This window comes from Mytilus californianus, unplaced genomic scaffold, assembly GCF_021869535.1.
Source record: "Mytilus californianus isolate M0D057914Y unplaced genomic scaffold, xbMytCali1.0.p SCAF_3, whole genome shotgun sequence".
NCBI lineage: Eukaryota > Metazoa > Mollusca > Bivalvia > Mytilida > Mytilidae > Mytilus > Mytilus californianus.
The window spans coordinates 128,441,426-128,503,266 of NW_026262679.1; the positions used below are offsets into that span (position 1 = coordinate 128,441,426).

The following is a 61,841-nucleotide window of genomic DNA, read 5'->3' on the forward strand; positions in this document are numbered from 1 at the left end:
AAATAGCAAAAGTTTCAAAGTCAATAGACCATGAATGAGAGGGTGGGGCCAAATAATCTCCATGGAAATGAGTTATGCCAATGCTTATTCAACTGCATACCAAATATCATTGACCTACCACTAGTGGTTCCCCATAAACTGACCTAATCACAAACTAATACATGTAAACTAAGCAAAAGTTTCAAAGTCAATAGACCTTGACTGAGGGGGTGGGGCCAAATAATCTCCATGGTAATGAGATGTGCCAATGATAATACAACTGCATACTAAATATCATTGACCTACCACTAGTGGTTCCCCATAAACTGACCTAATCACAAACTAATACATGTAAACTAAGCAAAGTTTCAAAGTCAATAGACCTTGACTGAGGGGTCGGGCCAAATAATCTGCATGGTAATGAGATGTGCCAATGCTAATATAACTGCTTACTAAATATCATTGACCTACCACTAGTGGTTCACCATGAACTAGACCTAATCACAAACTAATACATTGTTGACAACGCCGAAAACAGCATACCTATGTCTCGCTTTTTGACTCCGTCAAGGCGAGACAAAAAATTGGTTAAAATGTATTTTTTAAGGGAAATAGCTCCTAAACAGATTTTTCTGAAAGTTTTCAGGGTTAATAGATGGTGGCATGCTGATCATTTTTGCAATAAACACCTTTTACCTAGCACCTTTAGTTTTAAAGATAAGTCAAAAACAGCGAAAATTGGTAAAAACTTACATTTTAGGGGCAATTACTGGATATGAAGTCTTCAGGTTTTTCTGAAATATTTAGCTTGATAGAACAGCTCCTACAGTTTTTGAAACAATGGCCAATAATGCCAAAAAAAGTTTTAAATCAACATCAACAATAACTCAAGAACAAGTGGACAGATAGTTCTTAAATGTTTTAGGGTAGATAGAGCTTGTTGTGCTGACCATTTTTTTAATCGGTCAATTTTTCTCTAATTGCTATATAGTGTTATAAAGATATAAGCAATAAAATATTGACACAGAGATATGTTTAGCCTGTCATCAGAAAATTCATAAAATGACAATCTGATGGACAGCAACATTGCTAATTAATTCAAAATCGCTGGACCATGACCTAGGGGCAGGGCCTCAAAATAGTCTTCAAACTAATATGTACTGATAGCAATGCAACTTTATAGAAAATATCATTGCTCTATCACAAGAGTTCCTATCAAACTAACTTAAGCAGAAAACTTAACAATAGTCACTGGAAAAGACATGTTAAATGTGGAATAACTATTGTACTTTATGTACTTAAGTTGTGTTATCAAGACCAAATAAAAATCATATTCTCAAAAACCAAAATGCAAATTATTATATTTCACAATCCCAGATTTAATGATTAGATTGCAAAGCAAAACAAACTGAGTGTCCTCACATTGCTTTATTCACACCACTTGCATGAGGGTTAGATTGGGAAGTCGGCCATTTTTCTCTATTCTTTATTCTATTTGCTCACAATTCTGTATGTACTAGATATGAGACAATTACATTTGATTTACATAGAAGTAATAAATAAATATTTTATCTTTTCTCTTGTTCTTGAAAGAACAATTAGTTTTGATGAACAGAAATAGTGTCAATATATCAAATTTTCCAGATGCAGTAACACTTTTAAAAGCTGTTTTGAAGTTATGGATTTGGAATGAAATCTTAATTGTGTCTATTTTTCTGTCATCAAATTGATACCTTATCACTGCTTTTGTATGGCAATATGAATCGATGTACTATCTTGTCTTTTTCTGGTTTCATTGCCAAAATCTGAACTTTAAGCAGATAATTGATAACACTTTTATGTAAATCTATACATTTTAGCATCTTATTATTCTTTATTTTTTTTTTTTTTTACGCGTTTTATTATATTATTTGAACCCCATCCAGACCCTCTTACATACTGATACACTTTACATGACTGTGGAGTGGAGTACGTCCCTGTGTCATGTAAAGAGAAATAACTCTAGCACAAATCATTTCGTCAAATCAATATATACTTTTACATACATGTATTAAACAAGTAATTGTTCTTGAGGAAGACAGTATATAAATTAGACAATAAATAAAATTTTCAAAAGCATTAACACAAAATTGGTTACCTGTTTTCAGTTTGTTTAATCATTATCATAATTTTTAAGTAAACAAAATTGATATGCCTTAGATAACGTCCCCTTCCTCTGTAAATAAGGAATAAAATTCTGTTAAAAGTATAAGAGTTGTACAAAACAGGAACATAGATAACTTTATGAAGTGTATTTCTAGCATTTGTATTTGTTACTGTTTTTTTTGTCATTGTCTCGCCTGTGGCAAAAGTTGCAGTATGCGAGACATAGGGATTACTATCCAGCGGCAGTGTTAACTATTTTTATAAAGCTTTATATTTCAGAGTAAGAAGTTTCTGTCTGTCATATGTCCATTGTCCTTGGCATCATTTTCATGGTTCAGTGATTGCTTGAAAAAAGTCGAAGGTTTTTTTGTCATGTGAATTTCTCACTTATTTCTTGTGAGATTAGGTCTGTTTCTCAAATACTATATGTTGTGTATGGAATGATTGTAAGGGGTACATGTTAGTCTGGCAGGTTTCATATGACCTTGACCTCATTTTTATGGTTCATTGGTCAATATTGAGATATTGTGTTTTGGTCTGTTTTTCAAATACTAATAGCAATAGGTCAGCTATATTTGGTGATGGAATAATTGTAAGGTGTACAAATGTCTTTATTATATGAACTGAACACCTCAAAACATTCATTTAAAGGAGTTAAAAGGGTATTCAAGCACATATATACTCATTTAAACAATATAGTAGTATATTAAAAACACTAATGACAATAAAAGAGGAACAGTTGGTCCTCTTGCGCTTATAATCCCCCATGGAGATTTTGAAAAGTTGGCAGGTATGATAAAATCAATGGTCAGTAAAGCAGTCGAGACATTTCAGCATGTGCATTCTTGTTTTAAGGTAAATGCGGTGTTTCTAAAAAGTAAGGAATTGTGGTACAATAGTTGAAAATAAGGTCAGTCCCTCGCATCCCTAAAAATGATGGAATCAAAATTACAGTATAAAATGGTCAACTACACATGCCTACCAAGTATGAGAGCTTTCTGTAAAATTGTCTCCAGGGAGCTGTGTTCACAAAGTGTAATTGTGATAGAATAGTCCAAATTTAAGTCAAAGTCCTATAACTCCCATAAAAACATTAAAAATAAAATCAGGGTATAAAATGGTCAACCTCACACGATGGAAAGCAATCCTACCAAGTATGAGAGCTTTCTGTCAAATGGTGTTAGAGGAGTTGTGCCCACAAGGTTTTTTTTACTTAGTGTTCAAATGGAATAGTTGAAAAAGATGACCAACAGAGTTCCAATGTCCCTGCTTTGCACATATTTTATCTGCCTAAGGGCAATAACTAAAAAAACTTTCTTTTTTTTCTTCTTTAAATTTTCATAAATATCTTGGAGAAATGAAGGCTTCAAAGCAAATGCAATGCAATTTCCGATATAATTAATATTTCCAATAACTCTTTTAAAAATATTTGATTGGCATTGATTTTAGAAATTGTCCAATACATTGCTGATATAAACCTTTCATATAAATTTGATAAAATTCTGACAAGAATTGTTCACGAGAGCACTAACAATGCAATTTTTCATATAATCAATATTTCAAAGGGCATAGCTCTTTTAAAAATTGTTGATTGGCACTGATTTTCAAACATGTTGGAGACCATGCTGATATAAACCAATGATATAAGTTTTATAAAAATCTGGCATGAATTATAACGACCCCTAACAAGACCAGACGTATGCCTGGTATTTTTATGTCCCCCAAAACTTGTTATGAGGGAGACAATTAAGCAATGAAATAACAGAATGTTCATTTCATCTTCAATCAAGTTGACAAAATAGATTCTCTCCTCTAAAGACAGTATCTCCAATATTCCTAGGGTGTAACATCTGAAATAAAAGTTTAACCAATTTTTTCCAATTTGTATCCTATATCTAGCTATATAAAAAAATGTTAGATATTGAGATATTACAGTACAGATCTAATGAAACAGCTTGCAAGAAAACAATATACATTCGCATGGTTTCACATATCTCTCTTAATTCAGGTACAGAGGTATCAATCTAATCTGGAAAGCTTACACAACCTATCTTGATAAATGATTAGAAATCAAAGTATAAGCTTTTAGTTTCCCATTTTCTTCTTGTGTATATGTTTGTTTAGGTTTTTTATATTGTTTTTTTTTTTTTCAGAATAGCAAAAATAAATGATTTAATGTATTTTATAAACAGCATCGTATTAACTAAATCAATGCTCAACACTAACAAGAATAACTTTTAACTGAAACTTATGTACTTTAAGAGGTTATCCACTTCAGTAGAATCAACGAGGCTATATATATAACATTGATTGGATAATCATAAAACATCTGATATGTCATGACTTCATGGCAAGTTAATAAATACTACAAAACCATTATAAATCATTTATACTTTAATGAATATGCTAATGATAAAAACAAGTGATATATAATTATATTTTGTCATGAAAAACAACTATCACAGACTTCAAGGAAAATAATTATATTTTCTTTAAAAAAAAAAGAGGAGTTTATTTGTTTTTAAAGTCGATGCATATTTATTGAACATGTAAACTAAATGACACAATATCATGTCCTCCTAATGATTTTAGTATATCTTAGTAAATATGACAATAACATATGAAATACAGATTTAAATAATGCACTGGAAGATGTATAAAAAAATTATTACATCAATATGAATTTTTATACTTCATAATGAATATCTTTTAGCTGATTCAGGTAAATTCATACAAGTACAACATATCGTCATAGATCTTGAAAAAATAAATAATTTAAGAATAAGAAATATAAAAATTCAATTCAAAAATATATTCTGTTTTATGAGTAAATGCTGTACAAATCATAGGAACATTTTAATACATTGAAAAATATTTTTTCTCCATTGAAACAAGACCAACAATGAAGTTATAATACTTTGACAACAGGTTTAAAGTATTTATAAAAAGATATACATCTTAACAACACTCAATAATAATACTTTTTGATCTAGTGGTAATGCTGGTTTCATTTCATGAAAATGTTTTCTTTAATAACAAAGATTAAAGCTACTACTTGTAAAGTCAAATTGTTAAAAAGAATAAAATGCTGAAGTAGCTGTTTTATATTGTGAAATAAAGTTTTCTGGGTATCTTTTTCTACCCAAGTATTTAATCTTCCATATCATGTTATGCATTTTACATTTTTTTCAAAGACGTTTTTTTTATATAACAAAACTAACTTCTGACAGTTTGAAATAATTATACCAAATAAACTTCTACCCGCATATTTAATCTTCCATATTATGTTATGCATTTTACATTTTTTTTAAACTTTTTAAATATAAAAAATAAAATCTGTCAGTTTGTAATAATTTAACCAAATAAACTTCTACCCACATACTTAATTTTCCATATTATGTGATGCTTCTTATATTTTTTTCATATAACAAAACTAACATCTGACAGTTTGAAATAATTACACCAAATAAACTTCTACCCACATATTTAATCTTCCATATTATGTTATGCATTTTACATTTTTTCAAAGACTTGGGTTTATTATATAACAAAAATAAAATCTGACAGTTTGAGATAATTGACCCTTTGAACTTATATTCTCTGTTTGAAGAAAGTCTTCCCTTTTAAGTGCAGTTCTTGTTCATACTGCTCTGAATCTCTTGCTATTTGGTTCTGTAATGCCTTTTGTCTGACCTGTAAAAGAATGCAACTTGATCTAAGAGAGACAACTCTGGAGAGACTATATCAAATTTATTATTCAAGAAAAAGGAAAACAGATATTTCACAGGATGCACTTCATAAGTGTTAAGGTGTGGACCATCTCAAAATACAATCAAATCGATGATGAATACATTTACTTACAGCTAAAGATGCTTTAGCAGCTAATCTTAATTCTTCTTGGATTTTTTTATCTTGGTGCTGTATATTTTTATTCCAACTAGCTTTTTCTAAATTTGTATGCCATCCTGCTCTCTGATTGGTTATTTTCTCTCTGTTGCAAAAGAAATGATTTTCATGCATTCTATGTTAGACAAAGCAATAAAACATCATATTTTTTACTATTTAATGAATGTTGTTTAATTCATTTAATGTCCACAGTCATATTTTAAGAGAGTACCATGGTGATTCAATAAAACATAAAGATATAATTTCTAAATTTTTAAAGTAATAGAAAGTAATATAATCACAAAAAATCTAATTTGAATAAAGCCATAATTCTTATATGATTTGCTTCTCTATAAATACTTGGATCAGATTGGTCTATTAGAATTTTTTTCTATTTTAATGCATATATAACAAAAATAAACTAGAGGCTCTAAAGAGCCTGTGTCGCTCACCTTTGTCTATGTGCATATTAAACAAAGGACATGGATGGATTCATAACAAAATTGTGTTGTGGTGATGGTGATGTGTTTGTAGATCTTACTTTACTGAACATTCTTGCTGCTTACAATTATCTCTATCTATAATGAACTTGGCCCAGTAGTTACAGTGGGAAATATTTTGTAAAAATTTACAAAAATTTACAAAATTTATGAAAAATTGTAAAAAATTGACTATAAAGGGCAATAATTCCTTAAGGGGTCAATTGACAATTTTGGTCATGTTGACTTATTTGTAGATCTTACTTTGCTGTACATTATTGCTGTTTACAGTTTATCTCTATCTATAATAATATTCAAGATAATAACCAAAAGCTGCAAAATTTTCTTAAAATTACCAATTCAGGGGCAGCAACCCAACAACGTGTTGCCTGATTGGTCTGAAAATTTCAGGGCAGATAGATCTTGACCTAATGAACAATTAAATCTGCGTCAGATCTGCTCTAAATGCTTTGGTGTCAGAGATATCAGCCAAAAACTGCATTTTACCCTATGTCCTTTTTTTTTAGCCATGTCGGCCATCTTGGTTCGCAGGCGGGGTCATCGGACACATTTTTTAAACTAGATACCCTAATGATGATTGTGGACAAGTTTGGTTAAATTTGTCTTAGTAGTTTCAGAGGAGAAGATTTTTGTAAAAGATAACAAAAATTTACGAAAAATGGTTAAAAATTGACTATAAAGGGCAATAACTCCTTAAAAGGTCAACTGACCATTTTGGTCAAGTTGACTTATTTGTAGATCTTACTTTGCTGAACATTATTGCTGTTTACAGTTTATCTCTATCAATAATAATATTCAAGATAATAACCAAAAACGGCAAAATTTCCTTAAAATTACCAATTCAGGGGCAGCAACCCAACAACGGGTTGTCCGATTCATATGAAAATTTCAGATAGATAGATCTTGACCTAATAAACAATTTTACCCCATGTCAGATTTGCTCTAAATGCTTTGGTGTCAGAGATATAAGCAAAAATCTACATTTTACCCCTATGTTCTATTTTTAGCCATGGCAGCCATCTTGGTTGGTTGGCCGGGTCACCGGACACAATTTTTAAACTAGATACCCCAATGATGATTGTGGCCAAGTTTGGTTAAATTTGGCTATGTAGTTTCAGAGGAGAAGATTTTTGTAAAAGTTAACGGACGACGGACAACAGACGATGACGGACGCCAAGTGATGAGAAAAGCTCACTTGGCCCTTTGGGCCAGATGAGCTAAAAATGCATTAAAACTTGGAAAATGTATAAAATTAAAATTAAATTCCGAGAAATTTCATGAATGATCTTAGTGAACTAATGTCATGGCAAAACATGACATCATACGAATGAAAACTTTCAAGCTGAAGATTATTCCGTTATTTGTACGCTTCAAATTCGGATAATATCTCATTAAAATGAAGTTTTGAGGTACTTTTTGTAGGTGCTATTTCATTTTAGATTCTATTGCACTTATCGAACAATTTATGGATTTCAGAAAGTCTATATGGCGATTTACCCCTTAGTAAACACATGTCTATTGTGTATTTGATGTAAATGGTAGCCATTGAACAAGAAATTGTTGATAAAAAATTGTGAATGTTTTGCTTACGAATCAGAAGGATTAAGCACATTTTTTCTAGAGGTTATTGATGTGAAAATCAGGGTGCTTACTCACAACCTTTACATAAAAGTCCTTCAGACTCTTATTCACTTTGTGAGTTAATCGCCCCAGTTTAATTACACATCAATAACCTCTAGAAAAAATGTGTTTAATGCTATAAATAAGTTTGGGGGCGGGTCAGTCTAGTTCAGAGAAGCTTAACTCTAACTTCTGCCTAGCCTAACTGTAAATATCCTTGACACTATATTTGGTAATAATAAAGGCATAACTATTTCAAACTTACAATCTGACAACATTTTGTCTGTCTGCCATCATTTCATCTGTCTGTAAAAGAAAAATGATGTAATTTTTTCTACCAGTAAGTATTTGAACAGAATCTAGACCAATTTAATACAAAATGGATATAATCATGTCAGGTGTAACAATGATGTATTAACATTTTTTACTTTATGTTTTGCTTCATTAAGATAACAGATGTCACATAAGATGAAATATAAAACATATACATGTATACTAGCTCATATGGTTGTATGTAACCATCACTGTAATGCGATGTATAGCAATGTAAAAAGGTTGACATTTATCGTGGCAATGAAAGGATAGGGCATTAAATTTGTGTGCAGGAAACTTAACGGCTATGATGTTTGTAAAGTGGTTACATTTTGGCTGCAATAGTAACATCATAAACATACATATACCATAGTTGGCAAGTTTTTCCAATAACAATCTTTAAACACATACATGACATAGTTTAATCATTTATGATCATTTATAAAAGTACTGAACTGAGGTTCAGATACAAATGTGTATGAAATAAGTTTAATATATTGTTCTTAGGATAGGACAGATGAAAGTCATATGAATAACTAAAAGATGATATCTTCACATGATAGATTTTAACATCGTGATTTTTGTAATTTTAAGTGGTCAAAAACTAGCATTATCATACCTGCATTTTTACGAACAATTTTATAAAACAAAGCAAAAATCAAATGTGCAATTTTCATAGACTTTTGCTGCCACAAATAATCATTTGCAAAAAAATTTGTTTTAACATTATTTTTTTTATGTTTTATCAAGTAGGGACTAGGGTATTATATAAATATTGTAAATACATTGTACAAACATATACATTTGTAGGATGAACTGACATTAACAAAATTAGAACAAATATCAAAATTAAAGGAGCTACATGTAGATGTCAATTTTTTTTTATGTCTTAACATTAAGTTTGTAAATTTATGCAAAATGTATATACAAAATAAGGAATTTCTACTTTTAGCCTGAAGCTAGTGTGCACAACTTTTTGTCTGTATATGACTATCAGTGATTGTATCTTTTATCTAATGCTTAAAGAAAGAAAGAAAAAAGCTTCAATAAAAAAAACAAATAAAAAAAGATAAATTAAATGATCAGTTTTAATAAAAAGTGTTCCATGTTACTGTTTATTTCAAAGTTAGAACTTCAAAAAGACATGCATCTATGTGTACCTGTGTAATGAAATTTAACTGTTTTATTTGGAATTTTAGGCAATGTTCAACAGTGTAACATACATGTACCACCAGAACAATTCTGCTGTAACAACTTTTATTTGAATTCATTACATATACCAATTGATGTGACAGTTTACATGGGCTTAATCATTAATAACTCTTCTAGAAATAATACAAATGCTCCTATGCAAAATATAATAGTTTTTAAACATGATATAAAATTAAGAAAAATTTTGAAAATAAAACTCAACAAACATGTTCTTACCACTTGTGTTGAGACTGTTGTGTAAAAGTGATAACATAGGGATTAAGCTTTGTATCTATTTGTGCAATAAAAATAAATGACAAATGTAAACAAAAGCAACATAATATATACAAAGCAAAAGGGTTTGTTTACATAATCTAAGTCATATTTTATGCAAAGTCATTACATGTGTGTTTCCTACATCCATACCTCTTCCTGAACAGATCCTTCACCTGAATCCTGTTAAATTGAATTCTAATAATATCAATTAAATATTATATAACATTGATTTGGAGAAAGTTGGGACTGTAGTCTAATAAAACCTAATGATTCCTTTTGTTGAATCCTGTAATAACTGGAATACAATGCAAATTACCAGGGGACTACACATGTAAGTATTGGAAATTAACTTAACTACTTGTCGGTAAAAGTACATGTTTTAAGTTTAACATCCAGTTGCAAATATGTCATGAGCAATGAAATAAATACATTGAAGACCCATTGGTGGTCTTCGGCTGTTGTCGGGTTGTTGTCTCTTTGACATATTCCCTATTTCCATTCTCAATATTACTTGTTAAAAAGATTCTGCAATAAGGCATTACCATTTTGAGGATTAGAAATTTGGACTGTCACGTTTGTTGAGGGCACACATTTTTGCTAGTTATCAGTCTCCAACATTACTATTGGAAGAGTTTTTTAAGTGTGCAGAGATTATGATACTCTCCAAACAAATTTAATGTCTCCTTTCTTACTAAACACATACTGGTACAGTGTATCTGCAAACTTTTCAAAATCTTCAGAAGTGATTTTTAGGTATTTATAAAAAAGAAGATGTGGTATGATAACAAGTTAACTTATTCAGTTTATATAATTGAGGATTTCAACTTGACAAGTTTCAAGTCAAGACCTTTCATGGGGGACATTTGTGCAGTCCATACCTTCAAGCAGACACCTAAGCACTGGTCAACATGGTTAAGGAGAAGTCGAGATTGCTTTCCGGTAATCTTAGTTCTTTATCCAAGTCATCTTTGCAGATAAGAACATTGAAATGAAAGAATAGTAAAATGAAATGGCAGAAAAGAGAATATCAAGCTGAAAAAACAACTGTGTACTGTTCATATTGACACGACATAGGTTCTGTTGTAGAGATAAGTCAGATGGGCCCAGCAAGTCCTAAAAGATGTCTGTATTGTCAGAAAATAAGAGGAATCTCAGATTAGTTCTTCAGTAGTGTTTCACTTATTATCAAAACCATTAGGACTGACCTTTTATATCAAAAAAAATCAAGCAATCATTTTCATGCCTTGTTTTTTTTTTAATTATACATTAAGGATGTTGTCTCTATTTCTGATGTACTTTATACCCTATTTCATGGCATTCAAGACCATTCAATCACTAGGTGTCAATCTAATTAAGGAACATATACTTTTGAAAGTGCTCAAAATGCAGTTACTATCAAGAAGCAAATCTTCCATGGTTGGTGTTCCTGAATGTGTGATCATTATTGCATAGCTAGTCCAGGGACCAGACGGAACAATGAAAACAACTAGTGAAAAAATTTACTTAGACTTACAGGTTGCCTTTTGGCAAAAACAATACACTGGGAATCTGTGACACTTGACCTGAGAATTTGCAACAATTAATCTATTGACGTCACACAACAATTACTTTTCCTTTGTGGGGTCAAACATTTTCTACTGTGACATCAAACATTTACAGGAACCTTTGAGATATCCAGTAAGGGCGGGGAAATAAAGATAAGATGTATTAATACAGCTAATCATGCTATCAAAGATTTGTATAGTAAGTCTCACTATACAAATCCATGTGCTAATTTAGAGGACCTAGCATGTTCGGTTGCATGAAATTTTACTAGCAAAAATTTAAAACTACTAGGGACAATTTAGCAGGAACATTATAGTCCATTTTAGCATTGGATTAATCCATGCACCTGTATTTTCGATTGCTCATTTTAGCGAAAACTTACCTGTAAACTCACAATACTAAACAGAAATTTTTGCTGGCTTAACGTTAAGTTGTTGGCTGCATTTACAATTTGGTTAATTATGATAACAAATGTTGTTGAAATAAACAGAGGATATTTCTAACGTCAACCAGCCATTTAAGTTTTTTGGAAACTAAAATAAAATTACAAACAACAACATATATTAAAATGATTAAGAAGTATTGGTGAATCTGTACCTCAATCTAGACATGATAAGTTAAGGAGCAGTTCCTACCATAATTTTATGAACATAATTTTACAAGGGATATATCAAGAGCCCATTATGTACGTTCAATGGGACATAAATTGACAATCAACATTTTGAGTTAACTTTTTCCACTTTTAATGCTGTATTTTTATGGATGTGATATTTTTTATGGTGTGCTGTCTTGATACTATTCAAATTTATCATTCTACTATGAATAAATTTCTGTCCCTCAAATGGGCATTGATATTTCATTTTTCGCTAACATGAGTTAAAAAAATCTTGCGCTAAAATGGGCTATACTTTGGCACTAAAACGTCTGATTTTTTCCGCTAAAATGTTTGGATATCAATGACAATGTGTTCACATGTCCTCAGATCCCTGTTTAAAATTTTACAATTAACAGATGAGAGTATCCATTAACTTTTTGTAATGGCAAATTTTGTATTCATGCTGCAAACAAACTATAGATATCAGGTCTTCTAATCAGGGCGAAACAACTTGGTGTGAATGAGATTTGAGGACCTGGTTACCATTGATCTTGTGGCTTTAATACTGATACCTGGATTCGTTCTTGTTGTCTTAGTCGTGATTCTTTAAATGCTTTTGAACCCCCTGTGTTCAGTTCATAACGTAATGATGTTGAAAGACTCATCGTGATGGGAAAATATGTGTAACTACTGTTTCCAAAAAGAATAAGCTTCTGTGGTTGCTATTGGAAAATTACATCCAAATTATACTATACGCTATAAAATATAGTTCGAAACAGTTACATTATATTGCTAAATCTGTAAAGCCAATCAATTATCTTTTAAATTCTACATTTTGTAACATTTAATCTTTAGATATTCACGATAATTTTTCTACAAGAAAAACATAATTTTATTTGGGAAACTATGTTTGCGTATTAATATCAACCCAAAATTTCTTTCTCTAGGTTTTTTATTTATGAGACCCATAAAGTCCGTACAGTGGATGTCAAAGTAAAAGTGCGGGAATCTTTCAAAGTACACTTTTTGTATGGGTCATTGTAGTCCATTGTATGAGGGTAGTAATGCCCTTTACCGTCAGGCGTAACTGCCTGATATTATGAAACAAATATGCAAGATGTATGCAATAAAATAGTAACTCACCATACACAAGCTTATTGAAGAAGCATCTATCCTCATACTATACCATTTGTTTTTGTCCCGGATCTACTGGCACACAATCAGGGTGAGCGGAGAGAAAAAGACGCGTATGATAGTGGAACAAGAGAATAATGTGTTAAAATTAGTAATGCACGAAAGGGCCATGTCATTAGGAAAATAAAGAATTTGAATTTGAATTTGCATTTGCATTTGCATGTGGATGTGGATGTGGATGTGGATGTGAATGTGAATGTGAATCATGAATTTGAATTTGAATTTGAAAAAAGGCCAGGCCAGTGAAGAAAATAAAATGTGTTGCACATCCTGGTCAAAATTTGCGATATATTTATTGCTTTCCAGGATCTCCTCGGTTTAAGTTGTCATTTTTTATGTGTCATTAAGACTTTTAAAAACATTAATTGGTTATATATGCGATCAAAATTTTCAGATATTACTTTGCTATACTTTTTTCCCCTTGAATTATACTCTTTTAATTTATTTGAATGTATGTTTACAGCTCTCTCTTGTGGTCTCTGCAGAGGTCGATAATATTATATGTATTCATGACAGCAACGTATTTTTTTTCCATGATTTAAGCTATCATACCACAAATGCCTTGAAGTTAGCCTTTATAGAGAAACTACCGGATGTATTCCACATAGTCTTGCCTTTATATAGAAACTACTTGATGTATTCCACTAGGCTACAAATGAAGTATACGACACAAATCCCTTTTATCCAATGATATATTCCTGTGTCATTTGCTGGAAAAGACGAATTTTTAATTGTTTTCTCTGACTCTAAATTTTAGACTGAACAATAGACAAAATAGTACCAAAAGGGGGGTGGTGTGGGATGGGGTTAAAAATCATGTTAAAATATTTATTCAGGTATAAGGCATAATTTCTATGTTAAAAAAAACCACATTTTTATATAGCACCACTATTGAGACAGAAATAATCATAGTAGTACATACTTAGTTGCTAAAGTAGCAATGGCTACAATTTTGACAGTATAAGTTGAAAATATATGTTTTTTCAAACATTTACAAGAACCAAATATTGAATAATAATTCGCTATTAGCTGTTAGTGTAGTTCAATTTGTCAAAATAAGCTTTATGTGCCTATAAATTTGTTTGTCTTGTAAGACCTCATATAGATCGGTATGCATGCAACATATATGAGGTGACCTCAGTTTGAAAGTCCGTTGTTCATCTGCTCAGCGGTTCACCGATTCTGTTTCTTAAAAACTCGTATACCATTATTTCTTTTTATATCAAGGATAATCATAAAAAAAAATAATAACTGGTGAAATCGACACGTGCTTTCTTCCAATTTACATCTCGAATTATTGATGTTATCGTCATGTCAAATGTTGATGCTATTTTGGTCCTTACATGTAATTGGAAATTATTCTTCATCTTCTTAATACACATGCTACATTTATCTCTAAAGACCCAAATGTTGAAAAAAATAGATCTTCCTTCACTTTACTGGCTACCTTTATCACACAAGTGTCCTTTCAAACAACGTTAAATTGATGGCTATTCCAAGTGGTAAAGTTGAAGTCATCCCTTCGGAAATTGTACGTACGCCATCACGAGTTGGTTAATTGTTATTAAATATCTGCAGTTTCACAGATTCCGACGGATATGTTCCAATTGTGTAACCACGATCCCATTCTCTTTTCTTCGAATTTGATATCACGAGCTTGTACTTACATTAGCAGCACGGCGGATACCACGTGTGGAGCAGCATTTGCTTACCCTTGCAGAGCACCTCAGATCACCCCGGTTATTGTGAGGTTTGTGGGTATCAGCCTAGTTTTCTATGTTGTGTTTTGTATACTGTTGTTTGTCTTTTGGTTGTTTCTTCGGTTTTTTTTTGCCATGCCGTATTCAGTATTTCATCGACTAATGAGTAATGAATATCCCTGTCCGAGTATCTTCCGTCTCTCTTTAACAGTATAGTTATCAAAGCATGTAGAGTGGGGCGCACATATTCGCCGGGGACACAATTTCGCCGTTTTATGATTTTGAGGTGTAAAAACTTCAAAGGATGGCTGAAATGGAAGAAATATGCCGGTAAATTATATTTTTAATAACAAATATGATTATTTTTTAAACTTAAACAAAATGTCGGCACTTACCGCAAGGGACCGAAAAACGGACAACGATTTTCGGCCAATTTCCTGAATGAAAAACACGATTTTAAAGAAGTATTTCTTAGTAATTCTTTGACTGATTGCCCTAAATTTCAGTTCTTTTACACCTTTGAAATGTCTGCTATTCATCTATAATGAAATTGATTTGATAAATATTGTTTAAAGCTGCAGTTATTAGGTTTTAAATAGATGTGTAAAACGGCGAATATGTGTCCCCCTTTGACAAAACATCAGGAAATTTCAAATATCCTTTAATCTAACTTTTCAGATGATTTTTTTTCAAAGAAACACGTTTTCAAGCTAAGAATAATTTGCTTTTGATGTTATCTTCATATAGAAATATCAGTATACTTCAAAAACATAAAGACCTGAACATAAACTGCAGAAAACATGGAAAATTATGGCGAAAATGAGCACCCCACTCTACAGTTTAAAAATCAAAATGATTTTGCACGAATAAAAAAATGCGGCGGCAGATAACAAGGTTCCTTAAAAACTTAATGAGAAATGAAATGGCGAAAAACGAAAAACCCTAGGGCGAACAAGTCCCTAAAAAGATCGATAGAAAAAAAATGATTGACATGAACCCCGCTAAAAGGGTTGAACCCAGGTGCTTCGGAAGGGTTACGCTCGTAACTGATAAAGTAAGTTTAACTATATTTGACTGGTTTGACATGAATTTGCACTCAAGGATAAATTATATCCCACTAAAGCTGTAAGCTTATTTTTATACACATCATAGTACTTAGAAGGACAAACGACACCATGACAAAGAGAACAATGCAAAAATAGTCCACAAAACTTATTTTTTTAATTATAGTTGATACTGTAAATATTTTAATATTGTATTCTGTTTAAACAGAATATTTTGTTTCATATATATATTTATGGACCTTTTGAGTCTGAATTAATGATTGTCTTACCTTATCTTATCATATATCCCGTCGATACCGGACCATACTGTTTACATATATTTTGGCATTCTACAAGGTCAGACTGTTTATGACGTATTCACACCAAATTTGTTGGATGTACTCTGATTGATACTTTAGTCTGGGAGAACATGGATTATTTATTAATTGTAATTGGCTTTAAACTATAGCTCCCGGTAACTGCGAGTACTCTTATATCGGTGTTTTGTGCCTATTGTTTTTATGTTAGTTGTTTTTGTTCCTCGTACCGATCTTTTGATTTAAGCCAATTGCTACTGATGTGTACAGTTTGTTCTTATGTTGTGCTGTTACACCACTGTCCCAGGTTAGGGTGGGGTTGAGCGTTCATGATTAACATGTTTAACCCCGCCATATTATCTATGTACATGTTCTAAGTCAGGAGCCTGTAGTTCAGTGGTTGTCGTTTTTTCATGTCTGTCATATTTGTTTTTCGTAAATGATTTTGTTATAACTTAGGCCGTTAGTTTTCTCGTTTGAATTGTTCACATTATTCATGTCGGGACCTTTTATAGCCGACTACAGGGTATGGGTTTTTCTCATTGTTGATGGCCGTACGGTTGCCTATAATTGCTAATTTTCACTTCATTCGAACTCTGGTAGATAGTTGTCTCATTTGCAATCATACCAAATACCATTATTTGTATAATGTAGATATCTATAGACTAACAAGAACTCCACCAAAAAAAAAAAAAGAAAGCCAGTTCCCGAGGGATTTTCCCCCGTGTCTTCAAGTTAAAGTGTGATTCCTTAATGGATGTAATATAGTTGCAGAGACATATAATACAATATTAATATTGTATTATATGTCTCTGATAGTTGTAACCCGGATTTTCCCAGGTTCATTATATCCAGTAGTTTAAGAAGATAATAAGAATGGTACAGTCGGAGACATATTCTGTTTCTGTATAAAAATAAGGAGATGTGATTGCCAATGAGGCAGCTATCCACCAAAGTACAGTCTAGAAAAGTTAAATTGCCGGTTTTCTTGAAGCTAGAGGATGACGGTATATAAGCATTTTGCGCATGTTAATACAATCAGAGATATATAATACAAGGATTGTGTATGTCTCTGATACAATGAAAAAAGTTTCACAAAAATACTAAATTCCGAGGAAAATTCAAAAGGGGGAAATCCATAACAACTGACAAACTTTATCAAAAAAATATTCCACATATTTTGAGATTTCCCCTATAACCACTCGAAGTACATCGGGAACTTTCTCTTTCATTGGCTAAAAAGAGGAATTCCGATTGCTTTACTTCCGGTTGATCCTGACCGGTATCATTTGTGTGTGAAAACATGATGGAGACAGATAGTCAAGCTGATGCTGATGGAAGTAATTTGCGACAAGTTTCAACAGCAGTGCTGTTAATTGTCGGGGAACCTGCTACAGCTGATCATAAAAATTTAATTCTTGGAGAAATAACCAAAGGTATTTAAAATTATAATTGATTGTGTATAGTGGATCGATGCCGGCTAAAAATATTTGTTTTACTTTTATTTTCGGGACATTTTAATGCTTAAAAACAAATCTTTAAAATATACAGTGCAAACCTTTCATTTTATGTTTTTTCCTTATTTCTGTCATTGTAGCCGGGCGATGAAGTCATTTTTGATCAATCAGTTTATCGGACATTTTCCGTGAGTCACCAGATGGTGCTTTGGGAATACATTATGTTAATTCATTGCGTCTGTCTGAATATATAAATCATGTTGCACACTATAGTAATTGCAAAAAGAATACTGATTAAACTTTGTCTATACATATAGTAATCGAAAAGATCAACGAGGTCAATGTCATTGTACACAATGACAACTTATTTATGAATGAAGCTCACACCAGGTAATCCATCAAAATTCATATCTTATGTGACTTCCTATAGAGAACATTTAATAAACTACTTCAAACTCTCTACAGAGATACTTTTTTTTATATTGGTAAAGCTGCTTATTGACTGCCTTAAATTTTAGTGCACTTGAACAGTTTTACTGTTTAAAAAAAATTACACTACTTTTGTTCAAGATGTTGGGCCATAATTTTTTATACAACTTTTTTTCTAGATGATTAGTTCATATTTGACTTTTTGTTGTTCTTCCTGAACAAATTCCAAATTCATGAATTAAGAATTATTGGAACTCTAATTTAATGATTGATTGTTGTTTTCTTAATGCCCAGTTGCAAATATTTCATGCACATTCAGGATAAACTGTTCTTACAACATTGTAAATTAAGAATAACTTGAAAATTAAAAGATATTTGATTCCTGGGTTTGGACAGGCGTAATTTAATGTAGCATGATAATTAAATAAAAACTGCTATTGTTAAGTTTGAAAATGTAGGCCTCCAATCCGTATATGGAGTTTAAGAGATCATCCAATTGTTGACTCATTATTTGGGTAATACATCTTTAAACCGTGAAGGACTACTAGGGACTGCCATATTTGTTTTTTACCCCCGATATTAGTTGAAATTGGTCTGAAGGATAGTTTTCATAATTGTATTTGCCAAAACTATCAGATGGAACATGGAATACCTTCAACCTCATCTTTGAACAAGGCAATCATGGAGATTTTTCCAAGGATAAAAGATAATGATATTTCTACAGGACCAATTAATCTAGACTCAGGCCAAGTTAAAATAAGGAACTTGTTGTATTTCTAGGGCCTGCTATTGGTAATCCACCAAAAATATAGAAACCCAGGTAAAAAGTTCAAAGGTATATTAACTGGAAGTGCAATCACTCCTATATTTTTTTTGGTGATACACAGCTTATTGTATGTGTATAATACAGTCAAACATACAGTTGATACATTGTTATTGTGTGTCAGACTTTAGTGTTTAAAAAAACCCAGATTGCATTCAACATGTTAAATCACAAAGTTTTTGTAAGGTAATACACATTATGTAAACATGCAGAATGAGTCACTTGAAAGGGAAATCATTCAAGTTACTTGGTTGGTATGTACTTTATGACATAACATTTTAAAGCATTGATTTGACAGATGTGCAAAGTGCATGTGTCCATTAATTTATGGTTCATGTTTACTCATGCATGAATATTGTTCAAATTAAAAAAAAAAGAGACAGTAAGGTAAGAACTTAATTAGAATGGGTTTTAAAACCCCAGTAATTTGCATGATGCGTACCCATTTTTAAAGCTTGTAAAGTTTGATTATAAATTAATAAACAAATCAAAGTTGGCGTTTTTTCATCTGTTAATTCATTTCATATGTAAAATTTAATCTACCTTCTAGTTTTTAGGTCAAAAATACAAATGTACAGGTATATAGTAAATAAAGTACAGATATGATATGATTTTTGTGTCTACCTATATATACATGTAGCTAAATTTAGCCAACCAGTGAATTAAGGTTTCTCACCAAAAAAAATAAGGACAGTTGGACAGGAACAATAGACATAAACATACATTTGACTGAAGAATATAGAGTTCTATGTAATAACTTAAGCATCATACAATGTAATCAAGTCACAACAAAATAAAACAAACATGTAGTACAGATTACATTAGTTAAAAAATTGCGATAGTTTTATTTTTCAAAAAGATCAGATGCATGTGCATAGGGAACACAGTCATATTGTTTGAAAGTTCACTAGTTAAAGGGTCCATGTATGATAATTTTTTTGTCAAGAAACCATGGAAGATCGAGTTCTTTTAAATCAGCTGATTTTATACACATCAGTTTTTCTATGGTAATAACAATAAAGCTATTTTTCACATGATTTTTGCATGGGTCTATTCAGCATTTTGTATAATAGGTCATGTTTGAGTATGGAACTGGATAAAAGCCGTGAGGGTTAATTTTACAAAAAAAACAACTTGTGTGTGTATAGTTTATCAGTTGACCTTAAAAAACCTAAGGTGATCAAGATCAACCTTGTACATAAGCCTAGTTAAATACCTGCTCACCTTAGTTCTTGAAACAACCAGGTATTTTAAAAGTATGGTTCATTCATTCATTCGTCTAGTCCAGACCTATATGATTATTGATATAAAAAGGGTCTCTAGAGTTCATATAATTTATTACAGACTTGGAATGTAAATAATGCATTATATTACTAAATTTATTACATTTTGTTTGGTCAGTTTTGACATGGTCCCTCATGGGACTAATTGTAAAATTTATGGAATTCATAACTGGAAGATCACATGTTTTTTCAATAGTTGTTTACTTAAAAGAGGCTCAGTGACTACACTTTGACATAACATTGAAAAATGTTTGCTTGAGGGGACTGTAAATTAGTTAATGTGTGAGGTAATAGAATTCCTTGGTAGAAAATTTATTAGGATGTGTAATGATCATGTGTAATGAACACCATATGTTTTTTTCACACTATCACTTTCCTCTTTTTGTCAGTTTATCTTGTAACTGTCGATTCTACATACAAATGTATGTACAAACATGTTGCAAATTGTGCAAAATTTTGTGTATTAATTCTGCAAATGTAATTTACAAACTTTTAGTTCATTTTTTCACTACCATATTATGTCCATATGTAATGAGATTCAGAGGTTGATTTAGGTGGGGGGCAGGGGGCCTGGTGCTACCCCCCCCCCCCCCTTTTTGTGGGAAAAATTTGGTTGATTATTTAGGGAATCACTGAAGCAGGACTGGAGCGTGGCCCCTCTTGGGCAGTCAGTGGGCCCCCTTATGAAAATTTCTGGATCCACCACTGAGATATATGCTTACTAGTTTTTTTTTTATCATTGTAATTTGTAATTTTAATTCTAAAAATACCAGCTTTCAATTGAATCAGGTTCATAGGCAGATCAAGGGGGGGGCCTATGGGGCCCGGGCCCCCCTTTCATGTGAAAAATTTGGTTGATTATATAGGGAATCACTGAAGCATGACTGGAGCGGGCCCCCCTTAGGTCAGTCAGCGCCCCCCCCCCCCCCTTATGAAAAGTTCTGGATCCGCCACTGAGGTTCCTTTGAACTTCACATAAGTATGACATTGAAGGTTGGCGAACCATGATATTTTTAACAGTTTTGTTATTTGTAAACCAAAACCTTTAAAAAATGATTACCACAAAAACACTCTTTTTAATTTTATGTACTAACCCTTTCTGTACTATTTAGTGGCAACTCAGAGTTTCAACCTTGTCACACTTAATGTAACTTATGCATTGGTTTAATAGGCAGATAATATTGATAATTTCATAATGTGTGGTAAACCAGAAATTACATGGTCATAGAAGTTTGTAGCCTAAAGAGCCTAACTTTCTATTGTGCTTGTAATTTCAATCTCTCCAGGCCCTTGTGGATTTGTAATTGAGATATAATTAGAAAATGACCATATGTTAAGTTAATATTGATAATTCATAAGATACACCTCATTTCATATAAATGATTGAGGCATCTGGATGTTATGATAAGTCTGTCATAGAGAGAAAAGTTCATATGGTCAGCTTATTAAGAATTCAATTTCGTTATCATGTTTATCAATGGCATATTGATTTAAAAAATCAGTTTTGTAGTCAGCAGCATATGGACCAATCATTCTGTATGTCTATTGATCTAATCTAGACAAATATTTTCAAAATATAAGATAAAAAATGTTATTTAATGTCTTCTGTTTTAACCAACCCAGTGGACAGGACAATATATTTCACACTTGAACTTTTGTTTGTGTGGTTTTGTCTCAGGGCTTTGTATGTTGTCATTATTGAAATTTGTACTTAACTGATTGTTTACTAAATGTTATTTATAAACCTTTCTTTTTCTTTAAGACATTTTAATCTGCAGCCCAGGACATTAAAAAAAACTTTTCTGTATGAAGCAACAATAGAAACTTTAATGCAGTCAGTTTTTTGTATCATTTTCCAGATTTTAATATTGAATTGAAAAGGAAATGATAGGCAATAACAGGAAACCAGTCCAACTAAAGGAGAAATATTATTAAAAGCTGCACCATTGTTTTCTACTAAAAAGTCAAAAATAAAAAGTCAGAGAATTAACTTTTTTATAAGATGTGAAACGTACATTGTACACAATATGGCTAAAAAAAATTGTTCTTTAAAGGGGCACTAGCTACGAGATATAAAAAAATTATAAAATATGATTTTTTTTTTGTTCAATCATTAATGAAAGTGAAATAGTGACATAATAATTCGCTTTTAGCAGCTAGTATTGTCTAATTTTGTCAAAAAAAGCAAGGTAATATTGATGATGAATTATTCACTTGCAAGTGAATAATTCAACCTCATTGAATCCGTATTCATGTGAACTTCAATTTAACCCCTAAGCTAGAGATGGAAAATGCATGAATTGTGTGCATGTTTGATTATTTAAAGGAAAAGAATGTCAACATTGAAAGTTAAACAAAGGTTAATCATTTAATTGACTGATTCGATCCTAAAAAAAAATCATTCTTATAAGGTAAAAATGATCATTAACATATATTTTTAATCTATAAATGAAATTAATAGACCTAAAAGAATCCATTTGCACGAGTTGCGCTATCTATTTATATATTTATTTATGTTTATATACCTTATATGGGCATCGTTGGTTTTCGGGAGGTCAACTGGACAGTTAATTAGATGGTGTCTAGACTAAAATACACACAAAAGGAAGCTACATATTATCCAACCTATGCCCTGTAAATTTTTATTTTTGACTTTTTATAATTTGGATAAATGTTTTACATTGTTATACATTAAATATGAGAATTTGAGTCAAATCGGTGAACATGAATTTGACAGCTAGTGCCTCTTTAAAAATATAAAAATAAGAAGCTGTGGAATGATTGCCTATGAAACAACTTTCCAGCAGACACCAAATGACGTAGAAGTTAGCAACTATAAGTCACCGTACAGTTAGACTTTTATGTTTTTCTAAATTGTTCATTTTTAGGTATATAAAAGTTACTTTTTTTTTCAAATTTTTCATTTTACATACATTTGTCCCCCTACATGTAATGTCAAAAATGGCTGATCAAAATTTCTGACCAAATTCTGTTCAATTACTGCACTTAAAAATCCTTATGGCTGCTTTTATCTATTATTAGCACAAACTGTAATTGACTTTTCAGATTTTTATTGAAATACCAAAATTTACGATTATAATGCTAACATGAATATCCTGCTTCTCAAATTAGGGGAATTATATGTTTGTTTTTTTTTATTTATCATCCTCGTAAATATAGATATTCTGCTATTATTATTTCTTTACGATAACTTCCTGAGCATGTTTTATCCCTTTTTAGAAGATGGGGGATTCTATATTATTTATTTATAACTTTGACAAAATGTATAATTTATATCTAGGACTTGATGTGGTACAGCTTTATATTGTTAATTCTATCAAGCTTGTAATTAAAACATCTGCTGATTTTTGTGAGCTGTTCAATACAGTAGGGATAGAAAATTCCAATTTATATTCAGAATAAAGTAGTCAATTTCATGGGGTAATTGTTTATAGTCATTATTTATAATAATTGTTGGTTTCATTTATCTAATCGAACAAAAGCACTTAGCATAACCCAATTTACATACATGTCTGTAGGTCAAATAAAATAAGTGAATATTAGAAAATTAGAAAATATTTGTTATTAAATCTGTAGTAGTTATACCAAAACAACGTAAGATAATGATTTTGTGTGCAGGACTCTTTTATGTCCCTGGAATACTTTAAATTACTTCTTCAGGTACATTCAAGACCTATATTTTGGAAAGGAATGCTTTGACCTGAAGTGATTAAGAATTATTTGGTTGGAAGAAAATCTATTAAATGGATATACATGCAACAACAATCTTAAGAAATATGTCGAAAAGAACTAAATTTATTCATGTAGGTTTCTCAAAAATGATTATATCCATTTAGTTTTTATGTTGTATATTTTGTAATGCATAATCCGTTGAAATTGCCTGGTTTTAATTTATTGTTGGAAAAATTGACTGGTTGGACATTTCACCCCTTATATTTCTTCATTTCTTCTAAGATTATAGATTGCAAATGAATATTAAACAGTAAGCATCATATGCAGGTAACATTTGTATATTCTGCTGGTAAGTTTAGGCAACAGTAGTTAACCAATGTGCAAAATCTCATAAATCAATTAAGAAGATACAAATCAAGATAACGAACAAAAACTGAGGGAATAACATGAACTCAAAAATTTTAAGGTAAAACTGTGTATTTCCATTTTTCCAAGATGCCCAATTTTTCCCCCCATGATTCATTCTAATCGTCACCTGCCTCTGTTGTGTATATGTTAGCATGATTAACCTTCATGAACAAAGCATAATACCTGCAGTTGTAAAAACTGCATTGTTTATTGTCTTTCAATCTGACTGAAGTCAGACTTCAATTTCCATAAAGTATATTGTAATCCATTGATATATCAGGTTATTCCTAATATTTTATTAGCTATGTCTCTCGTGTGCATTCACCTGATATCTTTTCTTTTCAAAATTAATGTCAGAATTTCATTAAATCTGCAAGTTTTCTCTTTAATGACAAATGAGTATGATTTAATTGGTCTTTTTCATTCAGGAGAAAATCATTTAAGATGTTTGATGAAACTGAATCCAGATTATATACTATGTTAAGATATCTTATCTTACACCCACTCATATAGTGAGTACCTACAGTGTATGTGGTTTCTGTAATATAAATCCATATGTCTGACTAAAAAAAGGATAATTTTAATTTCACATTTTCACATTCATTATCAAGCATGGATTTCATTTGGTCTGAACTTTGGTAAAATTGAATGGTACTTGGTAGCCACTTCCTGTTTGATGATTATTTGAAATTCTTTCATAAGAATAAGAATAAGAATTTTATTAGTTTAAAAATCCAAACAATAGGATTGTTACTAAATAAACAAACCAATACAAAACCAAAACAAAACAAACAGACAGACAGACAGACAGACAGACAGACAGACAGACAGACAGACAGACAGACATATTAATGACAAAACAATAGACATTAAACAATACAAACATGTAGCATTGAAAAAAAAAAAATAAAGATTATTAATATTAAGTATTATACTATTTTTGACAGCATGCCTCCTCTATAAAATTATCAATTCAAATATTATGATTATATATAACATTATAAGTTAAGCCACCAATCACACACAGATCATATATTAACATTATAATTGTTTCTCTCATTATACATTTCACTTATATTGTTAACAATGATAAGTAAAATATCACATTCTTCATATTAAACCACTGAATATTCAGTTTTCTAAAGTGCATATACACATTGTCATCCTTTGTTTCTTTGATATGTTTTGATAACTCTTAAAGCTGTGGCTTTTTTAAAATATATATAGCATGGCACTGCATGAAACTTAATGTTTCTTATGTCCTGCACTTGGCAGAGTGGGCAAAGCTAGAATTTTCTCATTATTGGATGACAGAGTGGACAAAGCTAGAATTTTCTCATTATTGGTTGACAGAGTGGACAGAGCTAGAATGTTCTCATTATTGGTTGACAGTGGACAAAGCTAGAATGTTCTCATTACTGGTTGACAGAGTGGACAGAGCTAGAATGTTCTCATTATTGGTTGACAGAGTGGACAAAGCTAGAATTTTCTCATTACTGGTTGACAGAGTGCACAGAGCTAGAATTTTCTCATTATTGGTTGACAGAGTGGACAGAGCTAGAATTTTCTCATTATTGGTTGACAGTGGACAGAGCTAGAATTTTCTCATAATTGGTTGACAGAGTGGACAGTGCTAGAATGTTCTCATTATTGGTTGACAGAGTGGACAGAGCTAGAATTTTCTCATTATTGGTTGACAGAGTGCACAGAGCTAGAATTTTCTCATTATTGGTTGACAGAGTGGACAGAGCTAGAATTTTCTTCTCATTATTGGTTGACAGAGTGCACAGAGCTAGAATTTTCTCATTATTGGTTGACAGAGTGGACAGAGCTAGAATGTTCTCATTATTGGTTGACCTAGTGAACAGAGCTAGAATGTTCTCATTATTGTTTGACAGAGTGGACAGAGCTAGAATGTTCTCATAATTGGTTGACAGAGTGGACAGAGCTAGAATGTTCTCATTATTGGTTGACAAAGTGGACAGAGCTAGAATTTTCTCATTATTGGTTGACAGAGTGGACAGAGCTAGAATGTTCTCATTATTGGTTGACAGAGTGGACAGAGCTAGAATGTTCTCATAATTGGTTGACAGAGTGGACAGAGCTAGAATGTTCTCATTATTGGTTGACAAAGTGGACAGAGCTAGAATGTTCTCATTATTGGTTGACAGAGTGGACAGAGCTAGAATGTTCTCATTATTGGTTGACAGAGTGGACAGAGCTAGAATGTTCTCATTATTGGTTCAGACAGTATTGTACAAGAAGGTATAAATAAGACTGTAGACAACACCTGTGCCTATAGCTGATTGATACACCTGTGTAGCCTCTATACTGTCAATCTTCCCATCATTATTGGCAAGCTTCCTGTTGGAATGATCAATCTATTGTAACATGCTGAATGTATGTAACTTTCTAAGGTTTAAAGACTTTTCTTAGATTTATAGACAATAAGATGATCTTGTTTCAGGACATCCATAAAGTTTTAGTTTTCCTAGAAATTCATTAGTAAATGTTAATGGTATTTTAAGTGCTTGTAGATTTTTCTCTTTGTTTAATTGGTAAGAACACAATTGCCTTAATACTGTTGTTATTCTTATGTCATTTTGTCAGAGCTGGAGATCACCAGTGCTCATTTCAACAAAGAATATGTTTTTAAGTAATATTGTTCATTACTTTGTGAACATGTATATTATATACAATAGAAACCAAAATAAAAATGCCATTAAATTGATTTCAAACAGGAAAGGGAAGAATGTTACTTAATCCTGTAAATAAGTAGAGAGTGTGGCAGTTAGGAAACCAATGTTATCTTCCTGTTTCCAATTCATACACATATCTCCTTGATATTCTGCCTTTGACCTGGAATTATGTAGAGAGTGTGGCAGTTGAAAACCAATGTTGTCTTCCTGTTTCCAATTCATACACATATCTCCTTGATATTCTGCCTTTGACCTGGAATTATGTAGAGTGTGTGGCAGTTTGGAAACATGTGTTGTTAAACATGTCTTGCTGTTTTCAGCCTTCGTATCTTAATACTTCTGCTACAAAAATGGTTTGGGTATAATACCTTGTCTGTCTTTATTTGTAAATTCATCTGGAGTTTGTTTAAAAATTATCAAGTCCACTTATAAAAAACGCATTTATGGTACATCAATGATATTTCACTACGAACTCCTCAACAGATACAACTTTGGTCAGCAACATTTGAGTCATTTTGACCTACATTCCATGCTTGAATGATTTTGTAATGATTTGAATTTGAGGGACCTTTGTGATAAATCAATTAAACTACTATTACAATTTCCATTTAACATTTGATGACTGTGAACCTTATTTTACAGTTAGTTGATTAAGTTTGCATGTAGGTCCATTTCTTAGAATCTTCGTTTAAGTGCACATTTTCAATCAAACAAATCTAATACCTTTATAGTTGTGAGTATGATATTGATAAATGTATTATATAAGGAGTATGGTTTAAGACAAAGCTTGGAGCTATCTTTTTCTTACCATCAGGTGTAAGTTCTTTAGCAGAATCAATGAAGATCTTCCACAGACTGTCAAGAAATAACAGCATTAAGGGTGTACTTAGGTGAAATTAATAAAATCTAGAATTTAAAATTGATACTATAAGTAAGAAGAGCATTAGTTAAGGAACAAAATAAGTTAAAATACTGATAGGTTATAGAGCTCCTTTTCGAGATATTTAATTTTAAAAAAATGGCGGGAAAAGGCTGACTCAGACTTTTACCTTATATTTGCAGTAGTATTATTTTGGTCTCAAATCCAAAGAAAAGAAATCTAGAATCTGCTTAAATTTTGGTAAATGACCTTTTATGAGCTATTTAAGTCTTATATGAAAAGAAAAATGGGTGTTATGGGGCAAAATATTTTACCCTGTATCATAGGAAAAAAACCAAGGAGTCCGAACATCTGACAAAAATGCCTAAACCCGACCAAAGTACATCCTTAAAAGCTATGTTCTTTTGATATATATATGTGGGTATTTCCCTGTATATTCACTTTCAGGGTCATGACTTTTGATACAGTCATATTAAAATATGGTGGGTTAAACTAGTTTTTGAGATTTCAACCCTTCTCCTTCATAATAACTTTCAGTCAAAATTTTGAACCTGATTTTGGATAATATATATATATAATATACACAAATGTACATGTATTGTCTAATTGGTTCTTCTTGCTTATGAAAATCTTTCAAATAGTCTGGGGCTTGTCTGAGTTGATTAAAACTTTCTTGTTGAAAGTCACTAAAGACAACACTTCTGTAGCTAATAACATGGTGAAAGAGAAAGTTAAAAAACATTTTATCTGATGGTAACTATTGATTGATGGTTGTACAATGTCAGTTTCTATCAGTCAAGAAAAAAAATCATAAATTTGATCTACCGTTAGATAATAAATGTTCATGTAAGTAACAGACAGATTGTAGAAGTATTATTTCATTCCTGTTTTTAAAAAGTAATACTTCTACAACCTGAGATGGGGTAGATTCTCACAACAAAACAGTAACCAAAACCTGAAATTTAAATGAAATGTGTCTGTTCCAAGTCAGGAGCCTGAAATTCAGTGGTTTTCTTTGGTTACTGTATGTCATATTTGTTTTTCATTTTCATTGTTTCACACTTTTTCATAGCAGGGGCTTTTATAGCTGACTATACAGTGTGGGTTTTGCTCATTGTTGAAGGGCATATGGTGACTTGTAGTTGCTTTAATTTGCTTTAATTGGACTCTGCTGAATAGTTGTCTCATTGGCAATCATACATGTACCATATCTCCTTATAGTAAATATATGCTGTTCAACATACCCCTTTTAAAGGTTTGCAACGATGGCTAAACTACTAAATCTCAAATCATCAAGGATACCAATAGAAAATAAGGAGGTTGTCTTAAAGAAGGATTTTACTTAAACCTGGAATGAATATCAAAAAGATGAGAGAAACAATACACTCTCTTAGGACAGTCAGTTAGTCAGTTTTTTCAACTAAATGAAAGATTTCTTTCTTTTGAACTTCTTATAACATAATGAGTATGGACCAAAAATCTTGTCTAAGATTCTTATTTATAGCATTAGATCTTTCCTGTAGATAAAAAGAAAGAACCTGAATGAATGCCCTGAAACAGGTGATAGTTAACTCCGCAGAAGAGATTTTTATTTTGTTTTTTGCCTCAAGTGCATTATTCAAGAGTCATAGTGTTCACCAAAGTTGCTCCATACTTTCTGGGTCAGCATTATACAACTAACCTGAATGAATCAATGCCTCGTTACATATTGTCTCAATTACATACATCAATACAACCATTTTATCTCTTTTCATCGAATAATATTAGAGATGGAAGCTTTTGATCTTTATTAAAAGTGATAGTAAAAATTTGTAAGAAGGAAACATAAAACAACATGGCATATGGTATATGAAATATTGGCAGAAATTAGGTACACGTAAGTGCACCAGAGTAAAAATAAATTATGTAATTAAAAAGTGAAAATCGTAAGTATGCTGTTGTTTTGGGTTTTATTGGAATAGATCCACAACATGTGCACATAGTTTAATGTTGTAGAAAATTTTGGCTTTACTTCAGCTTTGTTAAGTTGCTACAGGAAGAGGAATGGCTAACAAGACTTCAGTTTGGCTTCTGATTTTAATTGTCTGAAAAGAGTTAATGTGGAGATTAGTCACCATCTGATGAATATTGCAGAGTTTCTGGCTGGTGTCACTGGCAAAAGCTCAATATTGCAAAACTGGCACATGTATCTGTCTTCAGTATACTAAATAACTAGTTTTAGTTTGGGAAAATATAATTTTGTTCCCTTACCATACCTGGGTGCCTGATATTATCATTAGTTTTGGTGGGGTTTGTGTTGCTCAGTCTTTAGTTTCTTATGTAGTGTTTTGTAGAGCGTTGTATTTTTGTCAGTTTTTATACGACCGCAAAAAAATTTTTGTGGTCGTATATTGGTATGATGTTGGCGTCGTCGTCGTCCGGCGTCGTCCGAAGACACATTGGTTTTCGCACTCTAACTTTAGTTTAAGTGAATGGATCTTTATGAAATTTTACCACAAGGTTCAATACCACAAAAGGAAGGTTGGGATTGATTTTGGGGGTTATGGTAATAACAGTAAAGGAATTAGGGGCCAAAAAGGGGCCAAAAATAAGCATTTTTGTAACTTCCAGACATAACTTGTGTGTTAGTGTATGGATCTCTCTGACATTGTACCACAAGGTTCCATATCACTAAAGGAATGCTGGGATTGATTTTGGGGGTAATTGCCTCCAAATTTTAGGAATTAGGGGCCAAAAAAGGGGCAAAAAACAAGCATTTTTCTAGTTTCATGACAATAACTTGTGTGTAAGTGTATGGATCTTTCTGAAATTGTACTACAAGGTTCCATATCACAAAGGGAAAGCTGGGTTTGAGTTTGGAGGTAATTGCCCTAAACGTTTAGGAATTTGGGGCCAAAAAGGGGCCAAAAAACACATTTTTTTCTAGTTTCCAGACAATAACTTGTGTTCAAGTGTATGGATCTCTCTGAAATTGTACTGCAAGGTACCATACCACAAAGGGAAGGCTGGGATTGAGTTTGGGGGTGATGAATCATAATGGGGGTTCAAAAAATTTTGGGGGGGGGAATTTATTTTTTTTTCCTTTTTTTTCTTTTTTTCCTTTTTTGTTTCTTTTAAAATTTTCCATTTTAAGTTGGTTATTTCTGATTTATATTTAAAATCAAATAATAATGATATGGTAGGAGATACACACCAAACAGGATGTGTAAATTATTATATAATAAGTATTGTGCAATAGCAAGAAATTTTCAATTGCACAGTATTGCACAATAGCAAGAAATCTTCAATTGCACAGTATTGCGCAATAGCAAGAAATCTTCAATTGCACAGTATTGCGCAATAGCAAGAAATATCCAATAGCACAATATTGCGCAATAGCAAGAAATTGTCAATTGTACAGTATTGCGCAATAGCAAGAAATATTTAATAGCACAGGATTGTGCAAAAGAAGATACTTCCTATAAATTGCTTATTTCTTGACCAATTTCAATGGGGTTTTATTCTTGATTTCATGGGGTTCTTTAATATGCTGAATCTAACCGTGTATTTAGTTTTTGGATTTTGGGCCCCATTTTTAAATTGGTCCACATTGAGGTCCAAAGGGTCCAAAATTAAACTTTGTTTGATTTCATCAAAAATTGAATTATTGGGGTACTTTGATATGCCGAATCTAACTGTGTATTTAGATTCTTAAATTTTGGTTCCGTTTTCAAATTGGTCTACATTAAGGTCCAAAGGGTCCAAAATTAAACTTAGTTTGATTTTAACAAAAATTGAATTCTTAGGGTTCTTTGATATGCTGAATCTAAACATGTATTTAGATTTTTGATTATGGGCCCAGTTTTCAAGTTGGTCCAAATCGGGGTCCAAAATTAAACTTTGTTTGATTTCAACAAAAATTGAATATATGGGGTTCTTTGATATGCTGAATCTAACCATGTATTTAGATTTTTGATTTTTGGGCCCCGTTATCAACTTTGTCCACATTGAGGTCAAAAGGGTCCAAAATTAAACTTTGTTTGATTTCATCAAAAATTGAATTCTTGGGGTTCTTTGATATGCTGAATCTAACCATGTATTTAGATTTTGGATATTGGACCATAATAGGTGAATGTCCAATTTAAAATTTTTAAGTTCTTAGACCACATTCAATCTGTGTTAGAAACCTATGCTGTGTCAAATATTTAATCACAATCCAAATCCAAAGCTGTATCAAGCTTGAATGTTGTGTCCATACTTCCCCCAACTGTTCAGGGTTCGACCTCTGCGGTCGTATCAAGCTGCGCCCTGCGGAGCATTTTATTGTTTCCTGTCCTGGTAACTTTTGATTTTGTGGATTTCTCTTTGACTAATAATTTGTCCTTCGTATTTTTTGCCTCTTTTTTATAATATGGTTAAGGAGTTACAACTGGTGTATACATCTTGTAATGGAGTACTTAACAAATTTATTCATTTTGTCTAGTAAACAGCCATCTTCAACTGAGCCAGACAATATGTTTTACTACAATTGTACATGTGGGGTTTAGAAGTTTATCTTATATTATTAATTCTAGTCATTTGTTCCAGCAATAATGAACCATTTATCAACTTAACAATATTATACTGGACATTTGGTAGTGTTAAGCAACCTTCATAATGTCTGGTCATTAGTACTTGTCTAAAGGGAAGTGCCATATATATCCTAATTAACGCCCCAAGGGTTTTGCTATTTTGTAAAAAGTGGATAGTAAAGAATAGCCTCTTAAAAACAAATGTAAGAAGTCCAGAATCTATATTAACTCACTGCATACAAAAAGTTATTGTTTTGCACCACTGGCTTGCAAATTACTTTGATCTTTCAAAGTTACTCACTGCATTAAATTTCCAGGAATTAACTGTTAAACAGGAAGAGAACATGTAAGAAAATGTTTTACAAGTTGCCAATACATGTACCAACATTGATGATTGATTGAACATGAGATTACAAAATTAATCTTCACTGTCAAAAAGTTGAAGGAGGTGGCTTACATTTGTACCATAGTAAAAATATAAAAGTGATTTACAAGAGAGAAATCTTAGCATTATTTGAATTTCATATAACTGCATTCTTTACAAATATAATAGATAGTTTAATAGATAACTATTTGTTTATCAAGGTAGCTTTCAGTTTTACACAAATGTCTAAAAACTTGAAGTATTTGGCAAGAAATCTTGTTCAAAAAGTGAGTGTATTGTTTGGCAAATTATCTCACAAGTTTTGCACCGATCCTTAAATACATGTATGTTGAATCATCCATAGATTGGACAGAGGTATATGTAAATACCTGTTGTGATAAGTTAAATGGTACAAAATAAGGAAACTCTTTAACCAAAAATTCCATTTTGAGTCACCAGATAAATTAAGATTATTTGTAAATCAAATCACTCTATAATGACATAATGTAAAGGGACAGAAAATTTGATAGAATAGGATACATTGTATAGGAGATATAAAGTTCAAAAATTATCGATTCTTGCAATTTAATTAAGAAAAAGTTGTGGTTAGAAAAGGGTTTTGATTAATGTGATATTAGCAAACCACTTTTGGTTAAGTCTTAGAAAAAAGAATTCAAAGTAATTTTCTTAAAAATCTGAAAATTAAAATGTGTTTTAAGATTTTCTGGGAATGGGTAGCCGATTACAGAACATGTTATTTGGTAGACCTAATATACACTTAGGCCTGTTACTGTTACCTTGAAACTCATGATTATTTACATAAATGGCATGGTCCATGCCATCCAACATAATATCTAAGATTGTCAAGTTCGCTAGAGGTTATTGGCTATATACATGTAAATACAGTTGAACCAGCTCTATTGAGCTAAACCTGTCTTTTCAGCTCTGTCTTTGTGTCCTACTGTAGCAATACCTATGCATTCTGAAACTCAATTATATGGTCAGTTTTCTCTGGTCCAGAGAGTGACCATTATATACTGGTTTTACTGTAATACTGACTATAATGATGGTGAAAGTTTATATAAAGCTTTCCTGTTTATGAAAAAAATGCAGGAAAAAATTGTTTCTTGACAATGAATTTAAGATAAACTACTTTAGTTTTTAAAAGTGGTAAAAGAACAGTAGAAAAAAATCACTGTATCTATTTGTCTTTGTGTCTAGTATTGTGGTTAAGAGTCAATAATCAAATCAAGTTGACAATTTCTGAAGGATAATATCCTCAGAGAATATTTATTGACTTGTAGAAAAATGTCACAGATGATTGTAAAACAGGAGTCAATAATTGTTCATCATGGCATCCATGACTTGACTTGTAGAAATAAAATTAATAGGATCTAATTTAAATGTCAGTTTCTTGGCAAATCTGTTCAGAAAAAAACAACATAAGAGACTTAGTTGCTGTGCAATATATCCACACTGCATTTTTGCTTTTTATAAGTCTCTGAAATAAGAAGTTTTATTGTGCTTGCCTCACCACTTCATTTAAGCATTTTAAACATCTGTGATAGATGCTAACAGATCTTGAGCCTTTGGACCATGGTTTGAATAATTTAGAGACTGCATTGTTGCAAGGTTTTTAACTTTTCCATGGTAACAATTTAAGTATCCCGAATAATTCAGTCTCTTCCTGTGATCGATCTCTCTTCATGTGTTAATTTAGCCATCATATAGCAGCAGAATATAACGACTGAATTATTTGGGTTATGTAACAAGAAACTGTACATTTGGAAAGCCAAACACAAAAATTTAACACATATGTGTGCATTGTTGAAGGTCGTATGGTGACCTATAGTTGTTAACTTCTACATCATTTGGTGGAGAGTTGTCTCATTGGCAATCATACCATATCTTATTTTTATAACAAGATATATAGTAAAGGCATGGAGAATTTCAGTACAACAAAGTCTTTGTTTGAAGTAGAACTACAATTATTAATCATTATAAGAACTAAAGTGGAATAATTCCATAGCTGTGTGATGGCACATATTGCTTATGGACAATTGAAAAGTTGATGCACAAAAATTGATAACAATGGAACTTGGAATTTTTGACAGATTCATATAAACAGTGTATATATTAAATATATATACAAATGTGTTTAGCATAAGCAAGATTATATATTTGTATAAACAGAAAGTTTCACCAAGGTGGTAAAGAGTATCAAAAGTTCAAATCTTCACACATTGCTGATATTTGTAAGAGGTTAATTCTACCAAAGATAATGAAGGTTAATTTCTGATAGTGAATATTGTTCTTTCAATCTTGTCTGATTCAGAGAAGAAAAAACATTGTTTCTATAATAGTTTATCGACCAGTGCTTTCCAGACCAATTTCTTTAGGGAAATATAATACTTTATATAATTACTGTATTATTGAGCATAAGAGAGGGATACTTGGAAAAAGTAGTTGTATATGCATTTAGACAATGTTCATTACAAGTCATTTGGGATTGTTGGTATTAGTTTGAATTCATTGAAAGTTTAGTTGAGGTCTTGTCAAGGTTCATTACATAAAGTACCAGTTTGATAAGGGTAGTAGAATTATAATTTCGATTAATGCAAATCTTCCTAATGTTACATCTTCGGAGGTGGAATTAGGGGCCCCAGTTATGGATTTGGTTAATGCATAGATTTTTTACTTGTCCCACTCTTAACGTTGCCTACTTTGAAGGCCTCTCCTTTTACAAATTCCTGGATCTGATTCTAATCTATAATCCAGGGGAAAAAAAAGAATTATACCAGTTTACTTTGAAAAATCCAGTTTAATTATACATCTTTCATGAAAACAATACCTGTTTTGACTGAAGTATTATATGTAAAGGAAGCGATAGCTCAGTGAAGCACATTTGCATACATGTGGTTTTACTTGAAAGAAATTGACACTTCATCTCAGCAAAGTTCAGAGGAACTGTAAGGTTCATGTGTTCATTGTCTGGGCATATGATGAGACACTGATATTATTAGATGTGGTAACATTGTAAATATAGTTCTTACGTGTAAAATGAAGATTCATCTCATGAATAAGAAAAGGTTGACACATCCTACATTTCATGCTTAGAAATTGTATATGTATATTTGTTTCTATCAAGTCGGAATCGAAATAAAAATTGACTTTTTTAGGGGAAAAACAAAATCTGATATATTAGTATATATAGACATGATAGAAAGGTAGCAAAACCTAAAATATACATTTAAGAATTAAAGATGCCAGTCTTTTTAAAACTCCTTGAAAGTTATGAATCATAGACACAATTTTCTATATATGGCTATTGTAATACTTTTATAAAGCAATATATAGAACATTATTCATAAACTATGTGCTACAACTCTACTAAGAAAGAAGTATTGATTATGGAAACATGTTGGATGTAGATATTACAGAAACCTGTGACTTATTTACACATTCCTTAAATATTTAAAAAGTAAACTCTGTGTTATGAGACTCAGTAGTCTCGAGGCAATACATATAGTTGGGTTTTTTTTGGCAATTATTGTTTTATCCACACAAAATAATTATATTGTAGGTCATATGGGGTTCTGGTGGTGTTTTATTTGATTATTGTCAAGGTCAGAAAGCAACATCAATGTAGCCAGGAAACCCTTTTGTTAAATGTACAAGTAGTACTGTATCCCAAATCTTGTGATTGGTAGTTATCAAATTAGTTGAATCCAGTGCACTGTTAAAATCTCAAACCTTTATTATAATAGACATCTTTGTTCCACAAATGTGTGTCCAATAGAAAAATTTCAAAGCAAACTTTTAAATCGAAATTGTTCTATATAAGGTTTCATATATATCCTAAGTAAATAGATTTCACTTTTCATTTATGTGGATCTTCAAAAGCAATAATTGTAGGTTTCCTTGAGCAGAGAGACAGTTGGATTAAGGGTAAGGTAGGGATAATCTTCAGTAAACAAAGTGAAGGCAAATGGAAATGATTAAGCATTGAAACATTTGAAATTAAGCAGATGGATTTGCAGTGCATGCAATTGGTTGTAAGTAAGAAAATACAAAAAGCAATATAACTTCCCATTAGTAACAACAAAAGCCACATTTATTTAACTGTGGTGATGAATTTTGTCATTTTCCTCATTCAGAAAGGATGTGTATTTAAAGTGGTTCATAATTGGATTACTTAAGAGTCTTCCGTTGTATAATAGTAGTTTTCCCCACACGATGTACGTTTTCCACTCATGACAATGTTTAGCACCATGGTGAATCTGTTTAGTAGGTCATACAGACAAATTGTTCTTCCACTGCAATTATATTTTTATTTCTGCTGAAAGAACTATAGCATACTCTGTTTGAAGATGAATGGAGAATGTGTTAATGGGACACAGATGATGCCCCCACTTGCATATAAGGTTATAAAGGGGCATAACTCGAGAATGGTAAAAGTGACACCACCCAAATTTGAACGTGATCTGTATTTTGTGGTAATAAGCATTGTGTATAAGTTTCATAACATTTGGTTGAGGCAAACTAAAGTTAGAGAACGGAAACCAATTTTGGGACCTACGTACAGATGGACGGACGAATGGACGTACATACAGACAGAAAAGGGTAACACTTAATGCCCCCTCCGTTGACAGCTGAGGGCATACAAATGGTAATATTTGGTTATTTGAGGTATCTCAAACTCATCCAAAGAACCATTAATATTACTGGTAAATGTAAAGTATATCTTTCACTATATGGTCTGGTTTTTGCTCATAGTTGAAGGCTGTATAGGGACCTGTAGTTGCTAACATCTACGTCATTTGGTCTCTGGTGGCTAGTTGTCTTATGATTTCCCTTTCTTCTGAATTGTGTTACAGTGCCCAGTACTTTTTTTTAAAACTGCATAAAGACACATGAATGTTTAGTTAGTTTTTCATTTCTTTTTGTTTAAGTAATGCCACACCATGGAAGTATAATATGTATATCACGTCAATATTATACCTATTATAATGCCATAGTCAGACATATATACTGTTTAAGTAGTATGTCTTGGTAGGAATATTCAGGTGAAAGTCTCTGAAACAAATTCATTTGTGAACATTATAGCTTACTATGAGGTGTGGGTTTTACTCATTGTTGTAGCCATACGGTGACCTTTCATTGCTCACATCCATGTCTTTTCAACTCTGGTAGATAGTTATCTCACTGGCAATCAGACATCTCCTTATTATTTTTTTATGACTTTAAAAAAAACTGTGAAAACAGTCTCAGACATACTCCTGCAGTGATGCCAGTTGTATTATTTACCTTTTCCTTTTCTACTTTCAGGTTTCCGTTGCTGGGACTGTGAAGATGTTGACATCAATGAAGAGTTGGCCCACATTGCTAATGCAGCTGAGCTTGGTGTTGAAGGACCAAATGGTTGGTATATTCAGAGATATTGTGTTTCAAATAAAATGGATATAAGTCATTTTTACACAAAGTTAAAGTGAAGACCATATCAAATAAAGACGATATATTTACAAAGGAAACTAAAAGATGTCCAATGGTTGATCAGTAACACTTGCAGTAACGTTTTAAGTTACCCAATGTCCAAACTAAATCTTTACAATCAAACTTTACTACTAAGAAAATAAAAGATTATTAATTTTATTTCTTCCCTATCTTCTTTGTAGGTTATCTTTGGTTCAAATTCAACCACTTAACAAATATTTTTGACAAAATGATACTAAATTTTTTTCTACTTTTAGTAAAAGTTATAACCTTATTTGGATATTTGGATTATTAAGAGATATATATATCAAAGATTATATTTAAAGGAAGGCAAATTTGGAAACTTCCTCACTGGCCTTGGAAAGTGACATATTGTGCCATCCACTTCTCTTCCCAAACCACTTTACAGCTTTCAACTAACCTTAATTTTTCTGTCAGAAGTGAAGTTATGCATAATTTAGTTGATATTTGTATTCAGGGTTTCAATGATGCATTGATCCTATTAATGGTTTATATATATTTTGTTTTCAGTTTGGTATTAAATTAATAATTAAGATCCATTTTGTTACATCTTGTGATCCGTTTATTTGGCAATCACCATGGCAGTCAGCAGGGTTTAAGAACATCTGTTGTTCGACCTGTTTTTGTTTTGTTAAAATATACTTTTTCACTTTTTTGGTCTTTTGGAAAATGTTGTTTGTGCTGTATTTAGACCCCTCTACTAAGAAATTTGTTTTGCATGCACATGTATAAAAATTGTAGTTTTTATCCAATGCAATCATAGGTTTGAACATTGTTTTCAATTTAGACTTGTTTATACATATATATATATATATATATATATATATATATATAAAGTGCCTAGAAAATCAACCTAACAATGTTAGAGTAGATTTGATTCTTTACTTCCTCCCCAAGCGGGGCTGGAACCTGTACTTTTCACTTCATACTTCTACGGCAACACCGCCTAGCATTGCGCAGACGCCTTATCCCCTCCTCTAACTATAGCTGGTATAATTTACAGTTGTCACTACACATAGGCAGACATACATATATATATATATATATATATACATTTGTATATATTTAGTCAGGATTACAAAAATTATTAGAAAATTCTATAAAGTGTAGTTTCTCATCCCAAAAAAATGGTTTTCAGCAAAACTTATTTCCCCTCTAGATCTCCACTACAAAGAGTAGTTGTGAATGCTACTGTTACTTTCTGGAAGTAGGTCTAGTCTCTTAGATGTGATTAAAGTAGGAATTGTATTTATTATACTTATATAGAATGCCTCTAGAATTAAGATTCCCATGGATACCATTATATTGTTTTATCTGACATTTCTAATGTAATTGGGTATTTCTATGAATTGATATTTGTTGGTTGGATATTTTGTTTCCATATACACAGTGATTATCTCCCTTGTTTATGTTATGCCTAGCTCACTGTGACACATTATTGGTCTATTGTTCTGTATTTTAGTAAAAATTTGATTAAATTACCTTAAAGTTTATAAATTTATTAACACATGTTAAATGTTTTTAAAACACATCAGACAGTGAAGGAATATGTAAGTAATTTTGGTGGACATCATATTGCAAGGTGTTGTTTGTTTTTCACCACATCACATCAAACACATCATTTAATTTTGATAGACATTTGTACTAAATACATTCAGTCAACATCATGTACATCTATAAATGTTAGTACTTGCTTCAATTAGTTCAAAGCTGAATCATTGCTAAATTTCTTTTACGCTCTATCAGCCTTCAGAATACACACTATCCTTTTCAGTGGGCTTTTTAAAAGACACTCATTGCCAATTTTGAGATGCCCCTTAAATATGGGATTGCATGCTGGGATGTAGATGTTTTTTCCTTATGGCTATCTCTGGTTATTTCTGGTTATTGCTTGTTAGATTGATTTTAAAAATGGTATTGATTTAATAAAGCATGATTCATATGTTATTATTTAGTGTAGCAGTTTATAGGATTGTATAAAAAAATTTCAGAGATTCATGACATAACTAGAACAGACAACACCATGGTCTGTAGGGAGAAAGGCAACACTAAGGGAGCAAGCATTTAACTTCAAGGGGGGTTATAGTTTTTTGTCAGAATTTTTTTTCGCACAAAGTACAAAATTTTTTTTTTTTAGTTTTTTGATGCTATCAATCAAATTATTTTTTTCAAAATTTAACACTATAAAGTATGGGGAAAATCTTGATTCAGAATATTTTTTTTGTCATCTGCTTGACCACAATATTTTTTTTCATCAAATTGGGGATCAGAATATTTTATAGGAAAAAACCATAACCCCTCTCCCCTTGAAGTTAAATGGTCATTCCCTAATCCATAAAACTTTATATAGAAAACTAAAGATTGAGAAACACAAATCCAAAACAACGTCATGGTGTGTAGGGAGAAAGGCAACACTATTCCACAAAACTTTATATAGAAAACTAAAGACTGAGAAACACAAATCCAAATAACACCATGGTCTGTAGGGAGAAAGGCAACACTAGTTCACAAAACTTTATATAGAAAACTAATGATTGAGAAACACAAATCCAAAACTACACCATGGTTTGTAGGGAGAAAGGCAACACTTATTCACAAAACTTTATACAAAAAAACTAAAGATTGAGAAACAAAAATCCAATTAAAAACCTTTGGTGAGCTCTGATACTTCATAAGGGTTCCATATATGTGACTACAAACCTTTGGGGAACTCTGATACTTATAGCTTATTGATGGTTTTTCAAAGGAGAGGGAGAAACATCATCAGGTTTGAAAGACAATTGATAATCTGTTAATTGCTATTTTGCCAATGAGGTCGTTCATGTTTATATTGACAACGTCACGTGCGCCCTTAGTTTCTGACAATCATTTTTCATCTCAAGCGAGTATCATGATATGAAAAAAAATCACCAAAAAAGATCAAAGGAAAATGCACAATATAGCGATAATTTATAAGGGTTCCATATACCTCACAGCCTTGACATTATACTCAAGTTAAAATAATAAGTCATTTAAAACAGAGAGAACATTTACAATAATAAATCCAGAGAAGTACCCAAACCTTTGGAGCTTATGTGTTACTATTTTGTACAAGTACCTGTTAAAACCCCAATAGAGACAGATATTTTATTTTGGCTTCATCTGTACCTGGCAAAACCTTTCAAGCTTCTACATGTTGTTTGTGTCATATTTGTAAATTAAAGATGTCCAATAAAATTATTTATTTCTGAATTCTTTCTCTGTAATTTAAGAAAAAAAAAAACAGAACATTTGTAGATTGAACTTATTAAAAACATGTTAGAACATATGGGTTGTCTTGATAATGTGTCTGGAGAAAGTTTATTATTATCAATGAGGTCATACCTTTCATCAGGAAGAAAATTATCTTTTTCACTCAGAATGAATTAGATTTCCAATGAGTAATGTGTATCAACTAACATGTAAAACGCATGTTATCTTGGCATGCAGCCAATTAATGCATGTGCTTTCAATTGATCATTGTCAATCAAACTAAGGCATGACAAAAAAGTGGGAGGAATGTTTTGATGATCTTAATGTTTGTCAATTGACCATGTACATGTTAATACATTGATGAGTGTAAATTTTATAATTAGGATATCATTAGGTGTATAAGTGTGTTTACTCAGTCATTAGTGCCATGCAGTTGGTGATGCAATAACTCATTTGTTTGTGTTTGGAGGGGGTGACTGACTGAAAAAAGATTAGTTTATATTATTTCAATAGAAACTGGCATTATGTAGTTCATACGTGTTTCTCGTTTCTCGTTTTTATATAGATTAGACCGTTGGTTTTCCTGTTTGAATGGTTTTACACTAGTAATTTTTGGGGCCCTTTATAGCTTGCTGTTCGGTGTGAGCCAATGCTCCGTGTTGAAGGCCGTACCTTGATCTATAATGGTTTACTTTTATAAATTGTCACTTGGATGGAGAGTTGTCTCATTGGCACTCATACCACATATATATCTATATATTATGATTAGTATTCAGACATCTTTTGGATCCTCCCCAAATACAGAGAGGAAATGGGTGTCATGTATGACAATACATGTTATTTTTTTTTATGCCCCCTCTCATCTGAGGTGCATTAAGTTTTACCTTGTCCGTCTATACATCTGTCCGTAAGTACGTCCCAAAATTAGTTTCCGTTCTCTAACTTTAGTTTGCCTCTATCAAATGTCATGAAGCTTATACACAATTCTTATTACTAACAAACACAGATCAAGTTTGAATTTGTGTGGCGTCACTTTCACAGTTCTTGAGTAATGTCCCTTCGTACTCACAGTTCTTGAGTAATGTCCCTTTGTACTCACAGTTCTTGAGTAATGTCTCTTAGTACATTGAAAAATTTCAGAATTTGCTGTATGTTTACAAGTGGGGGCATCTTTGTCCCATGGACACATTCTTCATCTATCTAAAATATTACAGATTGTACAAAAAGCAATGAATTTTCCCAATGTTTGCTAGGTCAACCATAAAATCAATATAACCTTTGTTTACTACCTTTTAAATGAGTAACATTTGTTATTACTAGTAAATCAAATCATAGGATAAGTAACTAAAGAATGACTGAGAGGCTGTTTGACAGTTTGTTTCTGTATTATAATAGCTTATAAAGAATTCAGGGGCTGATCCAGGATGTGATATAGGGGTGGGGAGTGCCCCTGAGAATACGAATCAGAGGAATCTTCTTTTCTTTTTTAAGGGGTGTGGACCTAGTGCTACCTGTTTGAATCCTAGCCTGAAACTTATGGTTTACCTAGATAACAAGCAAACTTTTTATGCTTGACAATGAAAAGAAGTTCAGCTGTAATAAGGGTCATTTTCTTCTTGATCACAAGAAGTGATGCCAACGGAATGAAAAAAAATCAACCTATTGCCTACTCGTGTTAAAAAAACATTTTTGTTAATTTAAATGGTTCCAGAAATTATTATTTATATTGGAGGTTGTGTGACAGCCTTCTTGAGGTGGATTGGAAAAAAGGCTTGATTGGAAATGTTTTGTTCTTTATATTGGAAATTTAGTCAATGAAGTTTGCTGGTTTAATTCCATCACTGAAATGCCTTCCAAAAGTATGTCAGCTTTCTGCAGCTGTTTTTTAAAAGGGTTGAAAGAGACCTAGCGGTTACCAAAATTTCTACTTTTTTCATAATAAACTTTCCAGCACCTCTACTTTCAAAATAAAAAAAAATCTTAATTATATCCTCTGTCTAGGAATGAAATTAACATTTTCATCACTCTCCAGTACTACTTACAGAATGACTTAATCTCTGGTCTGCAGCTTGGAAGTGATAAATTGTTATGTGTAAGGCCTTCACAAATCTGTCAGGCTACAACTTCCCATTCTCCAATACTTAGAGTGGAGGTATGCTTCATAGCATGACAACATGTATTTATCCTTGTTACTTCTTACAAATTTTATTATACTTTTTAAAACAAAACCTTTTAAGTTTTGGCAAAATAATGAATTTATTGCTATCAGCAGAAGCCATTACTTAATTTTGAACTTGTAAATCATACAAAGTGCAATTTTTGTCAATTAGAAGGAGATAGCAAATAGTTTTATTTATTTTTCTTAGAGATTAGTTTCTGTGTGGTAATACTCTTTAAATCAGTATAGATTATGATAAAAGTAAACAATGATTAATTTACACCTACATCTCAAGGTCATGTTGCATATTCTGTAATGGTAGCCATTTAGATAGTTATGTACTTTTGTATAGTACATTTTGTATTTAGATACCATCTCAAGATAAGATCTATATAAAAAAAAAAAAATCACAAATCCACCACATTTTCATGCGTTGGTCCACTGGTACCTTGTCAGTTATTGCCATATGTCATACATCAGGATTTTTTTGGTAATTTGGATCGCAGATCTTTGATTTTTGCTGTTAAACTTTTTCAGAATTTAAAACTTGGAACAATTTAGAGCCGAATTATTGTATACACACCTGTCTATTGTATGAAGACCTCTAGATGCCTTGGTATTTTTGTTGCTGGTACCTTGTCAGTTATTGCCATATGTCATACATCATTTTTTTTTTTTTTGTTATTTGGATGGCAGATCTTTGATTTTTGCTGTTAAACTTTTTCAGAATTTAAAACTTGGAACAATTTAGAGCCGAATTATTGTATACACACCTGTCTATTGTATGATGGCCTCTAGATGCCTTGATATTTTTGTTGGGTTGCTGATTCATTGATGTAAAAGCTCACCCCTCTTTTTATCGATACAACTTCATTGAGGAAAGTAATCTGCTACCTCCTCACCTTTATTCCATTCTGTTATCTGATAACTAGTAATTGTTGAAAGTGGCGTTAAATTTTAGTAGGATAATAGAAGATAAGAAGAATTTTATTAATCTAATCAAGAACCCATAAAGGGCATCATTTACAACAATATTAAGCACAATATGATTGGAAAAAAGAAAAACTATATCCTAATATAATACTATCATATATTGGACAGGATCAGAGCCTAACACATCATGTGTCTTACATAACATTAACAATAATTGCATAATAATTTTATATATTTTGTATCCACCTGGATCTTATTTCTAAACACTTAATTATATAATTGCCTAGGCACATAAGAGTTGGTAAATGCTCATTTGTGAACAGCCAGAAATATTTTTTATCCTTGGGTAATTCTTTAAAATTATTACAAAAACTGTTTACTTTATCCCATAATAATTTTCTCTGTTCGTTATATAAAGGACAACTTACTGTGAAATGGGTCTCATCTTCAATAGAATTTGATCCATGTGATAGGCAGTGATGACATAGACGCTGACTTCTCTCTATGTATTTTTTACTATACCTATCTTTCTCAATTTTAAGAAATAATAATACTTTTATCTTTGTATATTATGAGGTGTTATAAAAGTAATTGGCATTAAATTCTTATAAGATAATATTTTATGGTGTATTGGTTTTTATAATCTTCATTACATGATATTTTGATCAAAATAAGACACATTAAGATTGCACATCGTCTGCTGTTCAAGCAAAGCATTGTCGTCTGCTGTTTAAGTTAGGAATCGATACAAGTCTGAACGGTTTGTATGTAAATGAACATGTTTGTCATGGGTCGAAAGTAAAGTAAACGAGAGTTGACAATGACGTTTTTGTGAATAGTCAGATATTAAACAAGACTTGATTAAATTAATTTTTGTACCTTTGCTTTATGACTTCCGAGTCTTAGAAACCTTGTAAATAAAATGTTTTGTCATATCCACAGCTAAACACATGCATGGTGTCTTTGCTTTTGTTTGATTGATATAAAAAGATTAAAACATACCTGTATCTTTGTATTGTATGCAAACAGAATATTTTATTGAATACCTGCTTGTTATTCCTGTTTCCTGTATGTGTATAACAAATGTCCCTCATGTTGCATGTTGTTTCTTATATTATACTTATGGTTTGACCCTTGCTGTGTTTTTATTATGAAGTTGTATATTGAATGTGAGTGTCTTCCCTTCTGTAACTCCTTTAATTACTTTAAGACCTCCACACAAATTCTTTAAGGATTTTATTCCAAATTTGAATCTTCCCTGCACATTGGTCATAAAGAAAAGGTTGTTAAAGGAAACCAGAGAAAACTGAGTATAAGGATACTTGGAAGAGACTTTACTCACTTAGACATGTATTTTGTTCTGAATGTGAGATCAATTCAGGATGAATCATCCTTCATACAATATATGCAGAATTTACTTTTGATAGTAGTTAAACAAAAGGGTAGATTGTAAATTCAAAGTTTTGAAGGCTTTACATATTATAGTGATTTGAAAATTTAGTAGAAGATGTATTTTCCCTAGTATTTGAAAATTTATATATTTACACGACATACTAAAGGACTATTTCCCCAACTTACACAAGTTCCCTTTTCATGTCATCTGCTATCCATTTTTATTCTATAGAATTTGGAGTTTAGTTGTTGCGCAATAAAAATATAGATGTAGCAACATTTTGGCACATAATTTATTATACTTTATTTATATATTTCAGGTGAGCGAGTACTTAACTATGGTACAGAAAAGATGGCCTCCATGATAGTTGTCAACTCCCATCTGGAAACATTGGTTGCGGCGCTGAAAAATTTCTTAACCTTAAGTGCTCCATACAAGCATTTGATATATGCTGGTCACTTCTTCTCTGGTAATGGAGCTTGGGTGTTACAGGACGACACATTCTCTATTGCCAGCTTTGCTCAAATGTGTAAAGATAAAGAAATCGAGGATGCGATGAAACAACAAAATGGTGGCCAGATTAATTTTTACTTCAGCAAAGGAGGTGAATGGAAAGCTGACAGCTTAAAAAAACTTGAAGTTTTCAAAAACACTGTTGTAAAAGTTAGTTCTGAAGAAAAAGCTTTAGATAATGTTCATGGTGTATTACAATTCACTGCCTATATAGCTAGCTTTATTAATGCTAAAACATCAGAAGATTTGTTGAGAACATCAGATGTCGTTGGAAGTATCAGATTTAACAAGCCTACATTATATATTTTCCCGGGGAGTGAAGGAGATTCATCCTTGTTTGGTGTAAGTGGCTTTAATCTTTTAATTAATGGTGGATACAGTAGAAAAGCTTGTTTCTGGGACCTAACTAGACATCTGGATCGTATAGATGCTTTTCTCATGACACATTTAGGCACTGATAATGTATTTGGAATAAGCACCTTACTGAAGCGGAAGAGTACAGAATATATTCATCCAGAAATAGGTTACATGTATTTGAATGGTTCGGACAAAGTCAGTCATTCAGCAGTTGTCAATGGTCAGGCAGAGAAGGAACCTAGTTTATGCATCAATTTGTCTGATGAAGGAAGTAGATTAATAGAATATGCAAAACAACTTGGACATGTTCCACAGCAATGCACACGTCCAATGACTTCACAGCCATTACAGCCTATTAATTTGTACCACAAAGTAGGTCATGGATCATTGAATATGTATGTTTTGAATCCAGTCTCAGACAGTAAAGAGCTGAAAGACTTTTATCAACATTGGAACAAGCACTTGTCTGAACATGGTTCCCTGCACCAAATACCAATTCAGAACCAGTTATCAGTATGTACACTTCTTGTCTGGCAGCCTGCAGATCCAAATGAAAAAATTACTAGAATTTTCTTTCCTGGAAATGCACCCCAGTACAAACTATTAGAAGGATTAGAAAAAATGAAACACCTAGATATTTTGAAACATGCATCTTGTACTGCAAAAGATTTGGAAAATAAACCAACCTCTGCAGCGAAAAGGAATTCTTTGGCTGCACGTCCAGCTCCAAGTAAACCTCCTGTCAAGTCAGCTGAACCTACCACTGCTAGAAGTTCAAAACCTGTAAGTGAGGTTAGACGAACATCAGAATTGAAAGCCTCTTCAGATCGAAAAACCTCAGAAGTTAAAACTTCATTTGAACGCAAAAAACCTGAACCAAAAAAAGAGGAACACAAACCACCACCATCCAAACCAAGAGTTCCAACAGCAGCCTCTTTAAGGGCAGACAAAGTTTCAAAAGAGGATGAGAATAAAAAGACAGCAAAAAAAGACGACAAAGCAAGTAAACCGACAAAAACTGCTCCGGCAGCTCAAAAGACAGCTCCAAAGGCTAAAACTGAGACTAAGACTAAGAAAGAATCTCCTACCAAAGAACCAGCAAAACCGGTAGAAAAAGTGGAAGAAGTGAAAGAAAAGGTAGAGGAAAAAGAAGAGAAGAAAGAAGTAATTGAAGAAGTGCAGAATATTGAAGAACCTCCTGTAGCTGTTGTTGAACCAATGCAGGAAACATCATTACTCGATCTTTCTCCAAATGAACCAGTTGTTGAAAGTGGATTAACGACAGATACTGGTGATAGTGAAGTAAAGGCGAGTGATACTGGTGATAGTGAAGTAAAGGAGAGTGATACTGGTAATAGTGAAGTAAAGGAGGCATCACCAGAGCCACTACCAAATCCTACTGATGAGTATGAACAGGAGGATACCTCTCCTGAAGAACTAGACTTGATGGGAATGGGAGGTTCTGACATGGGAAATAAGATGATGGAGAGTTTCCATGAAGGATACAATGGAGATTTAATGTCAAATGGAACACCTACTGAAGAACAGGGTCAGAATTTGAATAATTTTGGAATATATGATGACAACGTTGATGTCCAGCCAGAAGCTTTACCAGAACCTGTTGAATACCCTGCACAGGAAGCTTTCTCACAACCTGATATGATCCCAGTAAATGATAGAAAGAATATGGAGGAGAAACCTCTTATTTCTGGAATGGCACCTATTGAACCTGATGTTGTACAAGGTCTTCAGAATGAACCAGACATAGATCTAACAGCAGCCACTACATCAACTCCGCTAGACGATAAACCTCTATTCGACTTTGATACCTCTGAAAAATCTATCCCTTCAGCTGACAGTGAACCCCAACAACCTACAACACAAGACCCAATGCAACAGTCACTGTTTGGTGATGATATACCAGATCAGGGTTCAGAGGCATTTGAATCATTGACAAATTCTGAATCTTTGATGTCTAGTAAAGCAGCTGACATACCAGAACTTGACCAAACATCAGAAGATTTGATGCAGAAAAGTATGACAACTAGCCAAGAATCTGATCATCATGAAGATGATAATGCAATTGAGAGGGAGATTCAGGGAGAAAACCCACCTGATGTAGTACAAGTGCAGGAAAAATTTGAAGATGAAGATATTGTTGAATCACAAGACAAAATACAAGAAAATATTATTGAATCACAAGGCAAGATGCAGGAAACTATCGGTGAAGTAGATGAAGATGAAATCTCACCTGACGAAAATGACAGTCAAGTTGATGCCCGTGAAAGAAATTTAGATGGCTTGGAAGATGACAAAGGACAGTTAGATGAAGAAAAGGTTGATGATGAATCTCCATATGCATTTGAAAATAAAGCTTTTCATCAAGGTGCAGAAGTTAATGAGAAAGAAAGTTCTCCAGAACCAACAGAGAGTCAGGAGAAAGATGATGATCTCACTGAACCAGAGGTTAAAAGTCAAGATGAGATTCGAACTGAAGGTTCCATCAGTCCAGATGAAGGAGTTGTTGAGGACAAATTTGCAGAAGAAGAGGAGGAATATTTACATGATGACGATGAAGAGTTAGCAGATGGTAAACAGAGTGGAGTTGGTATTGAGGTTCATGAACAGGAAGATGAAGAACAGCAAGTTAAGGAGTCTTTGGATGGAACACATGAGCAATATAATGATTCACTAGAGGTGTCTAACATTCCTGAAGCCTTTGAAAAGGATGAAACACCTGATCCTAAAGAAATACATTCTGATCAGTTAGGAGGTCTAGAGAAAGAGACTCTTTCTGAAAAAGAAACAACGGAAGAAAGACCTATGGAATCTATGGACCCATATGACCCATTTTGTTCTGGTAGTCCAAATATGCCATCCATGCAAACATCAGATCCATTTGCACAATATGAAGAGCAAAGAAGTTCCTCAGAATCTCCAGTAGATGAAGTCAAGCCAGTAAATGGATTAGGTTTCGATCCTTATGCCCCTCAATCACAGAATCCATTTGGTGATGCTTGCAAGCAAAATGTTGAGTCTGAAGAGGAGGAAAAAGAGCTGTCAACTAATCCTTTTGATCCAGATGCGGAATGGGGAAAACCAATGGGCCTGCCTTCTCCCCCACCCCCAGATGCAGGTGCTAAACCACCAGCAGGAAATGGTAAACCATCTTCAGCAAAAAAGACTGCAAAGCAGCCAATTCCAGCAAAAAATGGTGTGAAAAAAGATCCTCTAGCTACCAGTAAAGCAAAAGCTAAATTAGATACATCTTCAAATGGGCCATCCAATAAGCTCAATACAACAAAGACTAGGCCTGCAAGTGCTGCTGAAACAAAGTCTAAGCCTTCCACTTCCCTTGGGAAAAGACCATCAACAGCTACAGGTTCTAGTAGAGCAAGTCCAGCTGTAAAGACCCCTCCTCTTCCACCATTCACACCATTTTACGTAGATCTGACATACATACCAAATCATGGAAATCCATCATATAGCGACATAGAATTTTTCAAACGAGTTAGAGCTAGATATTATGTCCTCAGTTCACTTTCACCTAACCCACAAACTCTCACAGCTTTAATGGAAGCAAAGGAAACTTGGGATAACAAGAATTCAGAGGTCACATTAATACCAACCTACGATAATGATACTTTACGGCACTGGATGGGTCTCAATCGTGATAAATTGAGTGAGCTAAATATAGATGTCGGTCCTTCTGCAAGTCGTTGTACAATTCATCTTCAAGATCATGAAACAAGCTGCTCAGCCTACCGGTTAGAGTTTTAGTTGTGATAATAGACACTGTATATAATTTATAAACATTTCGACCAAGTTGCAACAGGATGTGAGCTTATTAGTTGTTTCTTGTTCGGGCCACACTTTCGTGAATTCTGTATTGCATTTGCTGTCAATGTCGCAGCAGTGTTTTTTGACATTTTTGCCAGAAATTAGAAATAGTGTTCAAGGTATAAATGCACGACATGTCTATATATTAAATGAAGTGTACCAGTTTTTCCAGGATGATCATATTTGATTATTCTTTTCTATTTTATATTTAAAGAACTGGATACAAAATGAGTAAGATTCATTCAGTTAAGAGAAATGATAGCAGTTGAACTGTTTACATAAATTACCAATTTTTGATCACTTTATGGAAACAAGAATATGCTTACCTGGGAACTGAAATAAGCAATCATTACCATGTGCAATAAAATTTTTTATGCTTTAATTATGAACAATCGTAAAAATCGTAATACTGAACAATCGTAATACTGCAGATATGTTTGTGATATTGTCTACAAAGTTATTGGATAAAGAGAAAAAATGTGGCCTTTTGTTAAATGATGGGTTTTGTTTTTGAAACAATCTTCTTTGTTTTTTTTTTAGATTTTTTTCTCTCTTTTTTCAATGTTATAATTATGTTTTCTTATTTGTAAAATTCCAGTTTGTTATTATATACATAAATTTTCGAACACAGTCTATCATTTTAATGTTGGCCAAAGAATCAAGACTCATGATAGTTTTGATACAGTGCTTCACATTAAAAAATAAGGATCAGACTTGTAAAAAAGGACCAAAATGAAAGTTTTGTATTACATGATGTCCCTTCTGATTTAAGTCGAGGGTTGAAAAGTTTTAACTCTGAATTTACTGAACACTTATTTTAAAAAGCAAGGGTTGAAAGGGTTGATCTCTGAACTTACTGAACACCTATTTTATAAAGCTTTTGATTTTGCTTTAAGTGAAAGCAGAAATGATTGTGTATTATTTCAAGATTGAAAATAAGGATAAGGATGTGGTTGTTTTTTTGCTTTAAATCTTGTTTCTCTATTTAGAATTTGTTATTTTATAACGTAGAGCATAGAAAGAAAAATAATGTTTATTTAATATCTCACTGTTATTTTTTATATTTAATATATATTGAAAATTTCTTTGTTTATTAACACTAATCAGTAGACTAAATCATGTATGATGGATGGATATTAAACGTGTGATATTTATATATGTGTTGTAGTGTATGTTGTAGATACACATCACAAACATGTATTGCCATATATACTCAGTATATTGGACTGTCAGATTTTTGCTTTCTTTGAATACTCAAAAAAAAAGTAAGATTTCATTAGGATATTTAAAAATGATTTACAATGTGCAGACGTTTATTCAGGTTATAAATGTGGTTTTCGTAATCATTAATATTTATATAAAAAGTCAAGGCCATCATACCAGCCTGCATACTGAGCAAATTGAATACCAGTATATACCTGAGGAAGAAAATGAATAATTTCAACAGCTTGCACGACAAATATAGGCGTATCAATTAATGACATCATATCAATGGCCAATATTTATAAAATGTTTGAATCTTTTATAATGTAATGCAGATAAAAAGGGCAACTGACATCATATTACTGACATGTATGGCAAAGCATTTATTTGATAATTAGCTGAACAAATGAGGTTGTAAAGGGACCATTTCAAAAGTTTATTCTTTTTGAATGTCTCTGTGTTTGATTGTGAGAAACCTTTTTGTACAATTAATCTGGCTGTGAGAAACAAAAACCATTTAATAATTTAGAAAAATATAAGAAATTAATTGATATGTTGAAAGAGTGGGTTTGTGTAAATTTTGTGAAAGCTTTTGATATAATTGTGTATACAATGCCTCCTTTGTTTATTGTTAAAATGTATATTGTTTGCATGATTACCTAAGGGGCTTATAAAGGGGAATGAAAGTTGTTAGAGTAGCTGATATGTTTTTTATAAAACCAAACATTTTACATAAGTAATTGATTTACTAATATTCAAGTCCTTTTGAGTCCCTTCTTGGTAAATTTATATAGTGCTCAAAATCTAGTCAGTATTTAGCTAGGATCTCAGTGGATGGAGGTAGAACTGTATTTATAGGCTTCCAAGTAATTATATTAGGAGTCAGTTAAATAGTACTGCTGGGAAAATTTGGAGTTTACTTTTTTATATAGCTGGTGTTAAAAAGTTCTATGTACTTGATGGATATAACATATTATTCAACTTTTTAAATGCCCATTGTTCATTCTCCTAAAACAGAGATCTTAAGCGATACAGGTATAATTTACTGTCTCATAAATTTTGATAGTTAAACAAATTTTGAAATGTCTTTCTGAAAGGATTATTAGGTGATTAATTGGATGAAAACTTTTTTATGGAAGGATTTATATTGTAAAGCTTTGTATATGGGCTTAAGATGTTATTAATATAGTATAGGTTTTGGTTTTATTTTCGACAGCAAGGGAATGTAGATAAAGTGCAGATCCAGTAAAGATTTTTTAATTTGAATTATATTGTATTTCTGATGAAAACATTTGTTCTAGTGAGAGACGAAGGTTATGTCTTAAACCTTTAAAATCAATATAACTTAAATCTCTGTAAAACAAATAAAAAAATTGAGGTTTGCATGTGTTTATAATTTATAGCTTTATAGTTTAGGCCATCCTGAATTATTTATCGATAGGAAAAAAATAGTATCAGCATGCTAATACTTTCAGACTAGCCTGCTAAATTTTAATAGTTTGAAATTTAATCATTTTCATAACAGTTCTTCAAAGTTAACAACAATCAAATGTACAATGGGAGACAACCCACAAATTTTAAGTGGTGAGGGAAGTTCTCAAAATGATTCGTTTTTGTGTTGTGCAAATAAAGGGTAAATTAAAATCACTTTTTAGGTAGTAAAAGTATAATTTAGAAAGGGTTTTGTGTCAAGTGTTTATATTAAATATATAAATTTGTATTCTATACCATTTAATTTCTATGCATTTTTAATTTGCCATTGTTTTTTTTATATATTTTCAAAGATGAAAGATTTATACACATGTTAAAACATTTATTCAAATTATAAGCTGTCTTTATGCATACCACTGTATTTCTAATGCCAAGCCATTATTTTCATTCCGTTCTGTTTTTGTGTGTTTATTGCCTATTGCATTGTTGTACATGTTTAATATTCTATGTGAACAACAAAAATTGGCCAACATTAAATGTGCCTAAAGATACAATTATCTTCAGTGTTATTAATTTGCCTGCTGAAATTTTATAAATAAGAATAGAAGTAATGGTTTTGAGCCATGTGAACTATATTGAGCAAGGACTTATTTTAGTCATACATCCTTGTATGGAGTAAAAAAAAGTTTGGCAACTATTATTTTTATACGACCGCAAAAAAATTTTGTGGTCGTATATTGGTATGACGTTGGCGTCGTCGTCGTCGTCGTCGTCGTCCGGCGTCGTCGTCGTCCGGCGTCGTCGTCCGAATACATATTGGTTTTCGCACTCTAACTTTAGTTTAAGTGAATGGATCTTTTTGAAATTTGACCATAAGGTTAAATACCACAAAAGGAAGGTTGGGATTGATTTTGGGGGTTATGGTACCAACAGTTAAGGAATTAGGGGCCAAAAAGGGGCCAAAAATGAGCATTTTCTAGTTTCCAGACAATAACTGTGGAACGGTGTATGGATCTCTCTGAAATTATACTACAAGTTTCCATACCACAAAGGGATGGTTAGGATTTGCTTTGGGGGGTTATGGCTCAAACCGTTTAGGAATTAGGGGCAAAAAAGGGGGAAAAACAAGGTTGTCCTGGTTAATGGACAAATACTTTAGTACAAAACATAATTTAAAGCAGTGTAAGGGAGATAAATCAAATACATCATTGAAATTATCTCCCTTACACTGCTTTTAAATTATGTATAAAGTAATGGTTAATGAACATTAAAGATAATCTAAAACAGTGTAAGGGAGGTAATCCAAATACAACGTTTTGGTTACTTCCCTTACACTGCTATTAAATTATGTTTAAAGAAATGCATATTTATAAAGGAAGACCAGTAAAAATATCTGCAAATGTTTTCATCTTTTTTTTTTACAAAAAAATCCATATGAAAGATTTGACACTATATTTTTATTAATTCTATTATAAAATAGATTAAGTTAGCACTATGGTAAATTTAAATGGGTAATTATGGTTGCCAACTCCATTGGAAATTTGAATTGAGATTATGACCATATCTTGAGGGAAAGAATTTTTTGGGGGGAAAAAGGGGGGGGGGGGGGGGGGAATAAAAAGAAATTGTGGGGGGCCAATTTTTTCTCATTTCAGATTTCAGAAATTAAAAAGAATTATTCTTCAAATATTATTTTTTTTTCAAATTTCAAATATTGAAAAATTTAAAGAAGTAATCTTTAATTGCACAGTATGGCGCATTAGATTTGTAAAATCTTTGATCACATTTATTTATTTGTTATGCCGAATCTAACAGTGTATTTAGATTTTTAATTTTGGGTCCAGTTTTCAAATTGGTCTACATTAATGTCCAAAGGGTCCAAAATTAAACTTTGTTTGATTTTAGCAAAAATTGAATATATGAGGTTCTTTGATATGCTGAATCTAAACATGTATTTAGATTTTTGATTTTTGGCCCAGTTTTCAAGTTGGTCCAAATTGGGGTCCAAAATTAAACTTTGTTTGATTTCAACAAAAATTGAATATATGGGGTTCTTTGATATGCTGAATCTAACCATGTATTTAGATTTTTTATTTGTGGACCCCGTTATCTAATTGGTTCATATTGAGGTCAAAAGGGTCCAAAATTAAACTTTGTTTGATTTCATCTAAAATTGAATTATTGGGGTTCTTTGATATTCCAAATCTAACCGTGTATTTAGGTTTTTAATTTTGGGTCCTGTTTTTTAAATTGGTCTACATTGAGGTCCAAAGGGTCCAAAATTAAACTTAGTTTGATTTTGACAAAAATTGAATTCTTGGGGTTCTTTGATTTGCTGAATCTAAACATGTGTTTAGGTTTTTGATTATGGGCCCAGTTTTCAAGTTGGTCCAAGATAGGGTCCAGTATTTAAACTTTGTTTGATTTCAACAAAAATTGAATATATGGGGTTCTTTGATATGCTGAATCTAAACATGTATTTAGATTTTTGATTATGGGCCCAGTTTTCAAGTTGGTCCTAATTGGGGTCCAAAATTAAACTTTGTTTGATTTCAACAAAAATTGAATATATGAGGTTCTTTGATATGCTGAATCTAACCATGTATTTAGATTTTTTATTTGTAGGCCCCTCTATCAAATTGGTTCATATTGAGGTCAAAAGGGTCCAAAATTAAACTTTGTTTGATTTCATCGAAAATTGAATTATTGGGGTTCTTTGATATGCCAAATCTAACCGTGTTTTAAGATTTTTACTTTGGGTCCCGTTTTTTAAATTGGTCTTCATTGAGGTCCAAAGGGTCCAAAATTAAACTTAGTTTGATTTTAACAAAAATTGAATTATTGGGGTTCTTTGATATGCTGAATCTAAACATGTGTTTAGATTTTTGATTTTGGGCCCAGTTTTCAAGTTGGTCTAAGTTGGGGTCCAAAATTAAACTTTTTTTGATTTCAACAAAAATTGAATATATGGGGTTCTTTGATATGCTGAATCTAACCATGAATTTAGATTTTTTATTTGTGGGCCCCGCTATCAAATTGGTTCATATTGAGGTCAAAAGGGTCCAAAATTAAACTTTGTTTGATTTCATCAAAAATTGAATTATTGGGGTTCTTTGATATTCCAAATCTAACCGGGTATTTAGATTTTTAATTTTAAGTCCCGTTTTTTAAATTGGTCTACATTAAGGTCCAAAGGGTCCAAAATTAAACTTAGTTTGATTTTAGCAAAAATTGAATTCTTGGGGTTCTTTGATATGCTGAATCTAAACATGTGTTTAGATTTTTGATTATGGGCCCAGTTTTCAAGTTTGTCCAAGTTGGGGTCCAAAATTAAACTTTGTTTGATTATAACAAAAATTGAATATATGGGGTTCTTTGATATGCTGAATCTAGCCATGTATTTTGATTTTGGACATTGGACCATAATAGGTAAATTAAAAAAATTCAAGTTCTTAGACCACATTCTTTCTGTGTCAGAAACCTATGCTGTGTCAAATATTTAATAACAATCCAAATTCAGAGCTGTATCAAGCTTGAATGTTGTGTCCATACTTGCCCCAACTGTTCAGGGTTCGACCTCTGCGGTCGTATCAAGCTGCGCCCCAGCGAAGCATTTTATTAATTCTATATTTAAAAGATAAAGCATAACAAATAAATTATTGTAAAAATAAAGAAAATAAACCATGAAATGCAAATTTTAAGTTTATCAAATAAATTTATTAAAAATTGATTTCCACAACTCTGAAAATTTTTAATTTTAAGTTTTTGAATTAAAATATGTTGCTAAAGTTTTTTTACTCTGTATATATTACCTTCAATAAGTTTAAGGAATGACTGTGATATTTTCTGTCTATGAAGAAATAACATAAAAAATGTGGTGAATGCACTCAGCGGGTTATTTAAAAGTGTGCACCACATTTTTTAGGTTATTTCGAATAGACCGAAAAATATTACCGGTAGTCATTCCTCATAATTGAATTCTAGATTTCATTTTTGTCGAGCCTGCGACTTTTGTCGCAGAAAGCTCGACATAGGGATAGTGATCCGGCCGGCGTTAGCTAACTTCTTAAAAGCTTTATATTTTAGGTGGAAGGTCTGGATGCTTCATACTTTGTATATGGATGCCTCATGTTACGAAGTTTCCGTCAGTCACATGTCCAATATCCTTGACCTCATTTTCATGGTTCAGTGACTACTTGAAAAAAAAGTTAAGATTTTTTGTAATGTTAAATTCTCTCTTATTATAAGTAATAGGATAACTATATTTGGTATGTGCGTAAGGTCCTCATGCCCGTCAGACAGTTTTCACTTGACGTCGACCTCATTTCATGGATCAGTGAACAAGGTTAAGTTTTGGTGGTCAAGTCCATATCTCAGATACTATAAGCAATACGTCTAGTATATTCGGTGTATGGAAGGACTGTAAGGTGTACATGTCCAACTGGCAGGTGTCATCTGACCTTGACCTCATTTTCATGGTTCAGTGGTTGTAGTTAAGTTTTTGTGTTTTGGTCTGTTTTTCTTATACTGTATGCAATAGGTCTACTCTATTTGGTGTATGGAATGATTGTAAGGTGTACATGTCTAGCGGGCAGGTGTCATCTGACCTTGACCTCATTTTCATGGTTCAGTGGTCAAAGTTAAGTTTTTGAGTTTTGGTCTTTTTTTCTAATACTATATGCAATAGTTCAACTATATTTGGTGTATGGAAATATTTTATGATCTATTTGTCAGTCGCGCAGGTTTTATTTGACCTTGACCTCATTTTCAAGGTTCATTGCTCAGTGTTAAGTTTTTGTGTTGTGGTCTGTTTTTCTTAAACTTTAAGCAATAGGTCAACTATATTTGTTGTATGGAAGAATTGTTAGCTGTACATGCCTGCCTAGCATGGTTCATCTGACCTTGACCTCATTTTCATGGTTCATTGGGCAATGTTTAGTTTACTTGGTTAATGTTAAGTTTATGTGACAGTTGTAATAAAGCTTTATATTTAGGACTATCAACATAATATCAATGATTAGTAAAGAAGGCGAGACATTTCAGCGTGTGTACTCTTGTTAAGGAGTAAATCATGAAAAAATGTTGATGTCATGGTCACATGACAAAATTATGTCTATGAGCTGATCTTTGAAACTTTCAACCAACCAGAAGAGATCTTAGATCCAAAATTAAATTGTACACTTTTATGAATGTGATCCAAAACAACTGGGCCTACTGTTAGCAGAAACTGAACGTAGAGGAAATAATATAATAATGAAAGTGTCAGAAATGGTGCCTTTTAGAACTGTTTGTGAACCAAACCATTCTATTGGGAACCAACACATTACAGGGTTTTAGAATTGGCATTTTGAAATTTATTCCTAGTTTTCGAATCTGATTAATGTTTTCAGGTCAAGTCATGTCTTCCTACACAAATTTTCTTAGTGACCTAGCATGTGGTATGACATCTAGTGGTCCTTGGTGGCCAAGTGGTCGAAGTAATCAAACAACTATCACTAGCCTGTTAACACTAGGTTTTAAAATTGAATCCCCCACTTTGCAGGTGCGTTCGACTCCAATCTTAATGGACTAGGATTGTCAGTTTTTCTATAGAAGGTCGGTGGTTCTCTCCAGGCTCTCTGGCTTCCTCAACCAAAAAAACTGACCACCATGAAATACCATGCTGAATGTGGCGTTACAATATCAATTAATCAATGGTATGAAAACCAGTGAAATTATCCAGCAAAGACAAGTAGATAAGAGAGTGAGCAACTAGAGCTTCTAAAACTGTCTTCATCACACTGGGAATAATCTTCGATGAAAAGGGCAATAAAAGACCCCAATATAAGTTATGAAATTAAAAAACAAAAACAAAACAAAATATTTCTTCCAATGTCAATTGTTACCAAATAGTATGATAAACATCTGAGATTAAAAATGAACTGTATGCAGAAAACAAAGGAAAAAAAGGACTACAAGGCCATAATGGCGAAAAGGAACTCGAACTCATACCGTAATTACTTATACTGAATAACAAAAAATTAACATATATCTTGATCCAAAATAGAAAAAGCAGTATACTGTTTTATCAAGAGTGCACACGCTGAGACTTTACTAATCGGGATTGAATGTGAGGATGAAAGTCTTGAAGTGAATTAAAATCACACTTGTAAATTTTGTGGTCTTGGAGTGTTTTCTGGATTTACCTTCAAAAGGAACACTCCGACCTAAACTTTGAAAGTCAGGGATGTGGAAGTGGCGGATCCAGAACTTTTTGTAAGGGGGGCCCACTGACTGACCTAAAAGGGGGGGGGCGCACCAGTCATGCTTCAGTGATTCCCTATATAACCAAATTTTTCCCACAAAAGGGCCCCCCCCCCCTGGATCCGCCTATGTTGTGTAAGTATGAAGAAATGTCTGAAGCTTCATGAACAAAAGAGGGTTAAAGAAATAGCCAGATTCATGCAAGTTCAAGGTTTTAATACAGATATCACATACACTTATTTATGAAGATACGATTAACGTCAAATGAACCCTGCAAGACCTGTAACGATAAATACACTTTACAATTATTCCAACACACAAAAATAGTTGACCTCTTCCTTGTAGTATCTGAAAAAGGGTGAAACTAAAAAAAAAACTGAAACCTGCCAGACAAAGATGTTCAACTTCGCAATTATTCCATTAGCCAAATTTGGTTGACCTACTGCTAATAGTATCTTAGAAACATATCTCATCAAATAAACTTAACATGAACCCTGACAGAGTGAGACAATCATTCCATACACCAAACTACTGCTAATAGTATCTTGTTATGTACAGTATTCTATTTTAATTAGACTATAGAAAGCAGCAGCAGTGAGTGGTGAACAACTTTTAGTTAAATACCAATATGCACATATTCCTGAAAGTGGTTTGATGGAGTTACCTAGATCTGTAGGTACTAGAATAGTGTTTGATGGATTGCGTAGAGATTATTTGTGATCATGTACATAATCACAATCTTAGTTCACAGGCTGGTAGTGATGGCCAATTTAAGGTGTCCAGCATGTCAGACACACTGCTCATAAATGATACCTATTGCAGATATACCAAGCAGTTTGCCTCTCGACCATTGATTCTGAAGTGTGTGGGCCCGGACTGAGGAAGAATACTCTAAAATATGGGGGATTAATCCTTGTTGTGTCTGGCTCTTGATACGCTGGTCGGATGTTTTGAGATTTTAAGATTTTGTTTTAGAAAACCTAAGAGTTTTGTTACTTTTAGTTGATTTTATAATCATTTAAATGTTTGTCCTATTTATTGTTTCGGCCATACCTGATGGTGGATGGGGGGTCCTTCTTTTCTGTAAGACCGCCTTGGTGGTCTCGTGGTAGCGTATTTGCCTTGAGTGCTGGAGGTTGTGGGTTCAAACCAAAGACTTTAAAATCGGTATTTGCTGCTTCACCTCTAAGCATGCGGCATTAAGGAGTAAGAGCAAAGACTGGTCGCATTGGAGTCAGATTAATGTGTCCGGGTAAGGTGACATGTCTTCCTGCAGACTGTTACCTTGTGAACTAGCACGTTAAAAATCTGGCTCCCTGAGGTTGTGAGTTCTTATCCCCAACTGGGCAAGTGTGTTCGACTCCAATCTTAATTGACTAGGATTGTCAGTTTTCCCTATCAGTGATTCTCTTCGGGCACTATGGCTACCTCCTCCAAGAACTATGGAACTGCCTTCAGTTTGATCAATTTCCTCTAATACTCAAAATCTGTTTCTGAGTTCAATGACAAACTTTTGTTTGATTTCAGGTTCTTTCAGACGGTTGACATTGATGATCTTTCTCCCAGGTTTGTTATTGTCTGGTACCTTTTTCAGCTTTAGTTGGATTTTAGCTATAACTAAATGATGGTCGCTGTTCACATCTGCTCCCCTAAATGCTCGGGTATCGAGTGATGATCGTCTCCATTTGCCATTTATGATGATGTGGTCAATCTGATTTTTGTCCCTGTTGTTTGGAGAATTCCACGTAATTTTGTGTATGTCTTTATGCTTAAGGTGGTACCCAACACCTTGACTAATACTAATTTGGCTCGTTTAATTTTCATAAAATTTTGACAAAATGTTTACTTTGACCCTTTGACAAAAATATAAAAATTTCAAAAAATTTGAACCAACCACTTTATCAGAAAAATTTCATTGGTTATATAGCAGTTTGACAAACACTAATTTTGATCATTGAGAAGCTTAATATTTCCTCAACAATACAACGTAATTAAAACGTTTAGCTGATTTTTACAGAGTTATCTCCCTGTAGTGTTAGGTACCACCTTAAATAGGGTTCCTCCAATTACTAATCCATTAGTTGAACACATATTTGCCAGTCTCTCGCCAGTCTCTCACCATTCTCATTCATTACGC

The 61,841-nt window shown here is 32.4% G+C and overlaps 2 protein-coding genes across 4 annotated transcripts; one reads left to right on the plus strand and one right to left on the minus strand.

Annotated features, from left to right (window-relative positions):
• Positions 1-5,437: 5,437 nt before the first annotated feature.
• On the minus strand, positions 5,438-12,791 carry LOC127736183 (cilia- and flagella-associated protein 141-like). 2 transcript variants are annotated; one of them, XM_052246760.1, is made up of 5 exons: positions 12,621-12,791; positions 10,059-10,088; positions 8,395-8,435; positions 5,986-6,115; positions 5,438-5,817 (listed from the first exon to the last, which is right to left on the minus strand). In XM_052246760.1, exons 1-5 carry the CDS (start codon positions 12,711-12,713, stop codon positions 5,716-5,718), a joined length of 396 nt encoding a protein of 131 aa, XP_052102720.1. In that variant the 5' UTR covers positions 12,714-12,791; the 3' UTR covers positions 5,438-5,715. The 2 variants fall into 2 exon arrangements, with proteins under 2 accessions (XP_052102720.1, XP_052102721.1); XM_052246761.1 differs by lacking the exon at positions 10,059-10,088.
• A 4,767-nt stretch (positions 12,792-17,558) lies between these two features.
• On the plus strand, positions 17,559-54,015 carry LOC127736171 (microtubule-associated protein futsch-like). Of its 2 annotated transcripts, XM_052246731.1 has the most exons (4): positions 17,559-17,738; positions 38,217-38,309; positions 39,938-39,952; positions 46,437-54,015. In XM_052246731.1, the coding sequence occupies exons 1-4, from the start codon at positions 17,606-17,608 to the stop codon at positions 50,765-50,767; spliced, it is 4,572 nt and encodes a 1,523-aa protein (XP_052102691.1). In that variant the 5' UTR covers positions 17,559-17,605; the 3' UTR covers positions 50,768-54,015. The 2 variants fall into 2 exon arrangements, with proteins under 2 accessions (XP_052102691.1, XP_052102692.1); XM_052246732.1 differs by lacking the exon at positions 39,938-39,952.
• The last annotated feature ends 7,826 nt before the right edge of the window (positions 54,016-61,841 follow it).

Excerpts from the sequence above, each read along its gene's own strand:
- LOC127736183 (XM_052246760.1), bottom strand. The coding sequence starts at position 12,713 with ATGAGTCTTTCAACATCATTACGTTATGAACTGAACACAGGGGGTTCA. Across the intron at positions 10,089-12,620 it reads GACAACAAGAACGAATCCAG|GATTCAGGTGAAGGATCTGT; the intron begins GTATCAGTATTA and ends TCAATTTAACAG. Across the intron at positions 5,818-5,985 it reads CTGCTAAAGCATCTTTAGCT|GTCAGACAAAAGGCATTACA; the intron begins GTAAGTAAATGT and ends ATTCTTTTACAG.
- LOC127736171 (XM_052246731.1), top strand. The coding sequence starts at position 17,606 with ATGATGGAGACAGATAGTCAAGCTGATGCTGATGGAAGTAATTTGCGA. Across the intron at positions 17,739-38,216 it reads TCTTGGAGAAATAACCAAAG|GTTTCCGTTGCTGGGACTGT; the intron begins GTATTTAAAATT and ends TTCTACTTTCAG.